General features: G+C 39.2%; 1 protein-coding gene and 1 long non-coding RNA gene across 2 annotated transcripts; both read right to left on the minus strand.

Moving 5' to 3' along the window:
* Positions 1-33,227: 33,227 nt before the first annotated feature.
* LOC132609072 (uncharacterized) lies at positions 33,228-36,818 on the minus strand. The gene is made up of 2 exons (XR_009570665.1): positions 36,465-36,818; positions 33,228-36,166 (listed from the first exon to the last, which is right to left on the minus strand). It is a non-coding gene; the product is annotated as an uncharacterized LOC132609072 (long non-coding RNA).
* Positions 36,819-40,519: 3,701 nt separating this feature from the next.
* On the minus strand, positions 40,520-40,939 carry LOC132612023 (uncharacterized). Its single transcript, XM_060326372.1, has one exon. The coding sequence runs from the start codon at positions 40,937-40,939 to the stop codon at positions 40,520-40,522; it is 420 nt and encodes a 139-aa protein (XP_060182355.1).
* Positions 40,940-72,089: the final 31,150 nt, after the last annotated feature.

Here is a 72,089-nt window from a genome sequence, read left to right on the forward strand (position 1 = left end):
ACATTTTATTTCATTATTTCTCCCAAGAACAGACCCTATATCTCTCTAGAACTCTCTAAAAATCTCTCTCTATTTCTACATCAATCTATACCAAGAAATCAAGAGCAAAAGCCAAGATTTAAGAGATTCATATACTATGAAGCCTATTAGGGTTTGTGGAGAGTAAGAATTTCTTTGGAATACAAGTGAATGATTCCATTCTAATGGAGTAGAGTGATTCAAGGTTTGTTCCCAAGTGTTTAAGGTGAGTTTTATGTTTATTTCTTATCATTGAGGGTATTGAGGGGTTGAAAGACTTGGATTATGGAAGAACATAGAATATGGAGCTTAAATGTAGAATCAATGGTATTCTTGAATAATGTTTGACATGAATCATGACCCTTGACGTATTATGAATAGAATCGTATTACAAATGACATTGAGAACATGGGATAAATATTATATGTGAGTAAATGTAGTAGTGCACTATGACCATGATTATGAATGACTTGAAATGAAATTGGGAAATGTGGATAATGTAAGTGAATGGAGATTATTGCTTAGGATATTGTGAATGTTATTATAGACGTTTGGGAGTTGATATATGATATAGAGGAAACTGTATAAACAAAGGAAATGCTGCCCAATTTTCTCTAGCCTTAGTTAAGCATGTTCATGTGATTGATTAGCTAATGTTAACTGGACTCTCTTGAAGGTAGAGATGTGAGCATTGGAAGAGAACGTTCAAGTGATAGAGTAGTCAAACGAAAAGGTATGTGAGGCTAGTCCCTTCCTTCTAAGGCATGACTCCCATGGCATGAATTATCCTATTTTCCCATGACTTTCTTACATTCCGGTTATTATGAGCCTATGATTATAAGGAGCTTAAAAGGAAACACAGAACGAGATATGTCATGCGTATGATAGTGATGATGATGAGTCAAGTCTAAATATCCTAAAGTTAATGATTCTAATTATGATTTATTGATGTGTTCTTTGTGCCACCCTCACCTTATATGCTAATTCCTTCAAGGTGAGGTAGAATGCTTATGAATGCTTCATAATAGAATTAGGGGTTCACGACCTTATGTCACCCCGATAAAGTATATCTGTCTTTGAGTTTCTATGCATGCATTATGATGAGTACCTGATGATGATGTTACACCGCGCCTATATGGCCGGGCAGACACCGCTAAGGCGGGCAACGTATACACCATGTCTAGATGGCATGGGTAGACACCGCTAGTGGGCAGCATGAGATGGTTACCCCGGACGCGGGCTAATGATGATCACACCGTACCTATATGGCCGGGCAGCTTATATAGATATGCATACATGAAATGATGATGTTTATGAAGTGAGTTAGCATGTTTTATTTCTATCAAAATTGACAGTCAGTTACAGGTTGTTTTTCATTTGATATCTCCCTATTTCATTGATGTATTATTATTGTTTATCCCTTACATACTCAGTACAATGCACGTACTGACGTCCTCTTTATTTGGACGCTGTGTTCATGCCCACAAGTAGACAGGGAGGTGATCCAAATTCATAGGAGCGATCAACAGACTTGAGAGCACTCCATTGTTCCGAAGGTTCCATTGCTTATGATTTTGTGTATATATATTTTGGGCACGACGGGGTCCTGTCCTGTCCATATGTCTAGTACTCTAGTAGAGGCTCGCAGATACGTATGTATGGGTAGTATGGGCTCACGATTTCCTCATTGTGTATATATTATTTTGATAGCCGAAGGACATATGTATATAAAGGTAAATATGTTTCAAAATGAAAAATGATTTTCCTATGATTTTGAGTATGAGAATAATGAATGAACGCAGGATGAGTACGATGGGTAATAGTATGAGCGGTGCTCGGTGGTTAGTCCCGGGTACCCGTCATGACACCTAGTCGGGTCGTGACAGTTTTGGTGTAATTGGTGAAATTGAGGGGCAAATTGTGATTACAACTCTATGAAATTAAGGTTAATGACTATTTAGACTATGGGTAGTGTACTTCTGCCCTTAATTTTCTATTTTTGCCTTTAGGTTCGTTAGGGGTATTTTGGGGTAAATTTCACACCCAATTCTTTTTCCGAATATTTGTAGATTCTTTGGTCAATTACTTACTTAGAATTGGTAATTGTTAGACTTCGTTTTGAGCCACTGCGGAAAAGGAAGGTTCAGGTGGAGTAGTTTGTGGCTCCTGTTCGGCAATTGAGTAGGTTACGACTTACATTAATTAGACTCTGATCAGCGAAACGTATGTATGCATAGAATTGATGGGAGAAAGAATGATTAGGTTGTCAGACATGATGTTGGGATGGATATACTCGTAGGTTGGTATGACTTCTAATTATGTTGGCTTGTCGCTGTTATTTTACGCATTCTGACTTTTGGTGTACTTGTTGTAGATTGGGAGTGATGTGATATGATAGATTCACTATGGTGATTGAAAGTAGATTTTTGATTCTATTTCCATGGTTGTTGTGATTTATGAAAGTGTTAACGTGGCATATGGTGGTTGTGACTTACATAGCTGCTCATTGGGATTGACTACACTTGATTTACCATTCTTGCATTCATACACTTATACATTATGGAAATGGTTTGGAAATAATTTGATGGAAGAAATATGATACCGATGATGAAAGATTTATGGCAACTATGAACGGAAATGTGACACTTTTGATGAAAGTAATTATGTGAATCCTTGATCCAAGGATTGTTCTGGAGAGGAAGGTATTTGTGCTCGTGATCCGATGGGACATTCCAGAGTGAGTGGCACATGGACGTCGTAGGTCCCCCGCTGGTCATGACTGCCGAGACGCCGATATTCCATCTGGAGCATATGTGTACAGGTTGAGATGCTAGGCATTGCATTGCATGACGTACATTTCATTGCATTGCATATATCGTCATAATATTTTACATAGATTGGATACATTATTGGTTGTATTCGTGTTATGGTTATTTGAGGAAATGTTGAAACTTGGCAAACTTGTGCTTCAGTGCTTCGCCTTAGGCTATGATTTGGTTGTGTGATCTTCTGTGACTTGAGTGGTCATTTGTGACTTTATCTTGTTGATTTTGTGCTTATTTGTGTAAACCAATCTTAGTCGGTCTATGATGCTTACCAGTACGTGTGTGTACTGATACTACTTTTGCTACACTTTTTTTCCTGAGTGCAAATTTTGAGACAGGACCTTCTTCCAGACCTCGTTTCTTGCTTTGAGGTTAATTGCGGTCAGGATCCTGAGAGTGAGCTACCTATCTGCCATGCAGCCCTGGAGTTCCTTCAATTTGTCTACTACTATTCCATTAGACATTTTCATTTGTATTTCAGACTTATGTGTTATTCTTAGAAATTATTGGTTAGTTGTTCTTGTGCGGTGACTTCATTTCTGAGGATTGTATTTTGACTTAGTTTCTTCCGCACTTTATATTTACGGTATTGACTTAGACTTATTATTATTTGATCATGTTATTTAAGTCTTTTTGTAATTGAATAAGTGATGAATTAAGGGGATGGTTCGCCCACCCGGGGGGAGGGGGGGTAGTGTGGGTGCCGTGACGACGGTATTTTGGGTCGTGACAAAATGTGGCTATAATCAAAATTTAAATTTCACCTCATGTAATTAATGATTGCAGGTTCCTGCTGAGGGCAATGGAGAACCCCTAACTGACGCATAATTATCGAGAAGTATTCAAAGTAGTGGATGCACTGACTAGCTATGGAAACCAAGATGTGGATGCTATAATTGCAATAGGAGAAAACTAGATTTTGAAATGTTCCTCCCGACTTTACCCTTAATTTACTGAACAATGATCTTTTAGGGGTAGTATCATTTAGATCTACCTTTATCTTTGTAACAAACTATTTTACTTTCCTGTCTTTTAATTTATGAAATGCCTTTGATTGAGCCAATTTTTTTTAACCAAAGTGTTTCGACTATGGCCATAATTAACATGTAAATCGATTCGATCATTTTAATTATAACCAACTTTGAAAACAACTGCAATTAAAGCTAATTTAATTATAAAATTGGGATGTAATTGACCATTCATCTAATTAATCAAATCTATTGATTTAACGGAGTAAAATACTTATTAATTGGTCATTGCTTAATTTAAACAATTAATTGAATAATTGTTTTCCTTATTTTGAATTTTAATCTTGATAAATATGTTTGGAAATAGAAAGAAATATGCAAAATATGCAAGAGATATACAATAATATGCTTGATGATATTTTGCCAAGTAAAATAGCAAAACGTCACCGAAAGAATTTGTAAAATCATTTTGAATAGGAAAGTGTCACGACCGAACTCGTGAGTCGAGCGGGCAGCCACACAATCCCCCTAGTGGTAAACCCTTCCCTTACACAACATTCAAATATAAACATGCAGAAGAAATTCGAAGTACCAGAGCAGTCTCAAATCATATAAATATATAAGTGCGGAAATACAACCAACTACCCAAGGGTCTAGTCAAGTCACAACACAAGAGCTACTAAATAAGTACATAAGTCTAAGTAATAGAAATATATCAATGTCTAAATAACACTATCTCGAAACAAGGGACAAATATCATGATAGAAGAGTTTTTCGGGTAGCGGATCGGGAACATGGCTCCCCATGGAAACTCGGATAGAATTGCCTCGAGGAACTTACGATGGTCTGACGTGGATCCTATAGCAAACTCTGCACTTAGAAAAGAGTACAACAAGGTAGCATTAGCACAAACATTATGCACCGGTAGGCATAGGAAGACAACAATTAGTTCACATATATGAAGAAAGAAATTGACAAGTAGACATATAAGCAATCAAGGCATAGTAACAATAATCAAGAAGTTCCAAGTCACTTATCATCATCAGTACCAAGTCACAATTCATATCAATGCATCATATGTAATGAGAGTGTATGCAATGCAAGATAAGATATCATAATCAACAACAAATAGAAATCAAAGTCTCATTCATGTTTTATCATAAGCACACATCATAGTTCAAGCCTAATCTCATGATTCTTTCCCTGCTCAATGATAAGTGGTATAAAAAAAGGAGAGATGAATGCATACATAAGTCACAACATAACCAAGGCGACAAGCCATATCAGAACAACAATGCGACAAGCTCACAAACAACAACAATCAACCTAATAGAATTCCATCCCAACTTCATACTCGGAGGCCTATCATACTTTCCCCGTCAACATCTAACTCCTACGTATACTTCACTAATTGGAGTCTAATCAAAACGTAAACCGTAACCTACCTCAACGCCGAGCAGGTGCCACGAACTATCCCATGAGAGCCTTGCCCTTCCAAAGAGCTTTCGAATGATCAAAGTCTATTCAACATCATAATCTATGTTAGAAACAAAGACTAACGATACCCATATTAGTAAAATATTATTCCAATCGAAAACAATCCTTTTAAAGAGGAAACCGAACCCATAAGGGAAAAAGAAGATTCACTCATAAGCACTTCTCAATTCGCCTCCAAATCACTCTAGGTTTCTAATTTGGTGCATGGAAAGAAATGGTTCGGAATGGGAAGATATATATTTCTGATCTCAACAATTTTCGCTTCCACGGAACCCTGTCCACCTAGGCGACTCCACCCTAGCAGATACTAGTCCATTAAGGCATATTTCGTTAATGAATCAGCATCTTTGCCGAAACGAAAGATGATCGCCTACGCATATGCATGCCTGTGAGAAATCACCTTGCAGGTGCGAGAATTCCTAACTCTTGGAGACCCGCATTTGTGGATCAGGCCACGCTTAGGCGGGCCCGCTGACGCGACCAACGAGTCGCAGAAGCGACAACACCAGAACCAGAAACACTTGATTTCACCAAGTTCAACCCTTAAATCCCGACATCCATCTGAGACCTCCTAGATATAAACCAAACATGCAGACACTTGTAAAAACATGTTACGAGCTCAACCGTGGCTTCAGAAAACCAATGGATGTTACCTTGACCCGATCAACCCCAAATGACCCAAACTAACTTTCCAACCAATGGTACAAAATGCTCTTGAATGCCTCGGGAATCGATCCAAGCATCCCACAAAGTCATAATCGACCTTTCGGGCCTCATGGAATCGACAGAATTTTGAAAAATGTCTGTTTATCTAAAAGTCAACTATCGGTCAAACTCTACCTAAAAGTCAATTATCGATCAAAAAGCAAGAAGGGGGAAATTGAAGATTGAGAACATACGAGGTCTCTTGAGACTTCTGTTACATCCCTTAAGTCAGTCTTAAGGGTAGATTCCGGGTTTAGATCGAAATGGAATCCCCGAAAATGCTTTTCACTTTAAGGTTCTAAATTCCTCAAATGCTATCAAAGCTCAGCTAATGACCATAAGAATCGTGTCATATCCCCATGGCTCGAAAGCACTCTAACGGGGCTAGGGGAAAGGGTCAACGGTGGGAAATGGGTAAAAAATGCAATAACGACCGAATGGGTCGTTGCATTAAATACCAATTAAGCAACCGTTCGTCCTCGTGGAATCTTCTATAGGAATGAAATACATTGATAGTACCGAAGTTCACCTTATCAATCAAACCACCTTTAACTTAGCTCAAATACCCAAATTTACATTCCTTCATACCCGAAATTTCATTCACAACTGATCCTGGCATAAAAGAATTGTCTCCGCTTGAATTCTCTGATTTGATATAACCACATCTCTGTATGCAATCAATTGATTCCCTAATTATCACTCTAATCGCCACCATTTTTATATATAATCACAAACCGTAGCCCACTCTGGACCAGTGAAATATTTTGATTCCACTAACCTTTCTTTCTCACCTTCTAAAGCCATCTTTCGCACAATGATTTCTTAGAAACACATAGACACCCGCCACAAGCCCGATCATGATTTCCTTTTGCCCGAAAGAACCCTTGCTTTATCTGAGAAAACTCTAAGCAATTCCATCAAAATTGATCTCATATGAAGCTTATTGTGCTAATTCCAATTTCGTTAGTTCCATATCCCAAATTTGAACCCACTTAGTCAACACCCATCGTCCAAACCCTTCAAATATTCATATAACAAAACTAAATGTATACCTACTGATTACCTTGCCGAGCCAAACTGTAGAAAACCATCTGATCACACTAAAGCCTTTCCATAACCATTTTTACCTTCTCAAGACGTCACCAATGCTGAGGTAAACCATTAGACCTGTCTGAATAGTGCCATAAGTATCATCAATCTCGTTGGAAAACTTCAATGAGACCCGATAACCCTGGCATATCTCAAAACTAAGCTGAAAATCTATCGACCCCATGAAGGTGATTTTCTAGATTACACATTAGTCCTTCTAATAATACAAACATAGTCGCTCGGCAATAATTGAAGAATTCTGACCTGAACCGAAATGTACATCTCCCAGAATACCACCAATGGTCACCCAAACTGACTCCAGACCTTCACGAACCCAAACATAGTACTTCCAGAAAACTGAGGCGGCCGATACTAATGCTTTCTCTCACTATCAAACTGTTACACCTTGCACCTTTAGAGCATGATCACGCCACGTATTTCACCATATTAATGGAGTATCGGAGACGTCCCATAAAGTTTTGAAAGGTACAAGCCATGGGAAGTACGTAGCAATGAAGTAAAGGATGAATTACGATCTGCTCAGTCGTAACCGGGAAGGACAATCTTGGAACCAAAGGATATGACCATTATCAAGTATGATTAATGATAGATATCATGTATGAAGAGTTTTAGAAGATTCCGGGATCATGCAAATTGAAGAAAATAAGTTTGTTGAAAATTTGGCAAAATTTTGGATAGAAATTTTGGGTCAACTTCAGAGAGGTATATCTCCAGGTATATCAGGAGTTTTGAGGTGTTTCAAAAGCCTAAAGTAAAGTCATCAAGTCTAGTTTCCAGCGCAACAAACCGTTCATCGATACGACATCGGAGTAGGGAGTTATGGGCCTTTTAAAACGGACTGCCAAAAGCCCGCGAACCTACGCAGGAATTCTAGAAACCTCTTAAAAAGTCCACTAATTTTGACCCACTAGCCCAACCCGAATTGTATTGCTATATATACCCCTTTAAGTCATCTAAGTCACCTAATTTCTCACCATTTATAATTTCCACACTTCTCTAGAGCTTTCCACACTTATCTCCCCATTATAAGAGAGTTATTGAGAATTCTTGAAGGTTCTACAACATTTCACAACCTTCCATACCATTGAAAGAGAAGATCAAACATCAAAACCCTAAGATAATCTGTGGAAGATGATTATTATTTCTTCTCTTCAATGTTGTAATTAACTTGAGCTTGGGAGAAGTTGAGTGAGGTGAAGTTCTTCCATTATGAGGTATGTTCCCCATCTTATCTATATGATTGAGTTGGTTTAAAGGTTTAATAACTCTTGAAAAGGAAAATATTCAAAGTGGAGAAGTCCCAAAGTATTGAATTGAAGATGATGACTATGGGAAGAATTTGAAAGGAGATTTTGGATTAATTTGAGATTAAATTGAATATAATTATTTGATTATGGTATTGTGGATATTGTTATGGTTGGTTGAGAAATTGGGAAAAACATCCCGTGGGATGATTTAGGAGTATATTGGTGTTGATGATGATGATGTTGATATTAGAGTTGCTATTGTTGTTGTTTTGTTGGTATTGTGATTTTGGGCTAGGGATATAAACAAAGGAGATGCTGCCTGAATTTCGGCCTCTTTTAAAAGGAATTAAGTTAAGGGCTTAAGACAAGCATATGACGATAAGCCTAACAATAGTATAAATTTTCTTGAATATAGATTCATGAGTTTGGGAAGACAAGTGTTAAGTAGTTAAAGTTAAGGCGACCAAAAAGGTATGTTAAGGCTATCCTTTCTTTCATTTTGGCATGATCCTATGCTATGAATGAACAAACGAGTAAGCGAGCTTCCATATTACTCTACTCTTAGAAGCACTAGGAGTACTTCAGGCTTTGATGTTCCTGTAGCCCTTTTATGATTGTTCCTTGACTTCTTAAGTCCCGAAGGGGCATCCATAGGTTGTATGTTCCCATAATGGTGTCTAAACCCAAAGGGGACACTCATAAGGTTTCTTTATTCATATGCATTTCATATTTGATTTTTTGGTCTCGAAGGAGACAAATGAAAAGGGGAAGAAGTTCCCATTTTTGAACTAAAAGTTGCTCCGAAGGGAGTCTTTTGATGTTTTACAAAGATTATCATGCATTTGCATACTCATATACATGCACGACATCATTTCATGGGAAAGGGGAAAAGGGCTAAGGCGTTATATATGCAAACCACCTGATCAGTTAGTCCACGATGATTATGATGCCCGAAGGGGCTAATATGCTATTATGCCCGAAGGGGCTGTGAGCAGGGCGAAGGCATGCATTAGGGGCTGCCTGAAGGGGCCTATATGATATGATGCCCGAAAGGGCGAATGGGTAAAGGGGCATATGCATTATATATACACACACACACACACTCATGATGCATTAAAAGTTCATATACACGTACATGAATCGCAGTGTTGGTTACAGGTACAGATGGAGTCTGTTATTCCTTTATCATTCGAGTTAAGATATATTGTTTCATTTCTGCCTTACATACTCGGTACATTATTCATACTGACGTCCCTTTGCCTGGGGGCGCTGTGTTTCATGCCACACCGGTGCAGACAGTTGAGTTGAGGATACTTGCCATAGGATGTTCCCAGGCTATCAGCCGGATTAGTTCATAATTTAAAGGTTCACAAAAAGTTGTGACTTATGGATAGGAAGGTAGTATGACACCCAACCGATTAGGGTCTTGGGTGTCAGTCGTGGCCCTCCGATTTGGGTCGTGACACAAACCATTTCGAAACCCCACAATATACATGGTACACCTCTCATACTTCTGTGGTAACCTGTTCCACATCCTTTCTCATTACTAATCAACCCTGTGTCATCACCCTTGAGCCCAAATGGTAGAATCCATCCAAGTTATCAACTTAATACCAAAGAATTATACTCTATGATTGTAAAAGTCATGTTCCTCAACTTCAACCTGACACGCAAATTCAATGTAACCCTATGAACCCTTAATACATCTAGTACTCCTCGTGCTTCCTCTTAGCTTGCTCTCAGCTCCGAAACTTTCCACGCATAACCTGTGGCCTCATATAATACACCTTTAAACATCGAATCACCCATTGTAACACCTCGATATGCCTATCACATATTAGAAAGCATCAAATCGTGCAATCTCTTGGACCAACCTTGCACAACTATTCCCAAGTCTTTAATATTCCCAAAATTCTCACCCAAGCTATCTAGTTAGCAATACTTACAGATAACCCACTACCACGAGTACGGTCTCATCTCAAAAATGTAACTCAAACCTTAAAATTATAGAGATTTCCAAAATTCCTTCTCGTTAGACAACTCTAGCTCATCCAATGAAGAGTGATACAAAATTACCCATCTTGTATAACACAAGCCACCTTTCCATAAACCTTAGCATGTAGGTCAACTGAAATTTTCTTCTCACCAGTCGCTAATCATGAAACCTCACGGAGCTTAATCATAACACTTAGTCCATTTCTGTAGACTTCCATATTTAAGCGTACTTAACAATCACACCTCATCTAAAAGATGCAAGACAACAACTCCACAATCCATACCTGACCCAAGTAATCCGGTACTTCAAATTTAAATCCTTTCCTTACCCGAAGATGTAACTTACTCCTTCTAATTCTCGATTAACTATACCTTTATCTATCTTAGTCATTTTCCCTATTCCATCAGATCACATTCGCCACTATCAACTGATCATCACTCAAACCCACTCAAAAGTATACCGAAATTCCATAAGTCGTGCAAAATAAGTAAGCCACTTTTGGAGATAGTAATTCACCATGCACTCACACTCGAGCGCTTTTCTTGCCTCACCCAAACTTCCAAACTGATAACTCTTTTAAATTTGGTATAACTCATAAGCAATTCTTCATGAATCCTCTTTTCTAGTAACATATCGACCAACTCTGATTATTCCAACAAGAATCAAATGTTATCGATGCAATACCTCAAACGACCACTGAACTAATCTATAGCCCGTAGGGCGATCCTTGAATACCATACATATAATCCCATTAGCATTGTCATATATCTTCATCGAAGTACCCTTGCCAAATTTCCTTAACTGAAGAATCATTTTCTAACTTGGTTCATGAGTTTACTGGCCCAACACCGATACCCAAATGTTCTATAGTGAACTCACCTCTCCTCATTTCAATCGATATTGCTGATCCTTAGCTTAATTTTCGTAATGTCTTTTTTAACTGAAATTAGTTTCAAACCATCATTGATCTACGACTTCAAACTCCCTAATTAACTGTCTTCTCACTCACAGGTCCTTAATTGTTGCTTTCCCGCAAAGAACCTGCTCTTGCCTTATTTTCCCAAACCAAGACGAATTTAACCATAGTGCGATTATTCCTCTCATTCGGTCAACTCTACAAAGTCACGATACTTGTAATTGTAGAACCTATCAAGCATTAATCCTAGAATACCATGCCCAAAATACTTATCCAATAACTAGACGCAACATCCGTTAATCCCTTGGAACTAGAATTCACACTTACCCATCATTAGTGTCATTTCCATCGGTCAACCACTAGCCCCCCATTATACTACGGCATAACCGAACATACCAACTCATCCACGAGACATTGCGTCTATTCTATAATGTATAACTGCAACATAATTCTCAAATCAAAAACTCGTGATTGAAATGATCCCCTTACCGATACTCTAAACACATCGACCCTGCGAAGACACCCCTTACTAAAGGACCAAGACTATAACTGTCACGACCCAACCCCGTAGGCCGCGACTAGTGTCCGACGTGGGCACTCATACGTACTTACCGACCAAATCTTACTTGTGCGTCCTAAATTATAAGCATATCGTTTAAACCATTATTTATGTCATAAAACATAGGTCAACCATATTAACGTAGCGAAGGAACAGACTGGCACAAATCAAACAAACATCGCTGACCAAACACGACCCATGACCCACAAGCATGACTACAGGCCTCTATACAGACAACAGAATCATATGACGGGACAGGGCCCCGCCGTACCCAAATGAAATCATAAGCAACAAAAGTTCGGTACCAAAAGTATGGGCTCCGGATCAAAGGAGCTCTCCAAATAGTAGACTGTGTACCCTAGGCTGGCGGATCACCACTGTAAGCTTCGGTACCTGCGGGCATGAAACGCAGCCCCCGAAGGAAGGGGGTCAGTACGAAAAATGTACTGAGTATGTAAAGCATGGAATACAAAAATCAGAACTATAATCGCAACAAGCGGTACAAGAATAAGTAATTAGTCCAGAATATCAAAGTCACTCACTTCCCAGGCCAAGGTCATACAGATGGTCACATATCATATAAACCGCTATAATCTGTCAAACGGATTACCAAGGGTACAGAGTTTCCAGATGCAACTTATGCCCATCTGATCCAGGTGACAGACGGAAGGCGGGACATACAGAATGCTCAGATATCGCCTTATATCAAAGGAATTACGGGACTTACCGAGTACTCAGACGATATGGTACGCCGATTGGAACTCAGGACGAACAGGATATCAAAACTTACTTTCCAGACACAGATCACACATAGTGCACAATAGAGTCGTATTAGAACGACGTAGCGTATCGAATCAGATATTGCAACCTGAGAATCATAGGATGTTTACAGAGAGTGTGCCACCTCGAGCTCATCCCAGTACAGTGGTCACACCATACACAAATATATCGTATCAGATCATAGCAAATCATATCATATCAAAGTACGCGTCTACAAAGGGTATGCCACCTCGAGCTCGGCCCAGTACAGTGGTCATCCCATGCAGAAACTGCCGTTTTTCCCGCTCGAGCTCTGCCCAGTACACGGGTCACGGATCAGTCTCGGGAGCTCGAGCTCCGCCCAGTACACTCCCAACGCGTCTGCCTGGTATCGAATCACACAGTGCAGATACTATCCGCTTTGGGGATCGAGCTCAGCCCAGACCACCCCTCACGGTTTTATTTCAGAACATCATAGGCAACATAGGAAGGTAGCGCACGACAGTATAGCTTACATAAGCGGATTAGTGAGAGATCAGATACACACACTTTCAGACTCGATAGATGTGAGCACATATTGACATTTGAGGATTTCAGACGTATTTCGGAACGATCAGAATTGATACGTGATATTCACGGACACGTTGACCACAAAATTGTTATGAACGTATCAAAACAGAACGTGTGGAGTCATTTTACATATCCAAGCGTTTCATAAGACTTGCGAGAGTGAGTGAACATACTATCGGAATATTCATAACGGATGATTCGATCAAAATAGTCATATCTGAATACTTATATCAGAATCGCCCTAGCGGGGCGCTTGTATCGAAATGCTTATACTCGGATACTCACGTCAGCAAAAAGAGCATATGGTCGACTTGTCATAATTCGCGTGATCGATAACCGGCCCGAGGACCTGTGAACGGTATCAAAATAATGGGCACGAATTGAATCATGGACGGTTAATTCAATTTTTATGGATCGGAATAGCTATAGGGCCCAATATGGTTATACGTCGGCCCGTTAGTCTAACTAAACTGAGCAAGTGGTCATTACGGGGTTTGCTTCACGAAAGTTCTCCCAAGGTTATGTTTATATTTCAAAACTGTAATTTAAAATGTCCAAATACTTTTATAAAGTTAATAAAATCATAAGTTGACCCAGTGGTCGAAGTAATTCTGATAATTAACCAAACCGGGTTCATTTCACAAAATATTTCTAAAATGGTCGTTGTGGTTTAAAATATAGTTTAAAATATCATGGCGACCCAAACATTATTTTATAGAGGTCAAATTCATAAGTGAAAGCCTTTTCCCAACATTATGTCAAAATAAACCTTATAGGGCTGACAGAGGGGTTTCGGACTTAGCGGGCCCACCTCGGGTCAAGTCGAGGTGGCGGACATGATTTACGGACATTTGAGGTCTATATGGTCATACATAAAGGTTTCGGAGTAATCCGAATACGTTCGCACAAGTTTCGGACATTTGGTTACTTTCTAGCCAAAATAGGATCATTAGGCTTCAATTGAATTGAATGAATAGTAGCCGTTTTCTAATTCGGATTTCGAGGAGCAGAATTGCTCCCGGGGTTCCGATATCGATCTAGCATACTAAGACATGCCAAAGGAAGAAATAGGTAGCCTTACATACCTTTTATACGACTTACGCTTGCCCGAAACTTAAGTCCCGTTTCGTCCAAAATCTGCAAATGGTCAAAGTTACCAATTAGAGGTTTCAAAGTTTAAGAATTCGCTTAACTTCATTTTTGTCTACCGAAATTTCGGCAGCATTTCCCCTATATATATAGCACCCCCGAGAATTCAACTCGGCTCAAAATCATCAACAACAACCCAAACAACAACATCAACTTCAACAACAAACATTAGAGACATAATATCCTTCAACTAGCCATCATTTTAACAAAACGACATAACCTTCGCTCCAACCTAAATCTTCAACTAACATCAATAACTTCACATTCATTATCAATCACAATCATCACAATATAGTTTTAGAAACATTTTGTACCGTTTCCCCAAGTTATACACACGATATACAAGATATACTATTTTCCACCAAAATCATATTTCATCCAAAACTTCTACGAATTTAACAAAACTTCCCGAATCACATTGTCTTCCTTCCAAATTCCTTACAACAACATTAGTTTGCATTCTAGCATCTTACTTTCACACTTACACGAAAATCATATGAAATCCGCATAATTTCTCATAATCACATACAAGTAATTTCAATGCCAATTAAATTCATTAGCCCTTCATTTGCATTGCAAGGATTACAACAACACAACTAACATATTAATCAAAATTTAATTCATTCCCATTCCATTTTCTATATCACACGGCCAACCTATACATTTCCAACTTCAACCAATTTCATTCCACTTTCATTTTCAATATGAATTCCATCCTACACACAACTAGAATACAACATAATTTCAATCCACCATAAGCATACAATGTATATATATATATATATATATTTGGCCATGCACCATATTTCATACCCACTTTGCAAACTTCAATTTTTCCATACTTTCAACTCATTTCTATGTACTACAACACAAACAAACCTTTATAACATAACAATATGGAATAAATTCTTACCTTTTCCTCCAACCTTCTTCACTTGAATATATGTTTAAATTGAGGAATTAAATTCTCTTTCTTCCAAACCAATTTCACCAAGTTGTAGAGGGACCTCAACTTAGTATAAATCCACCAAGAGAAAAATTTTAGGAGCAAGATTTCCAAGGGTGAAATTTCTATGGCCAAGCCGAATAGGCTCTTATTTTTGGCTCTCAATTTCTCTTGTCTTTCTTGAAGCTTCTAATTGAACAAAGATGAAGACTTGGTCTTCTTATCTAGACTTGTCACATGACCATGCACATGACTAATTAATTAACTCATGGGCTTGGAAATTTTTGGACCATGGCCGGCCACCTTGTGGTCTTGGGCCTCAATTTTTCTCAAATTTTTGTTGAGCCCAATTCGTTAAAAATCTCGTTTTGTAATTCCCGAAACTAATTTCCAAAATCTCAAATTTGCCCTTAGTCTTGTTCGACACTTTCGCATCAACATTCTTTCATGCACAACTCCTATGTCAAGTAAAAATTAAATTTTGACCTTATTTCTCACAAATCAAAGATATCTCAAATTTTTTTCCAAGCGTGTAAAAACACGGGATATAACAATAACTGCCCAATACCTTAAGTTCCCACTCATCACAAGTAACCCTGCCTCTTGATCTAGAGCTGATAGTTATTTTCCTGAAGAAACCCACAAACCACTAGTTCTTACTCTACTATTACCATTTTGTCACGCCGAAGCCAAACTTAACTTTTCACAACCGAATACGAATTCCACTCTCGTACATCTTGCAATCTTATCCTGACGAGCACGTCAGATACTAATTGTTTTCTTCCTATAATGGATTTTGATTTAACCAAATTGTCTTCCTTACGCCCCCGTCCCATAAGACAAAAAATACTCATACCAATAAACCCTAAGAAATCTTACATCGTTACGCTTTTACCCCAGAAGTCGCCTTTCATGTCCTTATTCTCAACTTCTCCTAAACATTTTAATCGTGGCCACTATTCTCTTGTGAAAACCGAAAACCCTTCCCGAGCTTACACTTCTCACCATATATCGACATCTGTACTCTGCCCATTTCTAAACCCTCGACTTTCGGTTGGAACACTCAAGCCACACAAACTATCTTAATACACTTGACAATGCTGAAACTTTCCCAAACCAATCATACCTCTAGGAAATCATTCTTATTAAACCATAAATGAACTTCTGCAACTTCAGAGTAACCAATCGCTAAAAACATGGAGATCATGCGGTCCTACGTATTGTCACTTCCATCTTTCCAAGAATATCACAAAATAAGAGAGTCTCAATCACCACCCTACACAACTGAAACTTGAAGTCATAATTGGAAACTGAACTTGGGTCACGCACCCGTATCAGAATAACATATCTCGTACCTTATCGCACCACGTCATATCAATTTTTTCACATAGAAATTAAGGACGAGTTCCCACCTTCCTAGGGAGAGTAAGATGAAAAAATTCAGATACCAATTCAAATGAAGTTGCACGAAAGGAATGGGAGAATTGGAAGTTCCTTAGATGTCTTATAGCCTCTCGCAGATAAGTACAGAGCTCATCGTAAGGATTTGCATGACTCTACTAGACATGCTCTTGTACTTATAAGATTGGGTAACCTAAGGCTCTGATACAAACTTGTCACAACATAACTCGTGGATCGATCTAGCACCCATATAATCCTCCCTTGGTGGGCGAACCCTTCCTTTCACTCAACATTCAAATATAAACATGTGGAAGAAATTCAAGTACTAAAGCAGTCTCAAATCTTGTCAACATATAAGTGCGTAAATACAATCAACTACCCATGGGTCTGGTCAAGTCACAGTACAAGAGATACTAAATAAGTACATAAGTCTGAATAATAGAAATACATCAATGTTTGAATATTACTGTGTCGAAACAAGGGAAATATATCATGATAGAAGAGTTTTTCGGGCAGTGGATCGAGAACGTGGCTCACCCGGGAAACTCAAACAGAACTGCCTCAGGGAACTCACGAGGGTCTGACATGGATCTTACAACAAACTCTGAACTCAGAAAAGAGCACAACAAGAAAGCAAGAGCATAAACACTATGCACTGATAGGTATCATAGGCCGACAACAATTAGTTCACATATATGAAGAAAGAAATAGACAAGTAGACATGTAAGCAATCTAGGCATAGTAACAATAATCAAGAAGTTCCAACAAAAAAGAAGTCACAAGAATCTCAAAATCCAAATCATGAGCCTAGGTGGAGTAACTAACAACAATTATGTCAGTCAATAATCAAATCTTCACTACAACAACAGTTTAACAATCAATGCCAGAATCAGAGATAGAAGTGCCATATAATTATGTGGTATGAAATGTAATTATATGCCAATGCAATGCACTGGAAAATACCTCAAACATGTACACGCATGCTACAGACGGAATTTTGATGCCTCGATAGTCATGACCCATAGGGGACTCGCGAAGTCTATGTACTCCCTCATGTCGGCAAGAAACCTCGGGTAACGAACTTATCACATTATGCTCCGGTAACAAACTCGGATCACAGATTCTCATTTCTTTTATATAAAATTCAGCAAAAACCTCGGATGTTCCTTTGAATCACTCATCATCAGTATCAAGTCATAGTTCTTATCAATGTATCATACGAAATGAGAATGTATGCAATGCAAGATATCATAATCAACAACAAATCGAAAGCAACATCTCAGTCATGTCTTATCATGAGCACACATCATAGTTTAAGACTAATCTCAATGATTCTTTCCCCGCGTGATGTTAAGTGGCATAAACAATTAGAAATGAATGCATACACAAGTCACAACATAAAAAAGGGCGACAAGCCCAAGTCACAACACCAAGGCGATAAGCCCACAAACAACAACAATCAATCTAATAGAATTCCATCCCAACTTCATATCCGAAGGCCTAGCATGCCTTCCCCGAGAATTTCTAACTCCTACACATGCTTTACTAATTGGAGTGTAACCGAAAGGTAAACCGTAACCGACCTCAACGCTGAGCAGGTGCCACGAACTATCCCACGAGATCCTTTCCCTTTTGAAGAGCTTCCAAATGATCAAATTCTATTCAACATCGTAATCTATGTTAGAAACAGAGACTAACGATACCCATATTACTACAATATTATTCAAATTGAAAATAACCCTTTTTAAAGAGAAACCAAGCCCACAAGGGAAAAAGGGGGATTCCAAGATTAGAATGGGTAACCAATGTTTTTGAAGTTCAATACCATTCCCAAGTTGCTAAATAGACTCGAGAAATCATCAATTTCCCTATTAGACCAAAAACCCTAATTTGGGAAGAAACCCTTACTTTCCATAGTTAAATTCTTGGTCAAAGTATAGATTCAAGCTTAGAGTCTAGTCATTCACAAGGTTCCATGATTATATTGAGCATGATTCACCAAATAAACCCATTTTCATAACGTAAGACTCAACAATTCACAATAGTGTTTGTAAACCAATCTTCCCCAACTATTCCCTCTAGTTCTACCTTAAATCCATACTTAGAGCTTAAATAAGCATAATTAGAGTAGGAAGACTTACCCAAAACAAGATTCATTCTCAAGCACTTCTCAATTCGCCTCCAAATCACTCTAAGTTTGTAATTTGGTGCATGGAAAGAAATTTTTTGGAATGGGAAGATATAAGTTTTTGATCTCAGCGATTTTTGCTTCCGCGGAAGCTGGTTCGCCTACGCGACTTTGCCTCAGTGTATACTAGTCCTCTAAGGCATATTTCATTAATGAATCAGCAACTCCGCCTGTCACGACCCAACCGGAGGGCCATAACGGGCACCCGGTGCTAACCTACCCGGGTACCTCTTATCGTACTCTCATATTTTCACATCTAGGTAAGCCACATGGCTTACTCATAATTTATATGCATCAATAGTGCTAATCTCGTTGGGCAACAACACATTTATATCATCATCAATACCAATTCCTATATCCATTTACACAAGCCGATGAGGCTATCAAAATGATACACAAAATATAAGCCGACAAGGCTACAAGACATCTAACCATACACAACAGTCTACGAGCCTCTAAGAAGAGTATGTCACATCATATAGACGGGACAGGACCCCGCCATGCCCATAGGTATGTACACAAAAGAGTAAATACCAAAAGTTGTATCTCAGGAAGAAATGAAGCTCTTCTATGTAGTCCCTGAATAAGAATCTACGGATCAAGCCTGTCTCCCTGTCCACCTGCGGGCATGACGCAACGTCCACAAACAAAAGAACTTCAGTACGAATAATGTACCGAGTATGTAAAGCATAATCAACATCATAACAGGAGCATAAGAGACATCATAAGAAATAGCATAAGATGGGAGAATCAACAGATAGTAGCCATCATCGTAATTACTTACTTGTCTTTCATAGGGACCTTCCATTTCTAGTGCATGCTTATGTACATACACATATACATATACAAATATCCATATCCGTATCCATATTCGTATCCGTATTTATATACATATTCGCATCCATAGCATACCCGACCATGAAGGTTTGGTGGTTTCACATACCCGACCATGACAAGGCTCGGTGTCGTACATACATGGCCCTACCAAGACTCAGTGTTATCCATACCCAATTGCAGTGGTGCGCGCGCGATAGGTATCATACCCGACCATATGAGCTCGGTGTTACATAATGGTCATACATACTTAAATCTGTATACGTAGGAGTTCATGAGTATCATCGTCATCATTGACATCATCATTTTCGTTATATCTATCCTTAGAGGATCAACTATCATATAAAAGAGACAATAGAATCGTGAACGTATCGAGAATCGTAAGCTTTGGCAATCTTAGAGGTAGAGTAATTTGGAAGACATTATGGAGCTCATGAAAGGATACTTATAGCAAGGGAACCCTTAATGAAAGAAGGTTAGCCTTACATACCTCTTCGACTTCTTAACTATTTAGCGTTCACCGTTGAAGCTTGAATAATCTACATTTAGAAGGATTCATAACATGGTTAAGCCTTGATGATACTCTTCAATTCAAACTAGGATAATTCATGGTCTAATGAAAATTGGGCAGCATTTCCCCTATTTCGTCAACTTCCACTATATCACAAAACAACTCCCAACAACCACAATAATATCCTTAATATCATAATCAAGTATTCACATTCGACTTAGCCTTCAAAATTCATCCTAATGTTTAACTTATGCTAACAACTTCATACCCATTTTAGCACATTTTCATAATAATGCTTCCTCATCACCATTATTACCTTCCATAGCAAGATTATATCCATATCATACTAAGAATCATAACTCAAGTTAGCTTACTACTCAAAAACATCATAAAAACTACATTTAGAACTCATCTTCTACTTTCTTCTTCCACCCAAGTTGTTCAACAACTAAACATTCTTGATAATATGTAATAAGCATGAAAACGAACCTTTTATCTCATAAGAATGAGATTTTGAGCAAGCTATCAACTTATATGAAAACCCTAGCTTCAATATCCAAAGAATTCTTGGAGTTTATTAACCCTAGCAAGACCTCTAGCACATGGGTATCTTGATTCTTACCTCTTGATATTTAATCTCCCTTGGATTTTGGCTTGGGTTAGTTTATAGAGTGGAAGAGAGGGTTTTTGGAGAGCCTTTGGATCTGATTTGGTGAAATGAAATGTCCAAATGAAGTGGAGTAAATTATATAAAGCGGAACTTAAAATCCCGTCGGGCAATTCTGCGCCCATTTTGACAGGCCGTAAAAATTCCTACGGACCGTCAAAATGGTTCGTAGAACTGCCCATTCAAATATGGTTCACTGTGACCATTTGACGCTGGGATGGTGCAATTTGACGGACCGCTGAATTTTCTGCGGGGCGTCAAAATTCCTGCGGGCCGTCAAATGGTCCGCAGAAATTTTCTGCTCAGACAGTTTGTCGTAAAACATGCATAATGTTTTACTCAGACGTCACATTGACGAACGGTTTGTTGCGTTGGAAACTAGACTCGATGAAATTCAATTTGGACAAAATAAACACACCAAAATTGAAGCTAAAATCATGCCCGGCTATATGAGCTTGGTGTTACATAATGGTCATACATACTTAAATCTGTATACGTAGGAGTTCATGAGTATCATCGTCATCATTGACATCATCATTTTCGTTATATCTATCCTTAAAGAATCAACTATCGTATAAAAGAGACAATAGAATCAACGCCCCGCAGATAATTGTCGAAGAGACATAGAGTTCCAAATGAAAGATTGGGTATTCTTGAAGGTGTCGCCAATGAAGGGCGTCATGAGATTTGGCAAAAAGGGCAAGCTTAGTCCCCGGTACATTGGACCTTATAAGATTGTATGCAAGGTAGGCCAAGTGGCTTATGAATTAGACCTACCTGCGGATTTAGGGTCAGTCCATCCAGTTTTCCATGTATCAATGCTTCGTAACTGCATTGGAGATCCTTCTAGAGTTGTACCGGTAGATGATGTGCAAGTCGCGCGATAGATATCATGCCCGGCCATATGAGCTTGGTGTTACATAATGGTCATACATACTTAAATCTGTATACGTAGGAGTTCATGAGTATCATCGTCATCATTGACATCATCATTTTCGTTATATCTATCCTTAGAGGATCAACTATCATATAAAAGAGACAATAGAATCAACGCCCCGCAGATAATTGTCGAAGAGACATAGAGTTCCAAATGAAAGATTGGGTATTCTTGAAGGTGTCGCCAATGAAGGGCGTCATGAGATTTGGCAAAAAGGGCAAGCTTAGTCCCCGATACATTGGACCTTATAAGATTGTATGCAAGGTAGGCCAAGTGGCTTATGAATTAGACCTACCTGCGGATTTGGAGTCAGTCTATCCAGTTTTCCATGTATCAATGCTTCGTAACTGCATTGGAGATCCTTCTAGAGTTGTACCGGTAGATGATGTGCAAGTCACCGAGCAACTATCATACGAAGAAGTTCCCATTGCCATTCCAGATAGGCAAGTACGGAGACTCAGAACCAAAGATGTAGCTTCAGTTAAAGTTTTATTGAAGAATAATAATAGAGAGGAAATGAATTGGAAAGCCGAAGAGGACATGAAGTCCGGGTACCGCATTTATTTTCACCTTCAGAAGAGATTCAGGCAGAGACGCCATTAACCTCAGGTATGTAATGCTTTTCTTAATGTTTTCTTGGTCGTGTGTGGCCATGGTTATTGTCATGTTCTTATAGCACTGTGAGGCGATGTATTTTGGGTTGCTGTGCAGGATGGTAGTGCCATATTATAAGGGAAACTCCGGCAAACTTTACGTAGAATCCATCATTCGAGGACGAATGTTCCTAAGCGAAGGAGAATGTTACACCTCGTAGTTTCGTCCGTTGAGATTCGTTAGGCGTTAGTTGTCCTAATCGTGGAAATGGGAGATACCTTAGGATATATGAGATTACATGTTCCGATATTATGGTTATGGGGGTTTAAGCCCATGAAATGAGCTATGGAAGGATTTAAGAACAAACAAATAAAGGAATGGAGTTTGTGGGAACTTTGGTAAAACTTTGCAAAATTTTCGGACAGGATTATGGTCCAGATTCGGTGAGGCATATCTCCTAGAAAATGAGGAGTTTTGGTGTGTTTATTTTGTCCAAATTGAATTTCATCGAGTCTAGTTTCCAACACAACAAACCGTTCTTCAAGCAAAAAGAACTGAATTTACGGCCACAGCGATGGTTGGAATTGTTGAAAGACTATGATGTTGACATCCTGTATCATCCCGGGAAAGCGATGGTCGTAAATTCAGTTCTTTTTGCTTGAAGAACGGTTTGTTGCGTTGGAAACTAGACTCGATGAAATTCAATTTGGACAAAATAAACACACCAAAACTCCTCATTTTCTAGGAGATATGCCTCACCGAATCTGGACCAAAATCCTGTCCGAAAATTTTGCAAAGTTTTACCAAAGTTCCCACAAACTCCATTCCTTTATTTGTTTGTTCTTAAATCCTTCCATAGCTCATTTCATGGGCTTAAACACCCATAACCATAATATAGGAACATGTAATCTCATATATCCTAAGGTAACTCCCATTTCCACGATTAGGACAACTAACGCCTAACGAATCTCAACGGACGAAACTACGAGGTGTAACATTCTCCTCCGCTTAGGAACATTCGTCCTCGAATGATGGATTCTACGTAAATTTTGCCGGAGTTTCCCTTATAATATGGCACTACCATCCTGCACAGCAACCCAAAATACATCGCCTCACAGTGCTATAAGAACATGACAATAACCATGGCCACACACGACCAAGAAAACATTAAGAAAAGCATTATATGGCTGGACTCTACCCCTACCACCAACCGAGGGGAAATCACGCATGATATGGCCTGGCCGACCGCATGTATAGCAAACCTCTAAACCTAGTCGCACTAGCCCCAATGTAACTTCCCATACTGGGAACACCATCGTACGGGGGGCATAGACTGACCCGAATCACCCCTGGACTGAGAACCCGAAGCCCTGAAACTCTGACTCAGCCCGGAATAAATAGATCTATCAAATCTCTGGCCTGTAAACTGTGGAGGCGCACTAGTCATAGAATGGCCTGAATGCCTAAAAAACTGTTGTCTTGGCCCGCCTCTAAACTCACTTGTTAGACCCGAAGATCTAGTCCTCTTGTTATACCCTCTATCATGCTCACGCTTACTTCTTTGCTGTTGTTGGCTTTCTTCCAAATTCTGGGCATAGGCTTGACTGCGTGAAATATCCATGTTGTCCTGAAGGGATGCAGTCAAGCACCTATCCATCATATGTGTCCCTAGGGCTCTCACGAATCGGTGCACTAGATCACCCATATTCGCTACCATAGCCGGAGCATACCTAGCCAAAGAGTTGAAGCGGAGACTATACTCTAAAACACTCATACTTCATTGCCTAAGATTTAAGAACTTATCGACTCTAGCTCGCCGAACCTCTGGAGGCAAGTAGTGTCGGAGGAAGGCATCCACAAATTCTTGCCATACCGGGGGAGGTGCATTGACTCCCCGTGAAGCCATCCAAACTGTGTACCAATGTACCGCGATATCCCTCAATCTATAGGATGCTAACTCCACCAATTCAATGTCCGAAGCATGCATTAACCGAAGTGTCCTAAACATCCCATTAATAAAATTCTAGGGGTTCTCATTTGGCTTCGACCCGAAGAATTTCGGAGGGTTCAAGCTAATAAAGTCACGGGCCCTTGCACTGACAACCCCATCACCTTGCCCTGTACCTTGCCGTTGAGTCTGGGCGGCAACCAACTGAGTAAGTAAATAAATGGCCTCTTTTACATCTTGGCCTGACGCATCCGGTGGAGGAGCTGGAGGTGCTTGAGCTGGGGCTAAGGCTCCCTCATGCCCCTCAGGAATAGGTACTGAGTGAGAGGACTGAGATTGAGCCACATTCTGGGACTCACTTTCCTCTACAACCACTGGCGGTGCTCTTTCAGCCTGCTTTCTTGCCACTGTCTTGCCCTTTTGGGCTGCCGTAGCTTTTCTCGCTACAGGCATTTCTGAAATACGTAATACACGGTTAGGGAAAAAGAAATCTTTATATCATGGCTCTATCGCACGATGTTATGAAGAAAGAAGGTCATTCATTCCTAAAATGCCCGCAGCCTCATGTTTATAAGTGTGGCGCGCAACACACCCATAAACAAGACTCTACTAGACACGGCTCGTAGACACACCCTAGGACAGAACTGCTCTGATACCACTTTTGTCACGACCCAACCAGAGGGCCATGACGGGCACCCGGTGCTAACCCACCCGGGTACCTCTTATCGTACTCTCATATTTTCAAATCTAGGTGAGCCACATGGCTTACTCATAATTTATATGCATCAATAGTGCTAATCTCATTGGGCAACAACACCTTTATATCATCATCAATACCAATGCCCATATCCATATACACAAGCCGACGAAGCTATCAAAATGATACACAAAATATAAGCCGACAAGGCTACAAGACATATAACCATACACAACTGTCTACGAGCCTCTAAGAAGAGTATGTCACATCATATAGACAGGACAGGACCCCGCCATGCCCATAGGTATGTACACAAAAGAGTAAATACCAAAAGCTGTAGCTCCGGAAGAAATGGAGCTCCTCTATGTAGTCCCTAAATAAGAATCTACGAATCAAGCCTATCTCCCTGTCCACCTGCGAGCATGACGCAGCGTCCACAAATAAAAGGATGTCACTACGAATAATGTACTGAGTATGTAAAGCATAATAAACATCATAACAGGAGCATAAGAGACAGCATAATACATAGCATAAGATGGGAGAATCAGGTAATAGTAGCCATCATCGTAATTACTTACTTGTCTTTCATAGGGACCTTCCATTTCTAGTGCGTGCTTATGTACATACACATATACATATACAAATATCCATATCCGTATCCATATTCATATCCGTATTTATATACATATTCGCATCCATAGCATACCCGACCATGAAGGTTCGGTGATTTCACATACCCGGCCATATCAAGGCTCGGTGTCGTACATACCTGGCCCTACCAAGGATCAGTGTTATCCGTACCCAACTGCAGTGGTGTGCGCGCGATAGATATCATGCCCGGCCATATGAGCTTGGTGTTGCATAATGGTCATACATACTTAAATCTGTATACGTAGGAGTTCATGAGTATCATCGTCATCATTGACATCATCATTTTCGTTATATCTATCCTTAGAGGATCAACTATCATATAAAAGAGACAATAGAATCGTGAACGTATCGAGAATCGTAAGCTTTGGCAATCTTAGAGGTAGAGTAATTTGGAAGACATTATGGAGCTCATGAAAGGATACTTGTAGAAAGGGAACCATGCCTTAATGAAAGAAGGGTTAGCCTTATATACCTCTTCGACTTCATAACTATTTAGCGTTCACCGTTGAAGCTTGAATAATCTACATTTAGAAGGATTCATAACATGGTTAAGCCTTAATGATACTCTTCAATTCAAACTAGGATAATTCATGTTCTAATGAAAATTGGGCATCATTTCCCCTATTTCGTCAACTTCCACTATATCACAAAACAACTCCCAACAACCACAATAATATCCACAATATCATAATCAAGTATTCACATTCGACTTAGCCTTCAAAATTCATACTAATGTTTAACTTATGCTAGCAACTTCATACCTATTTTAGCACATTTTCATAATAATGCTACCTCATCACCATTATTACCTTCCATAGCAAGATTATATCCATATCATACTAAGAATCATAACTCAAGTTAGCTTACTACTCAAAAACATCATAAAAAACTACATTTAGAACTCATCTTTTACTTTCTTCTTCCACCCAAGTTGTTCTACAACTAAACATTCTTGATAATATGTAATAAGCATGAAAACTAACCTTTTATCTCATAAGAATGATCTTTGGAGCAAGATATCAACTTATATGAAAACCCTAGCTTCAATATCCAAAGAATTCTTGGAGTTTATTAACCCTAGCAAGACCTCTAGCACATGGGTATCTTGATTCTTGCCTCTTGATATTTAATCTCCCTTGGATTTTGGCTTGGATTAGTTTATGGAGTGGAAGAGAGGGTTTTTGGAGAGCCTTTGGATCTGATTTGGTGAAATGAAATGTCCAAACGAAGTGGAGTAAATTATATAAAGTGGAACTTAAAATCCCGTCGGGCAATTCTGCGCCCATTTTGACGGGCCGTAAAAATTCCTACGGACCGTCAAAATAGTCCGTAGAACTGCCCAGTCAAATATGGTTCACTGTGACCATTTGACGCTGGGCTGGTGCAATTTGACGGACCGCTGAATTTTCTGCAGGGCGTCAAAATTCCTGCGGGCCGTCAAATGGTCCGCAGAAATTTTCTGCTCAGACAGTTTGTCGTAAAACATGCATAACGTTTTACTCAGACGTCACATTGACGAACGGTTTGTTGCGTTGGAAACTAGACTCGATGAAATTCAATTTGGACAAAAGAAACACACCAAAACTCCTCATTTCCTAGGAGATATGCCTCACCGAATCTGGACCAAAATCCTGTCCGAAAATTTTGCAAAGTTTTACCAAAGTTCCCACAAACTCCATTCCTTTATTTGTTTGTTCTTAAATCCTTCCATAGCTCATTTCATGGGCTTAAACCCCCATAACCATAATATGGGAACATGTAATCTCATATATCCTAAGGTAACTCCCATTTCCACGATTAGGACAACTAACGCCTAACGAATCTCAACGGACGAAACTACGAGGTGTAACACCGCCGAAGCGGAATATGCTCTCCTACGCGCATGTGGTCTTGTGAGAAATCAGTTTGCAGGTGGGAAAATTCCCAACTCTTCTAAGGCCTGCATCTATGGATCAACCTTGTTTAGGGTGGCCCATAGATGCCATAAACCAGTCGCAGAAGCAAGAACACCAAAAACCAGAAAAATCTTATTTCACCAAGTTCAACCCTAAAATCCCGACATCTATCCAAGAACTTCCAGATATAAACCAAACATGCAGACACTTGTAAAAACATGCTACAAACTAAGTTGTATCCTCGAAAATCCAAACACAGGTCACCTTGACCTAGTCAACCTCTAAATAGACAAAACCAACTTTCCAACCAATGGTAAAAAACGCTCCTGAATGCCTTAGAAATCGAACCAAGCATCCCACCAATTCATAATTGATCCTCCAGACCTCCTGGAATTGACAAAATTCTGAAAAAGGTTCCTTTACCCAAAGGTCAACTATCAGTCAAATGCTTTTCACTTTAAGGTTCTAACTTCCTCAAATCCTATCATAACTCGCCTGATGACCTGGGCAACCATGTCTCCCATCCTCGTGAATCAAAAGCACTCTAACGAGGCTAAGGGAAATGGAACGCAATAACAACCAAATGGGTCGTTAGATAAAGTGCATATTTTACTTTGTTTATGACTCAAGAAATTCGAATAATTAAATAAAATTATTGGAGGGAAAAATTTAGATGTCAACAACTGCATGATATTTCACAAACTTGATTTTTGACCGACCAAGTTAAATTACTTCTTTTTAAAAAAAAAAATGCAAAAGAAAGGAATGAGAGTTTTGAAATCATGGCTAGACCCTGGATTTAGGTTTCCTACATATCTTAGGCTATATGAGACCTCAGGCCACCTATAGTTTGACTCAACTAAACGTTTAAATCGTGACTTTCCTAAAATATAACTCCTGGACCTTTTTCAGTGTTGAAATAGAGAGGTTCAAGGGTGATCGGTTGGAATGTGACTGACTCTTTGGTATTGAATCCACCCACATATTCCTGGTCATGGGAATCAGGTCACTTGTAGTTTGACTCAATTGGCTGGAAAGAGTATCCCTTATACCGGAATGCCTTAGTCTTCGGACCCTTTGATAGACAAAACCTAAACGGAAAAGAGGCTTGTATATTCGAAGCATTGAATGAGGTGCACTTTATACCCAAGGGTAAGAGATTACACGTACATAGTTTCCAAATACTTTGAATGCCACTTTTTCTAGTTTAGCATTCATTCTGGTTCGACTCCGACTCCGATCGGTTTCGAGATTTTTAATGGAACTCAAACCAAAAGGCAGAATTCAAAAATTAATTATGGATGAATTCGATGTGGAGTGATCCCAATTCATGGCCCAAAATCTTGACTCTCATTGGCACCTTATCTCGACTGACTGTGTAAGAAAAATTTCCACGTATGCTTCGCATTGATCTGGATCTGGTCCTCACCAATGATGTGCCATGAAATTATGGCACATTCGATGCTTTTTAACTCTATGTTCTACTTATTTTCGAGTGAGTTTGTGTCAGTTTGATTTCTTTTGTGTATGTTGCAGGTATTTCGAAGTTGGAATGCAAAAACAGCTGAAAACAAGGAATTTTGAAGACAAGACACTTTTACACACTTGTATGGACCGTCAACATGCTCGATGGTCCATCAATTATGTTATCAATCTTCCTTGAGTGAAAGTTTAGAGATTGTGCAACTTTGATGCAAAAGGACGGGAAGGTTGATGGATCGTCAACATGTTCGACGATCCGTCGATGTACATTAACGATCCGTCGATGTACATCAGCGATTGAAGTTCTACGGCTTAGTTCTCTTTCATCATACCGTCAACTTGTATCATCGTTACTCGACAGTAATGTTGATGCACATTGATGGTCCATCGAGTTGTAAGCTGACCTGGGCAGGATTAGTTTTATTAATTTTGAGTTTTGCGCATGGGTTTCTAGTTGTGATATGTGCATATTGAGTTGTTAGGGTTTGTTAGTTCTTCATTATTCACTATTAGTTGATGGTTGCAAACATTAGCTTATGACATAAACCTAGATTTATTTGGGATAATAATTAGGGTTTGGTAGGAACTAATAACAAGAACTCAAGGCTTTAAACCTTGTTTAATAAATTCACTTAGGAATAAGAGGAATTTACTTGGCATAATTAATCATTCTTCATATAAACTCTTTTGTATTTGGGTAAATCATAATAAGATATTGTTCTTAATTATTGGGAAATATTAGGAACTCCATTAGAGATTAAGTGCACCCATACAACGATCCATTAGAAGTATATCATAAGTGAACCCTAAGCATTGCATTCATCTGGCGGGGACACAACCTTGGTTTTTTTTACCATATATTACAATCCTAAGAAATTAGTTAGCAATTAGTCATAAACAACCAACTTTATACAAATTCATCGGTGTAATACATTAGACCTAAATAAAGCATTCTACGATCTTTTCACACCATATTCCCGGTGGGATTTGACCCCAACCTTGTTGGGTTACTATATTTGACATCGTCCGCTTTACGCTAATAAAAGGTGTAACTTGAGCATATAATTTTTTTGCGCCGTTGCCGGGGAATACAGTTTGAAATTACTAAATAGTGTTTTCTTTGATTGAAATATGTTTCTTATTTCATCACACCTTGTTTGTTATTCTTTGTGAACCAGGTGATCATGGTTATGCGAAATCAGCGTGCAGCACCTGGTAACCAGGGTGGTCAACATAATGACCCCCCGAATGATGCTAATGAGGAGAATGTATTTACTGATCTAAATAATGAGGAGGACTACGCATATGTTATTGTTCATCCTCGGGTTGGAGCTGCTAGTTACAAAATTGACTCCTCTCTCTATGAGTTGTTGAAGTTTGAGGGCTACTTTCGGAACTCTACCAATAATGTTCCTCAACAACATTTGCAAAACTTTGTGGATGTGTGTGCTCATCACATCCAAAACAATATGTCACAAGATTATACTCGGCTGAGGCTTTTCAAATATTCCTTAGCTTGAGAAGCAAGAACGTGGTTCGAGAAGCTGCCCCGGAATTCTATTACTACGTGGGCAGAGATGGTAGCAGTGTTTCTCAAAAGATGGTGTCCTTCTAGCAAGAAGGCTGAGATCCGTGACAAAATCTATGAATTCAAGCAGCGACCGAGGGAATAATTATACGAAGCTTGGGAGAGATTTAAAGAATATTTGCAGAAGTTTCTGACTCATGGTTTTCCCGAGGACATATTAATGGAAAAGTTCTACCGAGGGCTGGATCCTGTAATGCAGTCAATTGCGAACAACGCAACTGATGGTTATTTTATGGATAAATCTTACACAACTGACCATCTCAGTAATGTTTGTATGGATGGCCCTCTGGACAATGTTTGTATAAATGATCTTCTTGACATTTGTCTATATGAATGGCCCTCTTGGTAGTGTTTGTATGAATGACCCTCTTGGCAATTTTTGTATTAATGACCTCTCGGTAGTGTTTCAATCAATGGCCCTCTCAGAAATGTTTGTATGAATGGCCCTCTCGACAGTATTTGTATCAATGGCCCTCTTGACATGCAGATAAATGCTTGACAGGGATGTCCCTCTCTGCCGGATTATCTTTCTTTCATCTTTTATATTTCTTTTTGCTCTCTCGGCCTGCTGTGCCATTTCATCAATTGATATAGTCCTTTTTGGCTCAATTGTGCCGTCCTTACCACGCTTTGTCCATTATATATCACTATTCCTTGATCTTGCAATCCTTTTGACGCTTCGTCCATTATATAGACATTTTGGCTAGATTGTCGTGCGGTGCGAATTAGAGTTCCCTCGGATGGGAGGCAACTTACTTGTCTTTTCCATCACAAACAAACGGGTTGGGTAAATAAGTTGTCTTCCTCCTAACGACAATGGGAAACCTGCGTTCATTGAAAAATGTTAGTTTAAATGAGGTCGATCCGTGTCATCGAATCTTGTGGTATTGTTCCTTCGCTTGGTTAGATGTGGCCTCCGGTTTTGGCCGGTTTGGACCTTGGTAGCACGAGATATGCATTTAAAAGTAATAAGGATTTTGAATAAGTTTTGTTATAAAAATAAAGAACAAAGTTTTTTTGAACATTTCCCTATTATCGTCATGACATGCGCAGTTTAATCAAGAATCCTTGGGGTTATTCCTAATGTCCGGTGGTGGAATCTTTGATATCTTTGACTTGTCTGATAGATTTTTTGAGACCGTCTTAGATATTCAACCCCAGTTGAAGATGTGTAGGCCGACTGTTATGCCCTATTTTTAACGGATTAAAACTAGCTCACAACTTATGACTATGTTTCTTCTGGTTTTGCAAATTTTCAGAGTCGCCACTTAATTTTAGAAAATATTAGGAAACCATTTGTAAAAATGTAAACTCCATTTTTTAGTCTTTGAAACCTATCAGATTCTAGGTAAGAGTTTTATTTACCCCGAGGGGAAGGTGTTAAGCATCCCTCAGAGCCTATCCGAAGACAGTCTTTAAACTTAGTTTTATTAACACTAGAGGGGGATTATTTAATTATTTCTTGTTTTATTATTACCTATTTTTAAAGAAACGCGAAATGAGACTTTTTCTTATAGTAAAAAATAAAAATAAAAAATAAAAAAATGATTTCAAAAGATCATTTTTTAGCTATGTAAATAAATGTATATTTATAAAAGAGAATAGTTACTGATAATGTATGCATGAGGAAAATATGTATGACATTTATTTTATATAAGAATAGTATGTACAGTATAGAATAAAGAGAGGTATATTTTTTATAAGAAAATAATGTATATATGTGATATGTAAAAGAATTAAATAGTATATGTGATATATATGTATATGAAAATGGTACATGTATATGTTTATTGTAGAGGCAGTAGTTAATATACATGAGATGTAAACATATACGTACCTATTCATGTTGTATTTTTATATACAATAGTATAAAATGAGAGGATTAGGAATGCATATTTTTTAGAAAAATAATGTATATGTGAGGTATTTATATCCTATGAAAAACGGTATATAATGGTTCAAAAATAGCTATTTTGTGATATGGAAATAATATAATAGCTATTTTGTGATATGAAAATAATATATATATATATATATATATACACATGATGAAAAGATGATTAAAGGAATTACTGAAAATAAGATGATATATATTTGTAAGCGTGTATATAAAATGGAATATTTACCTTATAGCTCTCGTAAAATAGATTGAACCACTATACTCGAAACCTAATATGGAGTTCTTGTATTCGACTTAAATAATAAGGCCTGCTCATGTTAGTTAAAAAGAATTGCTGAAAACGTTTATGGCCTTGAGATATACCCCTTTTTTAGAGCACTCGTGCTAAAGCTCAGATATGATTTACCTTTTTGTACATATTATGTGCCCCAAAACATTATGCCGCTTTACTTTTGGTTTCCAAACCGAACTGATTTTCTTGTCTTATTTACCTAAACTGACCTGAAATTACGTGATTGACAACAATGTTTTTTTTTTTTAGAAAACAAAATCTGGTTTTTGCCTCTGTGAAAATCAGTTGTAACATGAAAATTTGTTAGGAAATCTTTAGAGAAAATTAAAAATCTCAAAAGGTTATATACTAAATCTAGTATCAAAAGGGGCAGAAGATAAGGACTAAATTCGCTGTTCTGCTCAGCCATTTTTCCACAGGTTCGTTCACAAACAATAAACAAATACGCTACAAATACAATCCATACAAAGTGTTAGTCAAAAATATAAACATGTATATATATGCTAACGCAAAGACATAAAGTTTGAAGAGGAGGAGGACAGGGACGCTTGACACGAATGAGGGACGCTAGACACGAGCAAAGGGGGCTGCTACTAGTTTCTTCTCTGGTCTGGGCAGAATCCGGAGTTGCCACAACTCCAAACGCTCCCAAGTGTTGCATGAAAAAGAAAGGAAGAAAAGGATTAGTAACCATTCTCAATCAAGAAGAAATAAAGTGAACAAGAAAATGGATCTATTAAATTATTTAAATGGTCTTCCCAGGAACCTATCTCTAGATTAGCTCAAACTTCAAATACATACATATCTTATAGGAGGCATAATTTATATTCACAAGGCTCTATACATGAAAATATACAGTCAAACAAATATTACTCTAACTCAACCTTTAAAAAAAAGGGAAGCAACACAGATTATCTCACCTTAATGGTAGGTCCTTTACTTAGTTTAAATAATACAACATTTAGTTCAAAGTTCAAACAAGAGAGGTAATAACTAACAAGTTATCAACTTATTTCAAAACCTTCTTGTTATAACTTCTTAATAAGCAAGCCTGAAAAGGCTTAATAGAGTTTACGATTTCTTGTCAATTGCTGCTAAAAGAAAGAACCTACAGTACATATCCACACACTTGCAAAAGGCTTAAAAGACCAAAGCATCAAAGCACTATGTCACTTAATACCCAGGACCTTTGTCATATTAGTCTAGAAACCGATCAAGTTCAAATGAAACTTCTTATATGCAGGAAAAAGAGATGTATTAATAATTCCAACCCATGAAATAAACTAACTATTGTGATTTAACTAGAATGTGTAATAGTCTACTGTAAATGCAAAATTTCAGTCTTATAACTTTTATTTCTAGGCCATAAAACCCACAGGAATGCGCAAAATAACAAACCAGAACTTTAGCATGGAAATTATGTTTAGCATGTACTCGTTTTACAAAGGTATTCAAAACAAAGTGATAGCCACTACCTCCTGATTCTCAACACAAACTAAACTTTCATACTTAGGTAAACAAGATTCCCCAAGTCATGATTTAAGCAGGAAATAATATCAAAAGAGAGACGAAAGGCTCGTTTTCAAGTCTAAGCTTGTTCTACATGTGCAACATGGATATTAAAGATTCTTAAAAAAAATAGGAACAAGACGACCGTATTCTAGAAAAAGATACACCTAAACAATTTACTTTCTTAGTTAAACTAACACATTGCTTTTGAAATAAAAGATGATTTTTAAAGAAAGAAATTAACCACACAAAAGAGGTAGGATCACGGATTATCAAGCTTACGTTCAAGTTTATCGAAACTTCAGTAACTACCTCACGAACACACAAGGGAAGCAAAATAGCTACTGAGTTTTTTACATATGCCCCTGCCTTAATTCTTTCGAGTACACAAACAAATGAGACCTCCCTTTAAGTACAGCTTGTTCAGAATAACCAGACTCAAAAGTTGCAAATGACTTACTTCAAAAATTCAATCCGAACCCTATAATACCAACAGGAAAACTATGCAAAAATCATGTTGAAACAAACTGTCGCTCTCTTGAATTCTATTCAGATTTTTTAGTGTCATTAGAACGCCTAAGAAATCTTGTTATCCAGGCATAAAGTGAAGACAAACTCAGGTAGTACATAATAATTTATCCATTTTTTACACTTTGATATTCTTTGTAAAACAAAACAAAAAAAATACACGAGAAACAAAACAGAGACCAAGCTTCAAACAAGCATTTTTGTTTTCCATATTACAAAATCCCAAACTGGATCATCTGGACATCATAGGAAGCAAAAAAAATTTAGACATAAAGTTCAAAGGTGTCGCACACTACTTGTGAGGATTCAGCTAAAAGATATGCTACTAAATTAAAAAATCTTTCCAAAATGTTATAGTAGTGATTTTAAAACAAGCAGTACTGAGAAGACTAAATTCACAACAAACCTACTCAAAATTTTAACATGAACCAATTAACACCTACCTAACACAAGGAAGATTTTAAAACCAATCTTGGCTTCTTACTACTTCGTGACCTCATTTATATTTCAATATTGCAGTATTTCAGAATCCATACAAACATTGACTCAGACGCAGGTTTATATCCTAAAGGGTCAGCAAGTTGGCTTTTGAAAACTCACAACTTACGCCAAAATCTTTATGTACTGTTTTCAGCTAGATTTATGATAAAATAGTCCCTCTAGATTAATGGATGGGGTTAAAAAAAAATTGACAGGATGCTAGTGTTGGAAAAGTCGAACTGCCATTTTTCCAGGAGCAGTTAGTCTCCTTTACCCCTCTTCATCTACTATTTAAAACCAAACAAATTCGAAACAAACAGAGGACAAACCAGCTACCAACAAACAATCCAATGACTATATTTTTAGCTCTATTTGGCTACAATACATAATGATTTGATAGACATAACAAGAGAGATTATAACAGAAATATGAGACAGGATTTAAACGAGCGACGAGCTCATTCACATGTTCTAAAATTTAATCGATAGTTCCTTCATATATTCTTAGCTATCTTTTATATGCGGATTTAGGGCAGAACCGAACAGAGCAGCAAACCAAGCTCAAATAGGCAAAACGATGAAAACATTACTTAATAACAGCATATACATACACTCCTAACAACTGAATAGGCAAAACGATGAAAACATTACTTAATAACAGCATATACATACACTCCTAACAACTGAAGACAAAAGGTAAAGCGAGGGCGATTACTAACCTTTTGCGGGACAACGAACTAAGGCTAATGTCGTCGTCAAGTCTCTGAATCCGCTTCAAGCAGTCCTTGCTCAGCCGAGAACTAAAAGAAGGAATTTCGACAATCAAAACTAGAGTAAAACAAGTATTTTTTTTTTTTTTTGGAGAATCCGAATTTTTTAGCAAAAGGAATTTTATGAGAGGGGCAAGCTTGTGAAAAATAAAAGGGATTTCTTGGTCCTTTTTTTCTGTCCTTAACAGCCCATAGAGGGGCTGCATTTATAGCTGAAAATTAAAGGCATCAAATTCAAAATTCAAAGTAATGAATAAGGAGGGAAAATCTCTTCTTTTTTTTTTTGAGAATTCTGAAATTGAAAATGATGAAGTGAGGGGATTCTCACCTTTTCAGAGGTGATTTGAAGGAGAAAGAGCCGTTTGGGGTAGCAATATTGCTGATTCTGGTTTGTATCCATTGGATTGAGAGATGGGTTGATGGATCTTTGCTCTTCCCCTTTCTCAGAGGTTTCAATCGACCTTTTATGAGTTGTCGAGCTCCATTTTTCAGAAAAAGGGAGATGGGCGATGGGAGAAAAGGCGACTGATGAGGATAGTGGCGTCGATGACCACTTTGATCCAGCGGTCCGACGGTGGAGCCGGTGGTGAGGTGACGGAAGTGACGTGATGGGGATGGGGTGGATGGTGACGGCTAGGTTTTCTTTTGGGAGAGAAAACGGGTTGATTTGGTTAGTTCTTGTTTGGTTGAAGATGAAATAGCTACTGATTTAGGGACAGGGCTTGCTTAGTTTAGGTAGATTTGGGCCGGGTCGGGGGATTTTGGGTTGGGGCAGTTTTGGGCCATAGGTTTTGGAAAAAGGGAATTGGCCCGATATTATGTAGATGATTTAATTTCTCATCCCTCTTTACTTTAATCAATTAATTAAAATATGGTTCTTTATCCTAATTAATTCCCAAGAAATATACACCAATATAGATTACAATACAAGTAATTTAATATACGTATTTAGCTTTAAAAATAGAGTGAAAGATGATTAACATAGTTATAGATAAAATTAAAGGAAAAATGCCAACGACAATATTGATATAGGAATATCAACACTATTTTTGAGTAATTTAATTGTAAAGAATGATGTTTAGTAAAAAATATGATGTTTGGTAATTTTTTTAAAAACAATAAAAATGTTCTTAACTTTAGAGAAATATATCTCGAAAAAATAGCGTAATAATTAATGAAAATATTCCAAACTCATTCTGGCGAACTTTCACAACTAAGAAGCATCGTGAAATTAATTAAACAAAAAGGAGGGCCAAAATTGGGTGTCAACAGCTTGTCCCTCTTCGACCAGGGATGATTAAAGAGTCTTTGGGAGAAGACATTGACATAAACCTGATTTTGTCCCGACGAGTAAATCAAATTGGGTTTGGAAAGAGTACAACTGAAAAAGCGTAATTCTTTTGGGAATCGAGAGGTGAGTTTCTGAATTCGACCGAACTCTAGTTCCTGAGTAGCTTACATATCTCGGGTTATAAGAGAATCAGGTCGATGTAGTTCGAACAAGGAGACGATAAAATTTTGAGAGGTCCTCAAAAATTTTGTCACAGTGTCTGAATTATGAGGACACTGGCTCTCTTGTTATGGACAGGGGATAATAGTTTTATTAGAGATTTGGAAGGTTGAGTTGTTGAAAATTTTTGAGTGATTCTCAAAAATTTGTCCCAGCGTTGTAGTTATGGTAACACGAGGTTTCAGAGATGAAAAGGATAGTGGTTTCAACATGAGTGAAAATAGCTAGAATGGAATATGACTGGCTTGACTATGTGTCCCCTATGTATTAAAGAGGATAAGAATAAATTAAGATGAGTTTTAAAGAAAATGAGAGGATAGAAAATTTTGAGGGATCCTCAAAATTTTGTTCCAGTGTTGATTATGCTGACACTAGATGTTGTTAGGAAGATGTGGTCAAATTTTGAGAAAGATTGCTGATGAAAAAGTTCTTTCTGAAGACAGGATATACTTTTTGCAGCCTCCTGATTATAAATGTAGCGGTCGTAACACACCCATAAGCGAGACTCTACACGAATGCATCTTCATGCTATCATAGGATCATATCAGCCCGTCGTAGAGGACTGGCTCTCAAAACTATCGCAGTATCGCGTTATGACAACCTTAGGATGCGAAAGAATTTGTCTGAGTCTCCAAAATGTAGATTCTCATAGAAAGTAACTGTCTTCTTAAAAATTGAAAGAAAAACTGATTGGCGAGCCAAAGCGGACTGCGGATTCATTGACTATAGCTTGTGAGTTTGATGTCCTCGTCAAGCGGAAGAAAAACTGATTGGCGAGCCAAAGCGGACAGCGGATTCATTGACTATAGCTTGTGAGTTTGATGTCCTCATCAAACGGGGCGCCACAGTTCGTTGTGGCAGAGATAGTTCCACATTGTATTGTGTTCATCTGCAAAAGAAGTAAAGATACCTGTGCAGTTCAAAGTTGTAATGTAATAATAATATAAAGAAATATAGGAAGGGATTATAGACAAACTAGAATTGAAAGCTCCGGTTTGCAGAGTGACTGAAATGTAAAGCTTCCAGCTGGCGGAGCAACTGTAAGGTAAAAGCTCCGATTGGCGAAGCAATTGAATTGTAAAGTTTCCGGCTGGCAGAGCAACTGTAATGTAAAGCTTCTGGCTGGCGGAGCAACTGTAATGTAAAGCTTCCGACTAGCAGAGCAACTGTAATGTAAAGGTTTCCGGCTAGCGGAGTAACTGTAATGTAAAGTAAAAATCTCTGATTGGCAGAGTCGTTGGCAAAGTTAGACAGCGGTCCCTGATTGGCGGGGTAATTGACGTTGTTAGACGGTATCCTCGATTAGCGAAGTTAGTTGACGCAATTAGATAGTATCTCTAATCGGAAGAGTTAGTCGCAATTAGATTATATCTCTGATTGGCGGAATTAGTCGCAGTTAGATTGCATCTCTGATTGGTGGAGTTAGTCGCAGTTAGATTGTAGATCTCCGATTGGCGGAGTTAGTCATTGTTAGATTGTATCTCCGGTTGGCGGAGTTATTTAACGCAGTTAGAAGGTAGATCTCCGATTGGCAGAGTTAGTCATTGTTAGATTGTATCTCCGGTTGGCGGAGTTATTATTATGGAACAAAGCTGCTACGGGGGCCCCCCCTCTTCGAATAATCGACCTTTACTATGCTCCTGGAGATACCTACAAATATAAACGAAACGTTTAGAGATGAATAAATCAAGATAACAAAACAAAATAGGAGAAGGTTATTTTGGCTCATGGTGTTGTGATGGATCTTGTGACGCCTCCACTGGAAGCTTGCTTCGATGTCATCTCGTCATAATTCCTGTCAATCCTGTACTCAAAGAAAAATTCTTAATTTGGGAGGGGGTGTTGATTTGTGTCGATCGTGGCCCTAGCCTTGTCACTTGAATCCTTTGAGCTTCTTTGGTTGCGGAGATCTCTGTCCGGAGACTTGGTAGGTGGAAAAGTACATAAATGCATTTTGAAAAAAGAAAAAGAATGGTTTTTAGAAATCGGATATGCATGTATATATGCTACCTATAAATGCAATAAAACTCTATCATTTTTTTTATATTATGACATGTTCCGAAAGGCATTTAGCTTCTCCATTCTGACGCTGTATCCAAACGATGTCTTTGCATAGTCTATTCCTCTGATGATGCTTCTTCGTATTCAAGCCAAGTGCTGCGATGTCTTTGACGATGAGACCGATCCTAATCGATAGTTACACTACAAATAAAAGGTTTCCTAAGGGTATGACCGAACCTTTTTAGGTTGCCTACATATCCCAAATAGGAATCAGGTTTGTACGTAGTTCGGGGGTATAAATGAAAAGAAAATGATATGTAATGTGACCGAGCCTGACTCAGGCTGCCTACGTATCCAAATGGAATCAAGTCATAACGTAGTTCAATTATAATAAAAGGGTAAAATAATGCAATGACCGAGCCTGACTCAGACTGCCTACGTATCCAATCGGAATCAGGTCATAACGTAGTTCAATTACAATGAAAAGGAAGATTAATAAAGGGACCGAATCCGATGGGGATTGCCTACGTATCCCACCAAGGGAAATTAGGTCGAATCGTAGTTCCAGTTACATAAAGATAATGTTTTTTTAGGGTTTTCTATTACAAGAGACCGGACCCGGTGTGGGTTGCCTACGTATCCCACCGTGGGAAGTCAGGTCAGCGTAGTTCTGTTACAATAGAAATGCAAATTACAACGAAAAAGAAAAAATCTAGCTTGGATGTCTTCAGATGTAGTACTTCTTGATTGAGTCTGAGTTGATGGGCTTCGTGCTCACTTTACCATCCATCTGCCAAAATAAATACTCCTCCTGAAAGCACTCAATGAACCACGTATGGACCTTGCCAATTTGGCGCGAATTTTCCTTTAGCTTAATCCTGATGATGGAATATTAGCTTTAAGACCAACTGCTCTGGTTCGAATTTCCTAGGCCTTACTCTCTTGTTAAATGCCTTGGACATCCTGTTCTGATAAAGCTGACCATGACAGACAGCGTCCATCCTTTTCTCATCAATGAGCATCAACTGTTCGTGTCTACTACGTATCCATTCTGCACCGTCCAAACCAACATCTTGGATAATCCTTAGAGACGGTATCTCTACTTCTGCGGGTATCACAACTTCTGAACCATAGACCAACATATAAGGAGTTGCTCCTGTGGATGTTCTAGCAGTGGTACAGTAACTAAGCAAAGCATATGGCAACTTTTCATGCCACTGCCTGTGACTGTCTGTTATCTTCCTCAAGATCTTCTTGATGTTCTTATTCGCCGCCTCGACTGCTCCATTCATCTGTGGTCGATAAGTTGTGGAATTTTGGTGGGCAATCCTAAACTTTTCACAAGTCTCTCTCATAAGATCGCTGTTGAGATTGGCTGCATTATCTGTGATAATTGACTCTGGAATCCCAAATCGGCAAACTATTGTCACACCCCATTTTGAGTTGGGTTGGATTTAGGATATGACGTATTGGTGATTCCTATTTATTTTATTTGAGGAGTCGCCACCTAATTAATTTAACGGTGAATTAGGACACCTAGATGCTAACTAAGGCAAAGTTAAAACTAAACCTTAATTAATAGTCTGCTTAACCAGTGTGATTCTAGGTAAGAGCTCTATATTATCCTAAAGGGAAGGGGTTAGGCATCCTTCAGAATCCGTTAACTTACGGTTATCCGACCAAACTTAGGTTAATTAATCCAGATTGAATATAGTATTTGAATTTTAAGAAAATAATTTGCTTGTATTACTAAGGTTCCAGAGAAAAATATAATAATGTCATTTGAACTAATTTATAAAGAAGTATAATAATTTCACAAAGGGAATGCTTTTAAAATGAGACCGGTAATTTGCATAAAAGGAAATTTCAAAATATTGTTTAAAGAATAAACTTATAAATGCTGCTTAAGATTTTGAAAAATATAATAATGCTAATTAAGTAATACTTATAAATGTTGTCAATGCTCTGAATAAGAAGGTTATTTAAACAAAACCAATACTTTACATAAAAGAAAATCTTAGAATGCTATTCGAAATAAAATTTATGATAATTATTAACAACCTTAAAAGGAAGTAGCATAATAAAACGAGATTTATAAAAAATAGAATAATTGAACATATAAATAAAGAAGACGCGAATGTATTGTAATGTTTAATAAACATTTAAACGAACCAAGCCATGAAGTGTTTAATTGATTTTTTAAAGTTTTGAGAATAGACATGCCTTTCAGTTTTAAGAATATGTCCGAATCTGTTTGTATATTAATGACGCTTTAAAACTAAGACAATACGAAGACGACTACTTTAATTAAAAATATGAATTTTATACTGTCAATTATTCTATAAATGGCTATTATGGGTGTTGTAAATAACTCTTAAATAAAATAAAAAAAGGGGGAAAACATGAAATTTATGGAATTAATTATTAGTCCTTGTTAAATTAACTACCCATTACTACAATTAAATCTACTAATTCACTAAGATTTATCTAAGTTAATAAGACAGGGTTAGTTGTACAAGATAAAAAAAAATACACAACAAGGAAATAAGGGAGAGGGGTAAGGAAAAGATAGAATGGATCTGGCCCATCTAAGGCCCAACTGCTGGAACAAGATTGGGCTTAGGCCCAATGAATTTTCTTTATATGGCTGCCACGGACAGAGCTGGACACGAGAGGAACCTTGTTGGGCTTTTAGCCCAACACCGGATGCAAAAGGAGATGAGTCCCTCGGACTCGTATGCGAGGGTCATGCAAAAATGAAAAGAAAAGAAGTCAGAACCAAAGAGATATTTCAGAGGCTACCCTAAGGACATATCAAAACAGATATAACAAAGCAAACGTACTGGATAACTATGGTTATGATCAGAAGGATTTCTCAGATGTTTTATCATAGTTCAAGTATATAATCAGCGATCCAAGCATACTCCATTAACATGCAAACTTAATTCTGAATCAAGCATGATTATATAAAGTAATCCATCATATAGAGAACTGAAACAGATGCACTAAATTAAGGGACATCGATATCATTTGATATCCTCTGGAAAGATTTAGCAGCACCATATTGAAGACCGAGATTATTTCTAATCTATAACTATTTCACAACTTGCAGCATGGACATGACTAGGTAAAACAGATGCAAAACTAAGAAGATAAATACATAGACAGTTCCAGGCATATGCAAGTGAATTATCAAGAGGTAAGGACATTTTTTCAACTGCAGGGACTGCTTCATTACCCTTGATTCGACACAATTCATATTTATATAACATGCTTTTAAGTCGACAGTTCCCATATTGAACTTAAAACATGTTTTCGATTCTGAACCCCAGCTTCAATTTGAAATACTCAAACAAGGGTGCTTTAATAAAATATCCATCTTGGCCTTGTAAGCAAATCTTGCAAATGCATTTGAGCATATTATTTCTGGTTTTAATGAATCTTTCAGAAACTTATCTCAAATGAACACATACTACATTTGGCAAAAAAGGGCAACAAATCTTAGATCAATTGAAGCTTACGCTTAAACACACACTAGCTCACAGTTCTTGCTAAACATCTGGCAATCTTGCAGGATAGTGAAAAAGAAAGAAGAGAAGAAAAGATGTAACTCTTGCTAGTGATATTGATTGATTCATAAGTTGTATAATTTAATGAATTCGTACACAACCAATGATATGGGCATAGTTAAACAAGTTGTGAGCTTTAGACATGCAAGGTTAAACCATTCAAGCATGCAAATATGATCTTTGAAGATGACTTAGGCAAACAACATATCATTTTTTAGAGGTTAATCTAAGTTCAACTGAACGCAGGAATTGATTCTATCAGAAAGTTTACCAGATGATATGAGACTAAATATAGATAAATGACCAGCAAGAATCCAGGATGAGCATGTATGATCTTATTGGGTATGATCAAGATTAGGCATGTACACAATTAGGCAAACAACACTAACTGAGCTTATCCAGTAAACTACAGATTTCAATGCTAAAACAAACATGGTTAAATGAGCCTGATCAGGTACAAATTTAGATAGAGATGATCATATAATACATAACTAATTGTTTTGCCCACGAACAGGGCTTTAAGCAGTATTACAGGACTTAATAAAACATTGGTACAAATTTGTAGATTATGAAGCAACACATTATTAAACTGGTCTCCTAATCTGAACCTACACACAATTAATCTAAGGACATGCTAACCAACAAATATAAGCCTCGGGTGAATCTAGACTTGCATATAAGGCGAATATACTCCCAGAATTGAACTAAGCAGGATCGAGCATGTTTAATTCGACCAGAACAAACTACAAACGCAATTAAAATATGACTACGCAAACAAATCGACAGAATAGTTCAAAACACACAAACGATTACTAAAGAGCTTGCAGAAAGGGGATTCACCTTCTTCGGGTGCAATGAAGTGGGTACGGGCTTTCGAATCTATGCTCGAACACTTCAAATTCGATGTCACGAGACTCGCATTCGCGACAAACGCAGAGCAGACGAGAAATTGTTTGAATATATTTTTTGATTCGATGTTTCGTGATACTGTCACAATCAAAAGAAAATATTTTGCAAGGGGTTTCTTGAACAAAAAAAAAAAATAGATTCTGGGGGTTTCCACTCTCCTCCTTAGTTCGAATTTTCCTCTGTTTCTTGAAGGGATTTTGGGGATTCAAGACCGAGTTTTAGTAAGGGATTTCAGGTATTGAAAGAATTTATCTTGTAGGGGTTTTTCGAATCCAAAAGCTCTGTCCCTCAACGATCATAGAAATCAATATTTATAGGGGAGATCTAGGGTTTCTTTGTGAAGGAGAGAGAGGAGCGGGGGACAGACGAGCGTGGGGGTGATGGTGAGGGTAGCGTGGTGTAATGGGAAGTGGAGGTGGCAGAGGTAACGTGGTATAGTGGAGGTGTCAGACGCGTGGGATGGAGAAAAACAGTGGTGTGTGTGTGTGTGTGGCGTCTAGGGTTTAGGGGTAAGGGGAAAGAAGAGGAGAAGAGAGGTATGGGGGAGACGGTGGTATGGTGGAGGCGGCGATGGGGAGGTGGAGAAGACGATGGGAAGGTGGAGAGGCGGAGAAGGAGAGAGGGAAGGGAGAGGAGGTGAGGCGCGGCGGAAAAGGAAAATCAGGGGAAACCCTGAAGGGTTTCTCTTATTTTTTGTGTGAAACGGGTTAGACCCGGTCCATTTATGGACTGGGTCAATTTTTAAACCGGGTATTAAAAGAATGGGCCAGCGAATTAAAACCCGGACTGATCTAAAAGTTAGGGTAAAAGATATAGGCTGGTCAGAAAATATTTATGAGTTGATTGGGCTTTGATTTGGAATCCGATAAATCAAAAATACGGACTGAGTGCAAGAAATAGTTTGGCTTCTGAACTTGAATAAATGACCCATTTTAATTAATGATATACCAAGGATGACAGAATATTGCCTAATACAAAAAAATAATTATGCAAAGATAAATGCGACGCGCGTGCGTGAGTTGGTAAAATGCTGAAATGATAAAAGTTGTGAACTATAATAATAATAATAATAAATAATAATAATAATAATAATAATAATAATAATAAATAATAATAATAATAATAATAATAATAATAATAATAATAATTAGTAACTGTAATATAATAATGAAACACCAGCTTTTGATAAAAGGCTAATATAATTATAGTAAAATATAATATATGTATTTTTTAATTTTCCATAAAATGTTAGAAACATAAATAGGTATTTTGGAAGAGAGGCGGGACAAAATTGGGTGTCATCAACTATATTATTGCAAACAAAATCTGCTACCACCTTCTTTGTTACTGCCTTGTACGTTGAAGCTTCGACCCATTTAGTGAAATAGTCGATGACCACCAAGATGAAGCGATGTCTATTTGATACAGGGGGTTCGATAGGTCCAATCACATCCATGCCCTAAGCGGCGAACGGCCAAGGGGAGCCCATTACATTGAGCTCATTTGGGGGAACTCGAATGAAATCTTCGTGAACCTGACATTGATGGCACTTTTGTACATAGGGAATGCTGTCTCTTTCCATAGTTATCCAAAAGTATCCTGCTCGCAGAATCTTCTTCGCCAAAGTGAATCCGTTCATGTAGGGTCCATATGTTCCTGCATGTATTTCTTCTAATAACCTTGTCGCCTCTGTGGCATCCACACATCTTAGCAATCCCAGATCTGAAGTCCTCTTATATAGGATTTCTCTGTTAAGGAAGAAGTGATTTGCCATTCTCCTCAAGGTCCGCTTCTATTTGTTAGTTGCATTTTCCGGATATTCTCTCGTCTCGGGCAACTTCTTAATGTCGTAGTACCATGGCTGGCCATCCAATTCCTCATCGACATGAAAACAATATGCTTGCTGGTCATGTATTTCTACCTTGATAGGGTCGATGTAATTCTTGTCCGGATGTTGGATCATTGATGACAATGTCGCAAGGGCATCAGCAAACTCATTTTGGATTCGAGGGATATGCTTGAAGTCAATCTATCTGAACTGCTTGCATAACTCCTTCACGCAATGTAAGTATGGAAGAATTTTGACATTCTTGGTGGTCCATTCTCCTAGTATCTGATGAACTAATAGGTCAAAATCGCCTATTACCAAAAGTTCTTTGATATTCATATCAACTGCCATCCTAAGCCCGAGGATGCAAGCTTCGTATTCCTCCCTATTGTTCGTGCATGGAAATCTGATCTTTGCTGAGATAGGGTAGTGCTGACCTGTCTCGGAAACCAAAACTTCTCCTATTCTGACTCCTTTGAAATTTGACGCTCCGTCAAAGAACATCCTCCATCCTGAATAAGGCTCTGAAATATCTTCCCCTGCGAACAGTACTTCCTCATCAGGAAAATAGGTTGTAAGCGGTTTGTATTCATTGTCTACAAGGTTCTCTGCAAGGTGATTCGCCAAGGCCTGTCCCTTGATAGCCTTCTGAGTTATGTACACGATGTCAAACTCACTTAACAAGATCTGCCATTTTGCTAATTTCCCGGTGGGCACCGGCTTTTGGAAGATGTATTTGAGTGGATCCATCCTTGAGATCAAGTATGTGGTGTACGCAAATAAGTAGTGCCTCAAATTTTGTGCGATCCAAGTCAAAGCACAACATGTGCGTTCCAACAAAGTGTACCTTGCCTCGTATGGTGTGAATTTCTTGCTTAGGTAGTAAATGGCTTGCTCTTTTTTCCCCGTTTCATCGTGTTATCCTAACATACATCCAAACGCACCATCCAATATGGACAAGTACAACAATAGAGGTTTTCCCGGTTCTGGCGGGACCAATACGGGTGGACTGGACAAGTACTCCTTGATTGCAACTCATGTTTTGCACAGTTATCGATGAGTATGTGGATGTTTGGAAGGGGAAGTCATCCTTAGGACTAGCTTTGTTGAGATCCCGATAATCCACACATATCCTGATTTTTTCGTCCTTCTTTGGAACGGGTACAATGTTGGCCAACCAGGAAGGGTAGTTTTTAACCCTTACGACATTTGCTTCAATCTGCTTAGTTACTTCCTCTTTGATCGTTAAACTCAAATCGGGATTGAACTTCCTTGGCTTTTTGCTTGATCGGCGGGCGGGTGGGATCAGTTGGTAGCCTATGAGAGACGATGTCGGTGCTCAGTCCGAGCATGTCATCGTAGGACCAAGTAAATACATCGGCATAATGCTTAATCAATTCTAACAATTCTTGCTTCCGTTCAGCTTCTAAGTGTATGCTGATCCGAGTTTCCTTCACTGCTTCGTTGTATCCTAAGTTAACTATCTCAGTTTCATCCAAGTTTGGTTTCTTTTGATTTTTGAGTTGCTCGATCTCTTGCAGAAGATTCTCAGGCATCATGCTTTCGTCGTATTCCTCATAATCTTGTTCGCCGTTTGTACTTTGCTCAACGGTTTCGTTACATGTCATAATCATAGAATGAATATTTTTACTAGTTTGAGTGTTGAAAAAGAAAAGAGAGTATAAGTAAGATATGATATTTTAATAGAAAAATAAAAATGCATTTTCATTAAAGGAGCATTCAATGCTTTTAAACAAAGAGGTGGATGACAAAAGAGCACAGACATGATTCAAGCCCCAATTGATCATGCTATTTTGAAAACAAACTACAATTCCATACTACCAAGACTCCCGGCGAGCCAAGGATGGGCTGACAGTCTAATTCTGCAAGATCTCTCCTGGTTCGGCATCACGAATAGTCGGTGTCTCGGCATCTGCTTCAGTCTCCCCACAATACTCCTCGATCATTGTCATGAACAGTTCTCCATTCCTTCTATGATATCTTCATCGACCTCTGGCACAATTATCTGACCCTGTACAGGAACTTGCTCTGGCACAAAGATCCTCTTGGTGCCGCTAGTTTCTCCAAACATAGGATCATACCCGATCCCAAAAGTGCCCTTCTGCTGCTTCAGTTGGATTGGTTCAATTATGCCATTAGATTTTGGGCCTAACCCGGACTTTGGCTGGTAGCCGTACTTCAACATCTCTGACGCTACCATCTTTGTCGTGCTTGACATCTTCATTTCATCAGATCCCGCCATCTCATCTATTTTTACAGCTTGCATGATTTCCACAGCATGAAAGGTAGCTCCATCTAATTCTCCCATTTCTTCAATAACCGGAATAGAGTGTTCAGAATAGATGGGGTGACCAAGTTCCCCCTGAAATACGATTTGCTCTCAGCCCCATTCGAATTTCAAACACTGATGCAAAGTGGAAGGAACGACTCCAGCTATGTGGACCCATGGCCTTCCTAACAAGAAGTTGTAAGTTGACGATATGTCCATCACTTTAAAAAGGACGGGGAACTCCACGGGCCCAATATGCAAATGTAGACAGGTTTCTCCAATGACACCTCTTTGTGTCCCGTCAAAAGCTCGAACCTTCATACGCCTTTCTTTCATTTCTCCCGTGTCCATCTTCAAACTTCTCAGGGTGTTGAGAGGGCAAATTTTACACCCTAAACCTCCATCGACAAGTACCCTAGATACAAACTTATCTCCGCACCTCACGGTGATGTGAAGTGCTTTGTTGTGTTCTGTTCCTTCTGGTGGAAGTTCATCATCGCAGAAAGAAATCTTGTTTGCTTCAACCATCTGCCCGATTGTTGTGGCCAGCGTTTCACTCGTCGTCTCATTCGATATGCTTACTCCACTTAACACCTTAACGAAAGCGTCCTTGTGGGCTTCAGAACTCATCAACAAGGACATAATCGATATTTGGGCAGATGTCTTCTTCAACCGTTCCTCGACTGAATAATCTTTGGTTTGCATCTTCTTCCCGAGTTCTGCTGCCTCAGCATCAGTAATGTTTCTCCTTTGATTGTGCTCTTTACCTGAACTTTCTCTGTTTAGATCCTCCGGGACATAACATCTTCCTGACCTTGTCATTCCATAGGCGACTGCGGTCTCCATCATCTTAGCCTTTCCTTTCAATTGATAGTTCCATAGGATTGCCCTAGAATCATAATCGTGCTTTCTTGCGACAACAGTGGTCACCACGGATTTTGGTTGGTACGTTTGGACAATTACCGATGCCCTCAACTGTACCGTGATGATGGGGGCAGTTGAGGATGTTGCGACAAATGCCTCAGTGTTTCAAACGGGCACAATGGTTCCCTCCAAGTCATATTCCTTATCAAATGATATCATATTAACTGCCCGGTTTCCATAATTTGGTAGCGGGTTGTTGTTCACGTTCAGGGCGCTGTAGTGCATTGAATTGCTCCACTCTTGATTAAAGCTTCAACTTGGTTTTTCAAACCAAAGCACTCCTCGGTGTCATGTCCTTGAATTCCCGAATGATATGTGCAATGTTTGTTCCCATCAAAGTTTCGAGGAATCGGATCAGGGATTCTCCCTTCAATTGGTTGCAATAATCCCGCTGTCCTCAACCTTTCAAATAACTGGGTTAAAGGCTCGGATATGGGGGTGTAGGTTCGGGTATTTCTGACATCGAGAGTTGGGCGAGGTCTTGGGGTATATGGTGGTCTATTTTGGTGGACGGGTGCTTTCATAGGGGTGTAAGGTCTTGGAGGGTTTTGGTAAGTGGGGGCTCGTGGTGGGTTGTAATGTGGTTGGGCGTTATAAGATGGGTATGGGACATAAAAGGCGTGAGCAAAGATTTGGGGGTTTGTGGGGTATCGGCGAGATAACTCTCCTCGCCGGTAGTAAGGTGTGATATTAGATATGTCCTCCTCCTTCTTCTTAATTCCGCTGATGGAACCTGACTATATGGCTTTGCTTGCGGCTTGTAGCGTAGCCATTGGTTGAATCTTCTCGGACTTGATTCCTTCTTCCAAAAAGTCTCCCATTTTGACCAAATCTTCGAACTTTTGGCCCATTGATCCCATCATTTTTTCAAAGTAGATGCCTTCCTGAGCTCGAATGAAATACTTGTTGAGCTCGCTTTCGTCCAATGGCGGAATAACTCGGGCAGCCTCAATTCTCCAACGTCTTGCGTAATCCTAGAATGATTTAGTCGCCTTCTTTTGTATGTTGCTTAGAGAAAATGTCACGACCCGTCTAGAGGGCCGCGACGAGCGCCCGGTGCTAGCCCACCCGGGCACCCTTTGACTTACACTTACCTCTAGGTGAGTCACATAATCAAATGCATAATTCTATCCGTTCATCATACTAGTCCCATTGGGCGACAATGCTTTCATATCATGGTTGGCATCTATACCACGTCAATGTACACGAGTCGTCAAGGCTGTCAAAATAATATACAAAATATAGGCCGACAAGGCCAGACACATCTAACCATATTCACATGTCTACGAGCCTCTAAGAAGAGTATAACATATCACAAAAGCGGGACAGGACCCCGCTATGCCCATAATTATATACCCAAAAGAAAAAGTACCCAAAAGTTATGGCACCGAATGAAATGGAGCTCTGCTAGGTAGTCTCTGAGAATACCGCTATGGATCGAGCCTATCTCCCTGTGCACCTGCGGGTATGACGCAGCGTCCACAAACAAAAGGACGTCAGTACGAAGAATGTACTGAGTATGTAAAGCATGATCAATATCAATATAGAAGCATAATAAGCAACATGAGAAATAGCACAAGATGGGAGATAGTAATATCATTGTCATAGGCACTTACTTGCCGTGCATAGGATCTTTCCGTTCCGTATTTGTACTCGTATTCGTATACATACCTTTATTCATATTCATATCGTATCATATTCGTATTCATACTCGTAACCATATCATATACATAGCATTTACATAGCTTACCCGACCATGCAGGATCGATGTTTCACACATACTTGGCCAACCAAGGCTCAAGGTTATTCATACCTGGCCTTACCAAGGCTTCAGGGTTACATCTACCTGGCCCTACCAAGGCGTCAGGGTTATCCGTACCATCTGCAGAGGTGTGCGCGCGTTACGTAATCATATACCTACTTATTTACATATCTTACCCGACCTCATAAGATCGGGGTTCCATAATAGTCATACATAGACACATATACATAATAGCTCATAAGCATCTTTACTAATTACATCATTATCATCATCGTCACCAACATCATTATACTATCATCGTCATTCATCACATTTATCTTTATCGGCTTACTCGTCATACAAGGGATTTAGTACAATCGTGGCGTATCAAGAATTATGAGCTTACTAGCTCGGGAGATCAAGTCATTTGAAGGACATCACAGTCTCATAGAAGAGTTAGATATTTGGCCAAAGAACCATGCCTTATGAAAGAAGGGTTAGCCTTACATACCTTTTCTGTTCACCAGTTTACACTTGCGCGTTCACCTCAAATGCTAGCGTTTCTACCTTCATTAAAGTCATACTATCATTAGAATCGATAGCTAGCATATCTGACCAAAACTAGAGAAAATCAGACAACCTCTCCTTTATTTATACGACATTCCTCCATAGCGTATATCAACTCCCAAACGTCAATAATGCATTGACAATACCATAACAATAATCATTATTCATCCACATTATCCACATTTCTAGACTTACTTTCAATTACTCATATCCATGGCTATAACACACAACTATGCCCATTCACGTACATTGCTCATCTCATGTTCTCAACATCATTTATAACACATTTACATCACAATACATCAAGATTCATAACTCAATTCAAACTATTTCTCAAAATGGCACTATTCCACATTCATGACCCATTTTGCCATACCTCTCTACAATCCAAGTATTTCAACTCTTAAATACCTTAAACAACATAGAAACATCATAAATCGTACCTTAGATATCGTAGGAACAAGCCTTGGTTGATAATACTCCAGTTGAGCAAAACCCTAGTTTATCTCCAATGAGATTTCTTGATTGTATGATCCTTAATGGGTTTTCTTATACTTGATTCACTTAGTTTATGTTGTTGATCACCAAATATCCTTGAATTCTTGTGGAATTTATGTAGAGAGATGTTTTAGAGAGAAGGGGTGTCATGTAGAAGTGAAATGAAATGAAATAATAAACTTGGTCCCCTTTTTAATAACCCAAAATATGATCTGAAGTGAACAGTCGTCGAAGGTGCACAGTGGTCGTAAACCCAGTTTACGGGCCGTATTCTTGTTTACGGTCCGTCTTTCACAACCGTATTTAAGCATAACAGAACCAGAAAGGTTTGCTAGAGGTCATGGTGGCTTACGATCACAGTTTACAGGTCGTATTTCGATTTACGGTCCGTATTCTGAGTCGTATTTAACCATTTAGACATTTGACAGAAAGTTGAAGTTTTGGAATGTTGAAAGACGATAGCAGTTTACAGTCCGTAAACCACTTTACGGGCCGTATTCTATTTTACGAACAACTGGGCCGAAGTGCAAATCTGCAACTTTCGCATTTTCAAAACTCATAAGTAGTCATCCCCTTCTTAGTAAAACACATTACACTCATACTCTTCGTTGGTCTATTCATTGTACGCTCACGGAGAAATTTCCGAGGTGTAACATTCTCCCCCCCTTAAGAACATTCGTCCGCGAATGTTAAGGTCTTCGGGGATTCTATAAACATTTCGTCAGAGTCTCCCCTATAATATGGCACTACCATCCTGTCACATCAACCCATAATATCATCGCCTCACAGGGCTACATCACAATATCAACATATCTATGGCCACACACGACCAAAAGCATGAAAAGTAAGTATATATACCTTATGTCGTTAGCGTTTCATCTTGAATCTCTTTTGGGCGTTGGAATAAATGCGGGTATTTGGATCGCATACTCTCTTCCGCTTCCTATGTCATTTCTTCTCGTTTACTGCTTCTCCATAGAACCTTAACTGAGGCCACCTCTTTGTTTCTAAGCCTCCGTACTTGCCGATCTAGTATGGCAATGGGTACTTCTTCATAATTCAACTTTTCTGTCACTTGCACATCACTTATTGGCACGATCGTAGTAGGATCTCCAACACATTTTCGAAGCATCGAGACATGGAAAACTGGATGGACTGATTCCAAATCCGGAGGTAGGTCTAGCTCATAGGCCACTTTGCCTATCTTTTGCACAATCTCATAAGGTCCAATGTATCGGGGACTAAGCTGCCCCTTTTTGCCAAATCTCATTACACCCTTCATCGGTGACACTTTCAAGAATACCCAATCTTTCACTTGGAACTTTAAGTCTCTTCGATGATTATCCGCATAGGACTTTTGATGACTTTGGGCTGCTAACAACTGATCCTGTATGAGCTTGACTTTCTCTATGGCTTGCTGGACCAAGTCTGGCCCTATCAATCTAGCCTCTCCTATTTCGAACCACCTAATCGGGGATCTACACTTTCGCCCATACAAAGCTTCGTACGGTGCCATCTGAATGCTAGAATGATAACTGTTATTGTAAGCAAATTCAATGAGTGGCAAATGATCATCCCAATTACCTCCAAAATCTATCATACATGCCCATAACATATCTTCAAGAGTCTGAATGATGCGCTCAGCTTGTCCATCGGTCTGCGGGTGAAATGCCGTGCTAAGGCGCACTTGGGTCCCTAAACCCTCTTGGAACGACTTCCAAAAATTGGCTGTAAACTGAGTTCCTCTGTCTGAGATAATAGATACTGGAACAACATGGAGTCTTACTATCTCTTTAAGGTAAAGCTTTGCATAATCTTCTGCCACATGCGTCGTCCTGACTGGTAAGAAATGAGTTGACTTGGTGTGTCCACAATCACCCATATGGAGTCATACTTACGGCGAGAACGGGGTAAGCCTGTAATGAAGTCCATGTTAATCACCTCCCACTTCCAAGTTGGGATTATAGCTTGCAACAATCCACCTGGCTTTTGGTGCTCGATTTTCACTTGTTGACAATTGGGACATTGAGCTACGAATTCCGCTATATCTTTCTTCATTCCATTCCACCAATATATCGACTTAAGGTCATGATACATTTTCGTCGCTCCGGGGTGAACAGAATAACGGGAACAATGAGCTTCCCTCAATATCTGGTGGCGTAATCCTGCCATATCAGGAACGCATACTCTGCCTCGGCATCGGAGAACTCCATCTCCTGTGATATCAAATGATGACTCTTTTTTCTGAGGGAGTGTATCTTTGTAATGCATTAGCATGGGATCTTCATATTGTCGCTCTTTCACTTCTGCCACTAGCGATGAGGCTACTGAATTCTGGATAGTAGTCCCCCTGCTACCTGAGTCCACTACTCGAGCTCCTAGGCTAGCTAACTGCTGGAGCTCACGAGTCATTTCTCTCCTCTCGGGTCGTACATCACATAAAATTCCCATAGATCTGCGGCTAAGAGCATCAGCTACAACATTTGCCTTTCCGGGGTGATACAAGATATCAACATCATAATCTTTTAGCAATTCCAACCAGCGTCGTTGCCATAAATTCAGCTCTTTCTGCTTGAAGATATACTGTAGACTCTTATGATTTGTATAAATATCCACATGGACACCATATAAATGATGTCTCCATATCTTTAACGCATGAACCACTGCGGCCAATTCTAAATCATGGGTTGGATAATTCCGCTCATGTTTCCGTAATTGCCTTGAAGCATACGCAATCACCTTACCATATTGCATCAATACACAGCCTAGCCCAACACCTGAAGCATCGCAATAAACAACATATCCTTCCAATCCCTCTGGAAGTGTCAAGACTGGGGCGGAAGTCAATCTACTTTTCAACTCTTGAAAGCTACACTCACAAGCATCTGTTCATTGAAACTTTGCCGATTTCTGGGTTAACTTTGTGAGTGGTGCAGAAATAGAAGAAAAACCTTCAACAAATCTCCTGTAATAACCTGCTAAGCCCAGAAAGCTACGAACCTCCATAGGAGTTGTGTGCCTTGGCCAAGTCTTCACGGCCTCAATCTTTTGACTATCCACTCGAATACCATCGGCTGCCACAATATGCCCCAGAAATGCCACTGAGTTCAACCAAAACTCGCATTTGGAAAACTTTGCAAACAACTCTCGAGTTCGAAGGACTCCGAGGACAGTATGTAAATGATCCGTATGTTCTGCCTCGGATCTAGAATATACCAAGATGTCGTCGATAAATATGATCACAAATAAATCTAGAAAAGGCCTGAACACATTATTCATCAGATCCATAAATGCCGTCGGCGCATTAGTTAGCCCAAATGACATCACCCGGAACTCAAAATGACCATATCTTGTTCTAAAGGCTGTCTTAGGGATATCTTTCTCCCTAACTCTCACTTGATGATACCCGGACCTCAAATCAATCTTTGAAAACCATTTGGCACCATGTAATTGATCAAATAAGTCATCAATCCTCGGAAGAGGATACTTGTTCTTAATTGTCACCTTATTCAATTGCCGGTAATCAATGCACATTCTCAAGGAGCCATCTTTTTCGGACAAACAATACGGGTGCTCCCAACGGGGATGAACTAGGCCTAATAAAGCCCTTTTCAAGCAAGTCCTTCAATTGTTCCTTTAACTCTTTCAATTCTGCGGGAGCCATTCTATAAGGAGGAATAGATATGGGCTTAGTGCCTGGCAACACATCAATGGCAAAATCAATCTCCCGCTCGGGGGGGGGGGGGGGGGGGGGGGAGGCCTGGAAGCTCTTCCGGGAACATATCCGGAAATTCATTTACTACGGGAACTGACTGAAGAGTCGGCGATTCAGCTTCTACATCTTGAACCCGAACTAGATGATAGATACACCCTTTTGTGATCATTTCCTTGCCTTCAGATAGGAAATAAACCTACCTTTTGGTGACGCCGTATTCCCTTTCCATTCTAGGACTGGTTCTCCCGGAAATTGGAAACGAACCATTTTTATTCTACAATCAACATTGGCATAACAAGAAGCCAACCAATCTATGACTATAATACCATCAAAATCCACCATTTCTAGCTCATGCAAATCAATCATGGTACGACGATCACAAATCACAATTACACACTTTCTATTTACTCGGCTAACTATTACTGATTCACCAACGGGTGTAGACACCTCAAAAGGTTTAATCGACTTTGGCTCGACTCTAAATCGACCCGCAATATATGGAGTAACATATGACAATGTAGAGCCCGGATCAATCAAAGCATATACATCATGAGAGAATATCGACAATATACCTGTGACTACGTCAGGAGAAGACTCAAGATATTGGCGTCCAGCCAAAGCATAAACACGGTGCTGAGGACCGCTAGAACTGGGAACTCTCCCTTTGCCTCTACCATAGCCGACTGGCGCATGTGAACCTGGCCCCATAGGGCGTACAAATGCTGAAGATCCGGCTACCGACCCTGAAGGTTGGGTCCTACCTCTACCATGAACTGAAGGGCAATCACGCATAATATGGCCTGGTCGACCACATGAATAGAAAACATCTGAGCCCATTTGGCATTGACCCCAATGCAACTTCCCACACTGGGAACATCGTAGTGCGGGTGGCCTTGCCTGACCCGAATCATCTCTAAAATGAGGCCCCGAATAACTCTGACTCGGCCCAGAACGAGTAGATCTATCGAATCTCTAGCCTGAAAACCGTGGAGGCGCACCAGTCATAGAATAGCCTGAGTGCCTGGACATCTGCTGCCTATGCCCGCCTCTGAACTCACTCATCGGACCTGAAGATCTGGCCCTCTTGCTATGACCCCTATCCTGCTCGCGTTCACTTCTCTGCTGTTGTAAACTTTCTTTTAAGTTCTGAGCATGAGCCTGAATGCGTGTGATATCTATATTGTCCTGAAGGGACGCGGTCAAACATCTATCCATCAAATGTAGCCCTAGGCCTTTTACAAATCGGTTCACTCGGTCACCCATATCCGCTACCATAGTCGAAGCATACCTAGCCAAAGAATTGAAGCGGAGGTTATACTCTAGAGCACTCATGCTACCTTGCCTCAAATTCAAGAATTTATCGGCCCTAGCTCGCCAAACTTCTGGAGGCATATAGTGTCGGAGGAAAGCATCAACAAACTCTTTCCATACCGAGGGAGGTGCATTGGCTCCCCGTGAAGCCATCCAAACCGTATACCATTGGATCGAGACATCTCTCAATCTATACGACGCTAACTCCACCTACTCGGTGTCCGAAGCATGTATCAATCGAAGCGTCCTCAATATACCATCAATGAAGTCTTGAGAGTCCTCCTCTGGCTTTGACCCAAAGAATTCCGGAGGGTTCAAAGTGACGAAGTCACGGGCCCTTGCACTAACAGCCCTGTCACCTTGCCCTATACTTTGCCGCTTAGTCTGAGCAGCAACCAACTGGGCAACCAAATGTGTGGCCTCTTTCACATCTTGGCCTGAAGCATCTGGTGGGGGAGCTGGAGGTGCTGGGGCTGGGGCTGGGGCTGAGGCTCCCTTGCGCTCCTCTAATATAGGTACTGAACGGGAGGACTGAGATTGAACCGCACACTGGGACTCACTTTCCTCCACTACCGGTGGCCCTTTTGGGCTGCTGTATCCTTTCTCTTTACAGGCATTTCTGAAATACACAACACACGATTAACGGACAAGAGTTTCTTATACCATAGCTCTATCGCACGATTCTTATGAAGAAAGAAGGTCATTTATTCCTAAAATGTCCGCAGCTTCTTGTTTATAAGTGTGGAAAGCAACACACCCATAACCAAGACTCTACTAGACACGACTCATAGACAAACCTTAGGATTGAACTACTCTGATACCACTTTTGTCACGACCCGTCTAGAGGGCCGCGACAAGCGCCCGGTGCTAGCCCACCCGGGCACCCCTTGGCTTACACTTACCTCTAGGTGAGTCACATAATCAAATGCATAATTCTATCTGTTCATCATACTAGTCCCATTGGGCGACAATGCTTTCATATCATGGTTGGCATCTATACCACGTCAATGTACATGAGTCGTCAAGGCTATCAAAATAATATACAAAATATAGGCCGACAAGGCTAGACACATCTAACCATATTCACATGTCTACGAGCCTCTAAGAAGAGTATAACATATCACATAAGCGGGATAGGACCCCGCTCTGCCCATAATTATATACAAAAAAGAATAAGTACCCAAAAGCTATGGCTCCGAATGAAATGGAGCTTTGCTAGGTAGTCTCTGAGAATACCGCTATGGATCGAGCCTGTCTCCCTATGCACCTGCGGGCATGATGCAGCGTCCACAAACAAAAGGACATCAGTACGAAGAATGTACTGAGTATGTAAAGCATGATCAATATCAATCTAAAAGCATAATAAGTAACATGAGAAATAGCACAAGATTAGAGATAGTAATATCATCGTCATAGGCACTTACTTGCCGTGCATAGGATCTTTCCGTTCCGTATTTGTACTCGTATTCGTATATATACCTTTATTCACATTCATATCGTATCATATTTGTATTCATACTCGTAACCATATCATATACATAGCATTTACATAGCATACCCGACCATGTAGGATTGGTGTTTCACACATACTTGGCCAACCAAGGCTCAAGGTTACTCATACCTAGCCCTACCAAGGCTTCAAGGTTACATCTACCTGGCCCTACCAAGGCGTCAGGGTTATCCGTACCATCTGCAGGGGTGCGCGCGCGTTACATAATCATATACATACTTATTTACATATCTTACCCGACCTCATAAGCTCGGGGTTCCATAATAGTCATACATAGACACATATACATAATAGCTCATAAACATCTTTACTAATTACATCATTATCATCATCGTCACCAACATCATTATACTATCATCGTCATTCATCACATTTATCTTTATCAGCTTACTCGTCATACGAGGGATTTAGTACAATCGTGGCGTATCAAGAATCATGAGTTTACTAGCTCAGGAGATCAAGTCATTTGAAGGACATCACAGTCTCATAGAAGAGTTAGATATTTGGCCAAAGAACCATGTATTATGTAAGAAGGGTTAGCTTTACATACCTTTTCCGTTCACTATTTTACACTTGCGCATTCACCTCCAATGCTAGCGTTTCTACCTTCATTAAAGTCATACTATCATTAGAATCGATAGCTAGCATATCTGACCAGAACTAGAGAAAATCAAACAGCCTCTCCTTTATTTATACGACATTCCTCCATAGCGTATATCAACTCCCAAACGTCAATAATGCATTGACAATACCATAACAATAATCATTATTCATCCACATTATCCACATTTCTAGACTTACTTTCAATTACTCATATCCATGGCTATAACACACAACGAAGACCATTCACGTACATTGCTCATCTCATGTTCTCAACATCATTTATAAAACATTTACATCATAATACATCGAGACTCATAACTCAATTCAAACTATTTCTTAAAATGACACTATTCCACATTCATGACCCATTTTGCCATACCTCTCTACAATCCAAGTATTTCAACTCTTAAATACCTTAAACAACATAGACACATCATAAATCTTACCTTAGATGTCATAGGAACAAGCCTTGGTTGATAATACTCCACTTGAGCAAAACCCTAGTTTATCTTCAATGAGATTTCTTGACTTTTATGATCCTTAATGGGTTTTCTTATACTTGATTCACTTAGTTTATGTTGTTGATCACCAAATATCCTTGAATTCTTGTGGAGTTTATATAGAAAGATGTTTTAGAGAGGAGGGGTGTCATGTAGAAGTGAAATGAAATGAAATAATAAACTTGGTCCCCTTTTTATAACCCAAAATTTGATCTGAAGTGAACAGTCGTCGAAGGTGCAGAATGGCTGTAAACCCAGTTTACGGGTCGTATTCTTGTTTACGGTCCGTCTTTCACGACCGTATTTAAGCATAACAGAACCAGAAAGGTTTGCTGGAGGTCATGGTGGTTTACGGTCACAGTTTACGGTTGTATTTCGATTTACGGACATTCTGAGTCCTACTTAACCATTTAGACATTTGGCAGAAAGCTGAAGTTTGGAAAATTTGAAAGACGATAGCAGTTTACGATCCGTAAACCACTTTACGGGCCGTATTCTATTTTACGACCAACTGGGCCGAAGTGCAAATCTGCAACTTTCGCATTTTCAAAACTCATAAGTAGTCATCCCCTTCTTAGTAAAACACCGTACACTCATACTCTTCGTTGGTCTATTCATTGTACGCTCACGGAGAAATTTCCGAGGTGTAACCGAAAACCTTTCTGTTGTGATCTCAGTGTTGAATCCGAAGCGATTCATGAAATCCCCTGCCATATCCTGCCAGTCACTCCATTTGCGAGGATCTTGGCGAGTATACCAAGTGAGCACCTCTCTTGACAAACTTCTAATAAACAATTTCATCCTCAATTTCTCGTTTCTTCCTACTCCTACTAACTTGTCGCAGTAGGCCCTCAAATGTGCATGAGGATCACCTGTCCCATCAAAAATATCGTACTTAGGAGGTTTGTACCCTACTGGCATGCCAATATCCAGGTGTATGCATAGATCATCATAATACAAACTCTCAGTTCCTCGAGTGACTCGTATGCTCCTCATTTCTTTCCTTAGACCGTGCAGCTGGCTAATGATTGATTCGTCTTCTCCTATCTTGGCATCTCTCTCCATTTCTGCATACTGATACACCTCGAACGGGACCCTGACTGTGACAAGAACGGTAAAGGTTGGAGCCCCAGCTGCATATATCGGTGGCACATGTTGCTCGTGGGAAGTGTCAATGTGTGCCCCTAGTATGTGCTGCACGGTGGGGTAAGTAGATGCAGTAGCAGTTTGGGTTGATAGTGGGTTTTGTGAAGTATGGGTGTAGTCGGGGACGTAAGGGGTTTGTTTATGCAGATTTGTTACATTCGCGGGAGTGACCAGAGGTAGGTTGAAAAAGGAAAGGGGTATTGGAGGTGGACGTGTAGATGGAGGGAAGTGTTCTGGAACCGGCGAATCCAAAGACGGAAAGTGAGGTGGGTTTGGGAAAACAGTCACAGTGAGATGGGTTAGGTCCGAACTTGGCGCAGCTCTCCTCTTAGTTTATCAAGTTATAGCTTTGGCAAAGTGATTTCTTCTTCATCGTTCAGATTAATCCTCTCTCTTGAGCTTTCTGGATTTTCATTCGTTATGGAAAGGTTAGCAGTTGGGTTGACTTCGTTGGTGATAGTCATTTTTCCCTTAGACCTCAAATTGTAGTGTGACTCGGCCAGTTTGAAGATCAACACAAATCAACCTCTGTTGGGGGGATAAAACTAAAATAAAGACAATTGGAAAACAAAAGTTAGTCCAGGAAGCTTTAGAAAGAGTATAGTAGCACATTTGATCACATAATTACGTCAAGTCGACGTGCAAACAAGCGTGACCTAATTGTGGAGCCTCTTTTTGCCAGAGGTAAGCCTACGTTACACACAAGTTGATGATGATGATCCTTTTTGACACATTCTGTGACTTTTTTAGAACAAACATAACTTCCATTCCAACAAAAGGTAGCTCGAGAGCTTACAAGGATAGGCCTATGGCAGCCTGAAATGATAAAACACAAAAGGGGATGGGCATAAAGGCATACAAAAGGAATGGGTCAATGGAAATTTGAAATGGAAATGCAAAGGGTGGCCACGAGGGCGTACAAAGGGATTGGGCCATACGGCACTATTTTGGAATGTAAAGAAAACAAAAGGGGGAAAGAAAATAGTCTAGGGCCATGTCGGGCCGTCATTGTCATCCCCATCATATGCTGGATCATAATCGGGCCCTGGGTCGTACTCAGGTTCTTCCTCTGGGTCTGTCTCTATCTCCCAACCTGCCTTTGGATCATACTTAGGTCCCTCCTCTATACCATGTACTGTAGACCTGTACTCGGACTGCACCTCCAATTCCTCCTCGGAATATCCTGCTAGAGTATACTCGGGTGATTTCTCCGGCTCTACCTCCATTACAAGATTACGCTCTGATTCCCACTCTGGATCTTCTTCCAAATCCTCTTCCATTGGTTCATCTGGCTCTGTCGAGTCTTCTTCGGGATCCTCTTCCATCTCTTCTTTCGGCTCCATCGGATCTTCCTCTTCTACCAGTTGTATCAGATGGTTTACTGAACCCGAAACTACCTGCCTGTACATATTATTGTTGACGTTCATGAAAGGAAATATCTCAACTGTAAGCCAAGCAACTACATCATTATCCGTGAGCCCATCGAATCCGTCCTCGGTTGGCAAAAGTGTTAAGCCTCCCACATTATACCAGGCGTGATACTCGGGTGTGCACCAACTCTCGTCACCCATACCAATTGTGATCATGTTCAACCATTCTCTTTGTAGAATTCTCACTCGTGCTACTGGAACCACCCTATCATAATTATCTTCATGCAGTGCCATATGGGACCAGACTGGTACATCTTGTGTAACTCCAAACTGCCTTAGGACTCTGAGAGGCGCATATGGTTGAATCTCGTCCAACTCGATCAACTCAATGAAGTACAGATTTGCAGTTCTCACCAAAGGTCTCCCCGACAACCAGGGGTATTTCCACTGAATAGCATCTCCCGTGAGCTGAACCAAGAATGCGCGCCACTCCCCCTCTCCTATAGGTTCAGGCCAGTACCTCATTCTTTCCGTATGGCTCTGAATTCTGCTACGAGTATCTATGCCGTAATCCATGATGGGGAGGCGAGTATAGAAGTGTTCCATGGCCCATAACTGCAGCAAGATATTACACCCCTCGAAAAAGTTATGCCCTCTTGAACAAGCCGATAGAGCTCGGAGCATCTCCGCGACGATCATAGGGACCAATGTCAATTCATCCGGTCCAGAGAAGATATTCATAACAAGTGGAAAAAGGTTAATATTGATTCGGTAGGCTCTCTTTGGGAAGACCAAGACTCCCAACAAGGCTATGGTGAAGACTCGTGGCCGCATTTTCTCCCACCTTCCGCGGTCACACGCAAACTCATCCTGATATCGATCAAAGCTTTCTCGGCACCCAAATCTCTGAAAAAAGAAGTCAAACTTCACTCAATCATTTTCCACGTTCCTCAAGACCGGGTAGACATTAAATCCCAAAATGCGCAAGAATTTCTCTCCCGATATGAAGGATGGTAACACTAGCATTCTTCCCTCAAATGGTAAGTCGATGAATCCACAAACTTCCTCTAAAGTAGGGGTTATCTCAAAATCTAAAAAATTGAAGGTTACACTGGCGGGATCCCAAAATTCTATCAGCAGCTTAGTGAGAGTTTTGTTAGCTTGGATACCCATTAGTGACATTAACGACCCCAGATGTTGTCTGATTTCCTCTCCGTGTGCCACTTTTATGTTCCTCCACCAAGTTTGCAGGTCGTGAGGAGATGAGACTATCATTTGGATATTTGGTAGGTTTTGGTTAATTTCCATCTGAAAAGAAGGGTAAAGGTTATGATAAGTACTGTTTGTTAAAAATCATCTTGTGTCTCTTAAGGATCATTTCATCAATTCACATAAAGGGTTATGTCATTCAGGTTTGGAACCTTTGATAAAAGGGTGGATTCCTAATTTGCAACGAAAATACCTTAGATTGTCCTGCCTAAGGTGTATGCAGCATGACTTATTTTTACTAGAATAAGATTTTTTCCTAAGAATTCTGGAGAGGGACTGAATGTCTGCGAGAAGGTAAGTAGTAAACTACCGTACCGACTCTGAAACTAGAGAATTCAAAGAAGGGGTGGAGGTGTGTAAGACAACACCTCGCGTGAACCACAGTGTGTGTAAGTGTACGGCCAAAGACTCAATAGAAAGTGCAATGACATTATAAGGAAAGCAGTAACAAATAATGTTTTTGCAAACAAATAAGGAGCACAAGTTTGGCTTTGGCTTGCGTCCTTTCAAATATAGCCATATAGCAACTCATCAATAACATGTGATAAAATATAAATAAATAAACAAACATCCCTCAAGTATCTACTTCTTAAACTAAATCTACTAAAGTCAAAACCTAAGGTATTGTCCCCAGTGGAGTTGCCATTCTGTTATGCCCTATTTTTAACGGATTAAAACTAGCTCACAACTTATGACTATGTTTCCCCTGGTTTTGCAATTTTCAGAGTCGTCACCTAATTTTAGGAAATATTAGGAAACCATTTGTAAAAATGTAAACTCCATTTTTTAGTCTTTGAAATCTGTGAGATTCTAGGTAAGGGTTTTATTTACCCCGAGGAGAAGGTGTTAAGCATCCCTCAGAGCCAATTCGAAGACAGTCTTTAAACTTAGTTTTATTAACACTAAAGGGGGATTATTTAATTATTTCTTGTTTTATTATTACCTATTTTTAAAGAAACACGAAATGAGACTTTTTCTTATAGTAAAAAATAAAAATAAAAAATAAAAAAATGATTTCAAAAGATCATTTTTTAGCTATGTAAATAAATGTATATTTATAAAAGAGAATAGTTACTGATAATGTATGCATGAGGAAAATATGTATGACATTTATTTTATATAAGAATAGTATGTATAGTATAGAATAAAGAGAGGTATATTTTTTATAAGAAAATAATGTATACATGTGATGTAAAAGTATTAGAAAGTATATGTGATATATATGTATATGAAAATGGTACATGTGTATTTTTATTGTAGAGGCAGTAGTTAGTATACATGAGATGTAAACATATGCGTATCTATTCATGTTGTATTTTTATATACAATAGTATAAAATGAGAGGATTAGGAATGCATATTTTTTAGAAAAATAATGTATATGTGAGATATTTATATCCTATGAAAAACGGTATATAATGGTTAAAAAACAGCTATTTTGTGATATGGAAATAATATATATGTATACACATGATGAAAAGACGATTAAAGGAATTACTGAAAATAAGATAGTATATATTTGTATGCGTGTATATAAAATGGAATATTTATCTTATAGTTCTCGTAAAATAGCTTGAGCCACTATACTCGAAACCCAATATAGAGTTCTTGTATTCGACTTAAATAATAAGGCCTGCTCATGTTAGTTAAAAAGAAATGCTGAAATTGTTTATGGCCTTGAGATATACCCCTTTTTTAGAGTACTCGTGCTAAAGCTCAGATATGATTTACCTTTTTATACATATTATGTGCCCCAAAACATTATGCCGCTTTTCTTTTGGTTTCCAAACCGAACCGATTTTCTGGTCTCATTTTTACCTAAACTGACCTGAAATTACGTGATTGACAACAACGTTTTTATTTTTTTACAAAACAAAATCTGGTTTTTGCCTCTTTGTGAAAACCAATTGTAACATGAAAATTTGTTAGGAAATCTTTAAAGAAAAAAGAAAAAATCTCAAAAGGTTATACTAAATCTAGTATCAAAAGGAGTGGAAGATAAGGACTAAATTCGTTGTTCTGCTCAGCCATTTTTCCACAGGTTCGTTCACAAACAATAAATAAATACGCGACAAATACAATCCATACAAAGTGTTAGTCAAAAATATAAACATGTATATATATGCTAACGCAAAGACATAAAGTTTGAAGAGAAGGAGGAGGACAGGGATGCTTGAGACGAACGAGGGACGCTAGACACGAGCAAAGGGGGCTGCTACTGGTTTCTTCTCTGATCTGGGCAGAATCCGGAGTTGCCATAACGCCAAACGCTCCCAAGTGTTGCATGAAAAATAAAGGAAGAAAAGGATTAGTAACCATTCTCAATCAAGATGAAATAAAGTGAACAAGAAAATGGATCTATTAAATTATTTAAATGGTCTTCCCAGGAACCTATCTCTAGATTAGCTCAAGCTTCAAATACATACATAGCTTATAGGAGGCATACTTTATATTCACAAGGCTCTATACATGAAAATATACAGTCAAACAAATATTACTCTAACTCAACCTTTAAAAAAAAAGGGAAGTAACACAGATTATCTCACCTTAATGGTAGGTCCTTTACTTAGTTTAAATAATACAACGTTTAGTTTAAAGTTCAAACAAGAGAGGTAATAACTAACAAGTTATCAACTTATTTCAAAACCTTCTTGTTATAACTTCTTAATAAGCAAGCCTGAAAAGGCTTAATCAAGTTTACGATTTCTTGTAAATTGCTGCTAAAAGAAAGAACCTGCAGTACATATCCACACACTTGCAAAAGGCTTAAAAGACCAAAGCATCAAAGCACTATGTCACTTAATACCCAGGACCTTTGTCATATTAGTCTAGAAACCGATCAAGTTCAAATGAAACTTATATGCAGGAAAAAGAGATGTATTAACAATTCCAACCCATGAAATAAACTATCTATTGTGATTTAACTAGAATGTGTTAGTCTACTGTTAATGCAAAATTTCAGTCTTATAGCTTTTATTTCTAGGCCATAAAACCCACAGGAATGCGCAAAATTACAAACCAGAACTTTAGCATGGAAATTATGTTTAGCATGTACTCGTTTTACAAAGGTATTCAAAACAAAGTGACAGCCACTACCTCCTGATTCTCAACACAAACTAAACTTTCATACTTAGGTTAACAAGATTCCCGAAGTCATGATTTAAGGCGGAAATAATATCAAAAGAGAGACCAAAGGCTCGTTTTCAAGTCTAAGCTTGTTCTACATGTGCAACATGGATATTAAAGATTCTTAAAAAAAAATAGGAATAAGACGACCGTATTCTAGAAAAAGATACAGCTAAACAATTTACTTTCTTAGTTAAACTAACACACTGCTTTTGAAATAAAAGATGATTTTTAAAGAAAAAATTTAACCACACAAAAGAGGTAGGATCACGGATTATCAAGCGTACGTTCAAGTTTATCGAAACTTCAGTAACTACCTTACAAACACACAAGGGAAGCTAAATAGATACTGAGTTTTTTACATATGCCCCTGCCTTAGTTCTTTCGAGTACACAAACAAATGAGACCTCCCTTTGAGTAAGTACAGCTTGTTCAGAATAACCAGACTCAAAAGTCGCAAATGACTTACTTAAAAAATTCAATCCGAACCCTATAATACCAACAGGAAAACTATGCAAAAATCATGTTGAAACAAACTGTCGCTCTCTTGAATTCTATTCAGATTTTTTAGTGTCATTAGAACGCCTAAGAAACCTTGTTATCCAGGCATAAAGAGAAGACAAACTCAGGTAGTACATAATAATTTGTCCATTTTTTACACTTTGATATTCTTTGTAAAACAAAACAAAAAAAATACACGAGAAACAAAACAGAGACCAAGCTTCAAACAAGCATTTTGTTTTCCATATTACAAAATCCCAAACTGGATCATCTGCACATTATAGGAAGCAAAAATTTTTTAGACATAAAGTTCAAAGTAGAGGTAACTCTAGTATTCCCTTGATATTTGAGGGCTCCAGTTCTATGCCTTTTCGGCTGACTATGAATCCAAGTAGTTTTTTGGCGGGCATCCCGAACACGCACTTGGCCGGATTTAGCTTCAGATTGTATCTCCGGAGTCTGCCAAAGTACTTCTGCAGATACGTGAGGTGACCTGAATTATCTTCTGATTTGATAATGATGTCGTCCATGTAGAATTCGATTTTCTTGTGGATCATGTCATAAAAGATGATGGTCATGGCTCTCATGTAAGTGGCGCCGATGATTTTGAGGTCGAATGGAATTACCCGATAGTGATATACTCCCTAAGGCATGATGAAAGTCATCTACTCCGTGTCCTCTTAGCTCATTAAGATATGATGATATCCTACAAAGCAATCCACGAACGAATGTAGCTCATGGGTCACGCAATCGTCAATGAGTATGTGGATATTCGGGAGCAAAAAGTTATCGTTGGGACTAAATTTGTTGAGATCCTGATAGTCCTCACATATCCTGATTTTCCCATCCTTCTTCAACACTGGTACGATGTTGGTCAACCAGGTTGGATATGAAGTCACCTCGACTACTCCGAATTTGATTTGCTTTTCGACCTCGTCTTTGATTTGGATACTCAAATCAGGCTTAAATTACTCAGTTTTCTATTTCACTGGGGCAAAGACTGGATTGATGGGTAGCTTGTGCGCTACAATTTGGGTGCCTAATCTAGCCATGTCAACTTAAGACCAAGCGAAGATGTCCATTATTTCTTTAGTAATTTTATCAATTCTTCTTTCTGAGGTGCCTCCAAATGTACACTTATCCCAGTCTCTGTGACCGATTCTTCATTTCCCAGGTTAATCACTTCGATATCATCTAAATTAGGCCTTAGCTCGTTCTTAAATTATTCTACTTATTCAGCGAGATGTTCAGGCAACTTCGTTTCCTCATCGTATTCCTCATAATCTTCTTCATCTATGTCACTTGATTGAATAGTTTTGCAACATGTCATGACATTAACGGTCTTATTATTATTATTATTGAAAAACAATACGAAATCATGGTTAGATTAAAAGACTTATAAACATATAGAAAGGTGAGTTCATTTTTATGATAAATCGAGGCTTTAATTGATTTTAATAAAAGAAGTACAAAATGTGGTCCTAACTCGGATCAAACATCAAGTCATTTCCATTTTGAAAACATCACGGGGGCACTAAAATGCAAATGATGAGTAATTAGGCCTCGACCAAACCACACCATTTTTAAAAATCTAAATTTATCTTCTCTACCGAGGAACTAGAAGCGGGGTAGAGGTCCAGTTGGGTAGTTTCTCCCTTGGATCAATATCTCGAATGGTGGGAGATTTAATGCACTCCTCTAGGACCACATAGAAATCTTCATCTTGGGATAACATTCTTAACCCTTCTTCCAAACTGTCTTCATCGGCCATGGACATTTAGACTGGAAATGACTGGTACAAATTCGAAATCGACTTGCGCAGACTTTGAGGACTTCTCTTTTTTTGATTGGATTCAATGGTTTCCTTATCACTGGAGACATATCCTAGACCAAAACAAAAATTATACTGAGATATTGGGACTGGCTCAACTATGCCGTGCAAATTCTTTCCAAAACTTAGTCCCGACTCGAACCCGTTCTGAAGCAGATGGTTGCAATCATTTTGTATACGACCAGCGTTGGAGTTCCCAGGTTGGATTGTTCATAAGCCCTCCTACTATTTCCATCACATGGAAATCTATGCCTTTGGGGGTCCCTTCAATCAATGGCATGGAGTTGTCGGGATAACTGTGAGTGTTGGCTTCCCTTTGAATTACCACCTCATGGCCTTCCTAAGAAAATTTCAAAGATTAGTGCAGTGATGAAGGTAATGCTCTTTCCATGTGAATCCATTGCCTACCAAACAATAGATTGTAACTAGTGGTTATTACAATGACTTGTAATTCAGTGACGAACACGGCAACCCCGTTTGAATGCACAATTCAATTTCCCAAACGGTGTCACGTTGAGCTCCATCGAAATCCCTCACATTGGTGTGACTTTGGCGTATCTTTCTGATGTTATAACCTAGTTAGAGAGGCATATACTCAAGAAAGATGTTAAGGCCTACCATTATCAATGAGCAAACAACCCACAATCTTATCTATGCATTTCATTGTTATATGGAACACATTATTGTGTATTTTTCATTCTCTTGGTAGCGCTTTATGGCTAAAAGAGATTTCATGATTTCCTATTACATGGGCTACTATGTTGTCCAGATTCTTACTGCTTATGCCCGCGGGTATATGAGCTTTGTCTAACACTTTCATCACTGCTTGGTGGTGTTGGGGAGAAGTTAACAATAGTGCCAATACTGAGATCTGCACTAGAGTTTCCTTTAAATGATCCGCAATGGAGTAGTGTTTTGGCTACATTGTTCTCCCGAAATCTTCGGCCTCATTTCTTTGATTGGCCTCCTTGATTTCCTTATTTCCATGGGGCTCCTTGTGCAAATTCGTCAGGAGTTTAACGCCTCCCTGAGCCGGTCATGCCATAGGCAACCGCAGCCTCAATGACGAACTCCTTTCTTGGTGCCAGAATGATATCTCTAGATACTTGCACCACAATTGGTGCTGGGATTAGAATTAGGGGCACTCTTGGATAGTCAGCGATATTGCCATTTGTTTGGTAATCTTGGGAGGTAGTTGGGCTAAAGGTTTGCACATAGTCTAATCTTCCTCTCTTTCGATCATGTGAATGGCAGCATTCTCGTGATTAGGAAATGGATTGGTGTTCCCCTTGGGATTCGCTGGTTGGAGAGTTATATCATTCCTTCAATCAGATCCTGGATCTTATGGTTAAGATTGATGCAGTCATCTGTGTCGTGCCCTGCTATGATGGAATGATAGGCGCAGGTTTGATCAGCTCGATAAAAGTGGTTTCGTGGATTGGAAGGTTTTGGTGCAACAAATTGGACCATGCCAACTACATTCAACCTCTCGAACAACCGAGTTCGTGTTTCAACCAGATGGGTGAATTTTCTGGATGGCTTCTTTTGAAATTAGGACGTGCCAATTTGTTTTGATAATTTGGTACTGGTGCTTGGTAATTTTGTAGAGGGTACTGGTGCTTGATAATTTGACTGTGGAGTTGGAAAATATTGTTGTGGAGTTATTAAGGCCGGGTAGGATGCTTGGGAGCCTGCTTGAAGAGTTTGAAAAGCTACCGGGAAAGGTTCTTGGTATCCTGGTTGGGCGTAAAAGATAGGGATTGAACTATACGTGGTCGGTAAGTAACTGTTAGAAGGTGGTAATTGGTATATTTTTAGAGGTAAGTGTTATTCCTCTCGTTTCCTCATCTTAGGATTTGGGAAGTAAGAAATATTTCCACGTCCTCCTTCTTCTTTCTAGTAGATCCTGTGGGGCCTTGATGGATGGATTTGCTAGTCAAACAGGTAACCCTTTCCGATTTGAGACCAATTAGGGAAATAGTCTTCCTTCTATGGAAAGTATTCTTTCATAAAATTCGGGTTCTTGTGACCGAATGAACACAGTGTCACGACCCAGCTAGGGGCCGCGACGGGTACCCGGGGCTAACCACCGAGCACCGCTCGTTCTATCTCTCATCATGCTCATTTAATGCTCTTTTATCGAATTTATACTCAATTCTAAGAAAAACATCTTCCATTTTGGAAACATAGTTACTTTCATATACATATGCCTCTCGACCATCAAAATAATATATATATATATAAATATACATAACAACATCCTCGTGAGAAGATATAACCCACACATACACATCCACGAGCCTCTACTAGAGTACTAGACATATGGATGGGACAAGACCCCGTCGTGCCCAAGATACATATACATATATATACACAAAAGTATAAACCCAATTAGCACCTCCAGAATAATGGAGTGCTTCTGCAAATCTGCTGATAGCTCCTAAAGGTCTGGCTCGAGCTCGCCTCCCTGTCCACCTGTGGGCATGAACACAGCATCCAAAGAAAACGAACGTCAGTACAAATATTGTACTGAGTATGTAAGGCATGAATGAAACAAACATAATAGAGAAATCATAAGTCATGAGGTGAAGGCAAAACCTGCGTGACCTTAAAGGTTGAATACATTTCATACATATATCACATATACATAATCGTCGTACATGAACCATCATAGCGTATACATCATCAAGTCACATAATTCATCATCGTAGTACCGTAGCTTCTCATACAAAAAAACATTATCCGTATTCGGCCACGTAGGGCTCGAAAATATCCGTATTCGGCTACGTGGTGGCTCGACAGTATTCGTATTCGGCCACGTAGTGGCTCGACAATATCACATACATATCTTCCGTGTTCGTCCACGTCGTGGCTCAACCACATCACATACATCATAACAAGAATCAGTATATCTCATCATCATCGTTGTAATCATACACATCTCATAAGCTTATCGTAACCTTTCATTAATGCACACATTTAAATTTAAAGACAATCTATGAAAATCACATCGTATTCGTAGCACGAATTTCGTATAAGTATCGCATGATAGTCTTTATAATCTTTGGGCTTAAGCTCATCATTTCCATTATCATTTCTATAGCGTATCTCTTACCTTTTATCTTACATGAAATCCTTATGAACATAGACTCGTAGTTTCTCGAAACATTGGTCATAGGACATGCATTGAGGCTCATGAACAATCTATAATAATGTCGGGGTGACGTAAGGTCGA

Source organism: Lycium barbarum, chromosome 9, assembly GCF_019175385.1.
Source record: "Lycium barbarum isolate Lr01 chromosome 9, ASM1917538v2, whole genome shotgun sequence".
NCBI lineage: Eukaryota > Viridiplantae > Streptophyta > Magnoliopsida > Solanales > Solanaceae > Lycium > Lycium barbarum.

Bases quoted from the DNA above. Each gene is read 5' to 3' on its own strand.
- LOC132612023 (XM_060326372.1), bottom strand. From the start codon at position 40,939: ATGAATGGAGCAGTCGAGGCGGCGAATAAGAACATCAAGAAGATCTTG.